This window comes from Aegilops tauschii, chromosome 7 (assembly GCF_002575655.3).
Source record: "Aegilops tauschii subsp. strangulata cultivar AL8/78 chromosome 7, Aet v6.0, whole genome shotgun sequence".
NCBI lineage: Eukaryota > Viridiplantae > Streptophyta > Magnoliopsida > Poales > Poaceae > Aegilops > Aegilops tauschii.
In genome coordinates, this window is record NC_053041.3 from 3,663,405 (window position 1) to 3,724,352 (window position 60,948).

The 60,948-nt window shown below is 47.7% G+C and overlaps 2 long non-coding RNA genes across 2 annotated transcripts; both read left to right on the forward strand.

Moving 5' to 3' along the window:
• The first annotated feature begins 20,013 nt into the window (after positions 1-20,013).
• Positions 20,014-20,886, forward strand: LOC141027749 (uncharacterized). Its single transcript, XR_012189607.1, has 2 exons — positions 20,014-20,421; positions 20,513-20,886. It is a non-coding gene; the product is annotated as an uncharacterized lncRNA (long non-coding RNA).
• A 15,477-nt stretch (positions 20,887-36,363) lies between these two features.
• Positions 36,364-37,281, forward strand: LOC109745814 (uncharacterized). The gene is made up of 3 exons (XR_002228641.4): positions 36,364-36,669; positions 36,748-36,816; positions 36,908-37,281. It is a non-coding gene; the product is annotated as an uncharacterized lncRNA (long non-coding RNA).
• The last annotated feature ends 23,667 nt before the right edge of the window (positions 37,282-60,948 follow it).

Here is a 60,948-nt window from a genome sequence, read left to right on the forward strand (position 1 = left end):
AGTACAAACTCTATAATAGATTGAACGGAAAGAATAGCTTCGTGTTATTTTACTACGGACTCTTGAATAGATCGATCAGAAAGGATAACTTTGAGGTGGTTTCGTATCCTACAATAATCTCTTCGTTTGTTCTCCGCTATTAGTGACTTTGGAGTGACTCTTTGTTGCATGTTGAGGGATAGTTATATGATCCAATTATGTTATTATTGTTGAGAGAACTTGCACTAGTGAAAGTATGAACCCTAGGCCTTGTTTCAAAGCATTGCAATACCGTTTACGTTCACTTTTATTACTTGTTACCTTGCTGGTTTTATATTTTCAGATTACAAATACCCATATCTACCATCCATATTGCAGTTGTATCACCATCTCTTCGCTGAACTAGTGCACCTATACAATTTACCATTGTATTGGGTGTGTTGAGGACACAAGAGACTTTTTGTTATTTGGTTGCAGGGTTGCTTGAGAGAGACCATCTTCATCCTACGCCTCCCACTGATTGATAAACCTTAGGTCATCCACTTGAGGGAAATTTGCTACTGTCCTACAAACCTCTGCACTTGGAGGCCCAACAATGTCTACAAGAAGAAGGTTGTGTAGTAGACATTACCTCCTGGCAGACTGACGCCGTCAGGGCGGGGCCCGCGCGGCCAAATGAGGTGGTGCAGAAGAAGAAGAAGAAGATGATGCAGCACCCGGTTTACTTTGTCCGCTCCCTCTTGCAGGGGGCTAGGTCAAGGTACTCCGGTGTGCAGAAATTGCTCTTCAGCCTCCTTATGGCCTCGAGGAAGCTGCGTCATTACTTCCAAGCCCACGAGATCACCGTTGTCACCCGCCTCCCATTGCAACGGATACTGCACAACCCAGACGAAACCGGAAGGATTGTGGAGTGGGCCTTGGAATTGTCAAGCATTGGATTGAAGTTTGAAAGTACTTCAACCATCCAGAGCAGAGTCCTGGCGGAGTATGCCTGACAAAGAGATCCAGGAGACCACTCTCCCCGGCAAGGAAACAGCTCGCGAGTGGATTATGTACTTTGACGGAGCTTTCTCGCTGCAAGGCGCCAGTGCTGGTGTGCTGCTCGTCGCACCCACCGGAGAGCACCTCAAGCATGTAATCCAGATGCACTTTCCCAGGGAGATGTCCACCAAAAACACTGCTGAATACGAGGGATTGCTTGCCGGTCTCAGGATCGCGGCAGACCTCGGAGTAAAAAAGCTCATCGTCCGGGGTGATTCACAGCTTGTCGTCAGACAAATCAACAAGGATTATCAGAGCCCGTTGATGGAGGCCTACGTAGATGAGGTGAGGAAGCTGGAAGAGCGCTTTGACGGTATACAAGCGGAGCACGTTCCCCGAGCGGAGAACGACATCGCTGACTACCTGTCAAAGCACGTTGCATTCAAGCTACCTGTGGAACCAGGTACCTTTTTGCTTCGGTTGACTCAACCATCCGTTGAACCATCGACGGAGCAGAACAAGCGGAGGAAATCAGGCCCCGGCAATACTTTCCCGCCGAGTCCCCAGGGGCCGCCGGCAAGCGTGTTGCCATGGGCTTTGAGCCTGCCAAGGAGCGACCGACTCCGGCAGGCTGTCAAGCCCTGGCTGTAGAGACGGCCGCTCCCATGGCAGAAGAAATGCCTTTGGTCCTTGCCGTGGAGCCCCAGGCTCCGGCATGGGCGCATCATACCGTCCGATTCCTCCAAATAGGGGAGCTTCCTGAGGAGCAGGAAGAAGCGGAGAAAGTAGCCCATCGGTCTACTATGTATCAGTTCGTCGATGACGTCCTGTACAGAAAGAGACCGAACGGTGTGAAATTGAAGTGTATTCCCCGGGAGGAAGGAATGGAGCTGTTGGCAGAGATACACGGAGGCATATGTGGCTCCCACATAGGGTCGAGGGCCCTTGCCGGCAAGGCGTACCGGCAGGATTTCTTCTGGCCCACTGCCCTCCAGGATGCAACGGCACTAGTAACCAAGTGTGAAGCGTGTCAGTTCCATTCAAAGAAGCTTCATCAACCAGCTCAAGCCCTTCAAACAATCCCTCTCTCCTGGCCATTTTTGGTGTCGGGCTCGACATACTGGGCCCCTTCCCCCGTGCTGTCCGGGGCTTTGAATACTTGTACGTTGCAATCGACAAGTTCACAAAGTGGCCGGAGGTGGACGTAGTGAGGAAGGTGACAACACAGTCAGCCGTCAAGTTCTTCAAGGGACTAGTCTGCCGTTTTGGTGTGCCAAACAGAGTCATCACCAACAACGGCACGCAGTTCACAAGCCACACCTTCATGCAATACATCCAAGACCTCGGCAGCAAGGTATGTTTTGCCTCCGTGGCACACCCACGGAGCAACGGCCAAGCGGAGAGGGCAAATGCTAAGGTGTTGTGAGGCCTGAGGACAAAGACTTTTGACAAGCTGCATAAGAGCGGAAGGCGCTGGATCGATGAGTTGCTGGCGGATCTTTGCTCGATCAGGACGGCGCCAAATCGAGCCACCGGCCAGACACCCTTTGCCCTGGTATACAGGGCAGAAGCAGTTCTCCCCACAGAACTCATATACGGGTCACCTCGAGTGCTCGCTTACGACGAGCTTGAGCAACAGCAATTGCGGCAAGATGACGCAATGCTCCTTGAGGAAGATCGTCTTCGGGCGGCTGTGAGAGCAGCACGCTACCAGCAAGCCTTGCGCCGCTACCATAGCCGCAAGGTTCATGCCCGAAGCTTTGAGGAAGGTGACCTTGTTCTCCGGCGCGTTCAGTCGGCCAAGAATACCAACAAGTTGACGCCGAAGTGGGAAGGCCCTTATCGGGTAATACGAGTCACCAGGCCCGGCGCAGTCCGCCTGGAGACCGAAGATGCTGTCCCAGTGAGCATGTCCGGGAACATCGAGCATCTTCGCAAGTTTTACCCATAAGGCACGGCTTGCCGGGCCCCCCGGCAAGCCACCTTTTGTACAAGCTTTGCCGGCAAGGCATGTAACCCTCTGTACAAAGCCAGGCGCAGACCCTAAGCATAAATAAATGAAGCGCTGGCGCCCTAAGTTATAGCATGCAGGTTATGTCTCTTCCTCGGTTAGGGTTGATCGTGCTTAGCGGCGACTAACCCCTAGCCTAGAGGTCGAGTGTGCGTCTTTATGTTCTCTTTGGTTCGCAGGGCACGTGGACATATCTCCTGAGCTGCTTGGGAGAAAGAGGATGGACCGGCTCTCCGGCCCCGGCAAGCCAGGATTGTCGGGGGCTGAAGACACAAGGATCCAACCACGGCGAGCCAAGGTTGCCGGGGGCTGCGGATTCAGATAAGTCTTTTATCCCCTGTTTTGCACTTCCGTATGGAACTGCGACATATGAAACCTCGTTTATATTCTTAAAACCACCGTGCTCCCCTTTTCCCGTACCCAAGAGCTATCCCCTGTGTCGGAACTTGGTCGTAGTCACGGTGGCAAGAGAAATGAACGAGGGGCCTAACCCTGCTTCGCCCCTGCCTCCGCCAAGAGCGTGAGAATGGTCGACCAAAGCGGGGGGACGGCAAGGCCTGTTGCCGGGTGACAATGTTTACCTTAGAAATAACAAGGATTCGTCCTTGGCATGGGCCTCGCTCACGCACAAAGAAACCGGCAAACACCCTTTTTCATTAAAAACGTCCCATACAGGTACCGTTCGTACGGAATAAAAAAACATGAGCAAGGGGATTACAAGTCTAAAAATTAACAAGTGCACGCAGGCTTACAAACTAAAAAGAGATAAGGTGCCTGTAATCCCTTTCTTGTCCCTCTCCTCAGGAGGTGAAACAAGACAGCAGGAGGGCGAAAGGAGCGCCTATGCGAGGTGCGAGAAGCAGAAGGGGCGAAGAGAGCATCCCAGTGCCGGCGGAGGGGCTGGAAGACGAGGCAATGGCCCGACAATATGCGACGAAGGCGTCGGCGCCCGCGTACTCTGAGTTGACGGCCGTCGCCCGCCTTCTTCGCCTTCTCCGGCCCTCCTACGCCAGCCGCCCAAGGAGGCGATGGGGAACGAGCCGATGGAGAGCTTGACGAGGAAGGCCCTCGGCAGGGCGCGAGGCCGAGGGAGGGGCGATGCGATCAGTCGAAGTTGGGGTCGGCATCCTACCGCCCAACTCCCTTGTCGTTGCTGTCGCTGTCCTCCTCATCACTCCTGCTCGAGGAGGAATCTTCATCGTCGGAGGAGCTCTCCACACAACACTTCAGGCGAGTTCCAAGATCTCCGAAGACCTTGACGGAGAGTAGGTCGCCCTCCATTAACTTGAAGTAGAGGACGAGCCCCACCGTCTGGCTATGGATGCGAGCAAATGTCTTCCATCCACGACGGAGATACATAACATGCGGAGTGGGGAAGTCGACGTCGACCCGCGTACCGCCAGTCCCGCAACCCCTCATGTGCAATCTGAGGGTCTGGGGCAGATCGAGCTCCATCTCCTCAGCGAAGGGGGTGGGGAGACGGAGACGACGACGCGGCGGCCGGCGCAGCCTGATGAAGAACTCGCGGGGCTGGTCCCCGACGTGACCCTCCATCGCGGGAGACACCACTGGCGGAGGCACGGCCGCCGCGCCACCTCGTCCCCCTCTCCCCCGACTGCCGCGGCGACCTAGGCCTCGCCCCTCCTCCTTCCTCTCATGGCTGGCTCCGCCGCCACGGGTTCGTGCGAAGGAGGGACGCGCTGACGAGCAGCAACCCTCGCCGCCACCGTCGAAGGCCCAGCGCCTCCTCTCGCCATCGCAGGTGGAAGAAAGAAGCGGAGTTGGAGGAGGATGGATGGTGAAGGAATGTGGGACAACGCCCCCCTCCCCCCTCCTTATAAAGGGGCGGGGTCAAGGCTCGGTCGCCCCACTCAGCCAATCCAGCCATCGGAGGCGCAGCGAATCAGGACCGACCCGCTGCCCCAATCAGCGACGGCCCGGTTTCCCGCCTCCACCGCCCACCACTTGCATGAAGGACGCGTGGCGAGCGAGCAGGGTTGAAAAGACGGGTGAGGCGACCGTTCCTCGCCCCGTGATCGGGGGGGGGGGGGGGGGCGTGGGAGCCTTGAAGACTGCGACCCAAGTCCATCCTGTAAATGAACAGCGCCTCCATGCTTCCCTCTTTTTATGGGGAAGGCGCGAGCCGCCTCTTTACAGCGATGTGACGCATACATGCGAGAATCGCCCCACGCATGCCCCCACGTCACGCACGATCCTCCTCGATGCGCGGGTCGTGGGGAAGCACAGCGGATGAAGAGTTACTGCGGTGAAAATCCGCCCCGCCTGCTCGCGCACCGTTCTGGGCCTGCCCAACAACGTGTCGCACTAAGCAGGGCAGAGGAGGGGAGCCGGAGAGAAGCCGAAGCACAAGATGGCCAAGGCAACGCCAAGACCAAAGATACCAAAGAGCGAGAGGGCGAGGTGGACTCCCCCGGCAAGGCCCTTGCCGGGGCAGCCTCCGCGGCCCCGGCAAGAGCCTTGCCGGGGCAACTTGCCCGATGCTAACAGAGCGAGCCACCCTTGAGCCCACGGGTTCCAACTCAACCAACCACATTGGAACTAGGGCTCGGGAGGCACCTCCGTGGTAGCATGCAAATCACTGTCAAGACCATAGAGATATGAGATCAGATGAGAACCAGAAGACGGCGACCCTCGGCGGGATCCTTGCCGAGGAGATCCACAAGATCCCTGGCAAGCGCCTTGCCGGGGACGACTGCAACGCCACGGCAAGACCGTTGCCGGGCCCCCGGCAAGGCCCTTGCCGAGGGCATCAGCGGGGTCACAGCCAGGCCCGCGTCGACCAAGACTACGCCGTCGTCCCCAAGCAGCTGCTAGCTCAACTAGCTGGGCAGGCACCTGCGTGGCGACGGGCGGCCTCTACGCCAACTCAGCAAGCACCTGCGTGGTGGCGTGCAGATCTTCGTGAAGACCCTACCACCGCGCCACCTCAGCTGCCTGCCTGCCTACATGGCGCCGCATGCACTGCTGGCCTGGGCACGTGTCGAAGCAAGGCGAGGCGGCAACGGACGGGACGGGCCTCGTTCTCGTCCCCAATAAAGCTAAGGGACACCTAAGCTACACATTAAATGCGTCTTGTCCTGTAACACGAGCGATAAGCTCGCAGCACTGTAGGCCTTTCCACCTCCTGTGTGCCACTGTGGCAGCCCCTGTCAACTATAAAAGGAGGCCCTTGGCATACTGGAGAGGGATTCAGCTCTTTTGAACTACGCAGCCACCGTAGCTAGCTCGAGAGCTCAAGAACTCTCTCAAATACACACCAAAGCAGGACTAGGGTATTACGCAACCTCGCGGCCCGAACCTGGGTAAACGATCCTTGTGTTGACTACTAATCCTGCTCTTCTTACAACCCCGCGCCCCGGCAACCGTAGTAGGGATTCTTGTGATCCCACAGGTGTCGTTTCCCACCGAAAATGGGTACCAATTTCTAGCGAATACAGAGGGTCTAGGCATGGTATTCTGGTGGGGATCCTGTAGTTGTGCCCAATACCATGTGGATATCGGGATGATTTCCAAATTCATTTCTATGGTCATCAAAACGATGGTGTTCTGCACTATCAATTTCATTTTGGAATTGTAGAAACGAATATTTAGATCTAAATGGGGGGAGTGGGTGCGGGTATTGCTCATGTTCACACATTACATTCTTTTCTTGGGGACATTGCACAATGAATCATGTTGATGAATTGTAAATATGAGGTTGGATAGCATGAAATATCGAGAACCTATGAGTTGCATATAATTAAATATACCAGCGGAGACAATATCCAATTGTGCATATGCCAGTACAAGATGGTTAGGGGGCTCCACGAATTCGCCAACACAACAAAATAGTTTTCCTTTAAAAAACTGGAGAGTCAACATGAGTAGAGTGCAGACGACACACATTAGTGAATTGATTTCCCTCGATAGAATAAGAAAAAAATAGATCTAATCGATGTGTAAAGACAAAAAAGAAGAATTAACATGAAAATGTTATGTGCTATATTCGTGATTGTGCATATCTTAATACTGAAGTAAAACAATTATGTCATAGCAATCGTAAAGGTTCAAACAAAACATCATGTCAATTATGAAATAAGAAGTATAGTTTTGTTCGATGAAATATAAGTTGACACAAACAACATGGGCATGATAAAGGAAGACACTCTATGAAGGGGACACGGATGAAGTACGAGTGTGTGTGGAAGGACCTAGATGCATCACATTGCCTTAATTGAAAAACATAAATATGATACCACCAATGACAATTCCCGTCGAGAATGAAAAGTTCAAGTACGAGCCATAAATATGTATATTTAATTACTAGATAAAATTTCTCCAAAATAAAAGATTGATCATGTTGAGGTGGTTTTTCTATATCTTCTGCAATTTCCTGTCGACATGAACCATTCATCCTATATGAGGATGAAGGACAAGGAGATACGTTAATAGAAGATAAAAGTCACAAGGCGTATTTGAGTATTATGTTTTTTAGTTTAACACAAGGTCCCAGTCTAAGTCAAGGCTCATGTGATTAAAAAAGTTGGAGTGTAATGAGGTGGCTGCGGAAGGTAATTTTAATGTTCTATATTCCAGGTCATGTAAAGTAGAATCCATTCTTATTGACAAATTCCAACAAAAAGTAGCTGGAAATGCAGACACAATTCAATAACGATGATGACAAAAGCATGCGGTTTTAAAGTTCTCAGAGGAATAGTGTTCTCAGAGGAGCAGAACAGGGGAGGCCAGTATATGGTCCTTGTTCTGACATACACTTGCCACTATAATGAAATACAATGTTTCAAGTCTTGCTGCTGGATGCCTCACGTTTTGTTCATGGGTCGTAGAAACCATATTATTGCCTCATGGAGATGTGCACATGACCAAGTAGGTAGCTCTGTCACGTGGTCCAACATAGTAACAAGCCAACAACCATAACGTGATGACAGCCTTTGCCTAATTTTGGCCCACTGTCCTACTAAGTGTGCTGGCTGGTGCATATACCGAACCAGCACGTCAATTTCGGCTCCTTGGTATGAAATTTCACTCTCCTACTTCAGAACGATACTAGAGTATCTCTCCAAATAACAAGACGTTTTTTCACCATTTAATATTCAAAATAAAAGTAGTTCACTATTACTGCATACAACATGTTGTCTAAATTTGGCAAACTCTAAGTCCGCTTCCACCAGTTCGACAAGCCAGTTGCAGCACTCAAATTTAATTCGCCATTTACTTGGTTCGGATATCGATGTTGTTTAACATGGAACTGAATTGGGTTCAATTCCAAATCACCCATGCATGACACTAAAATTGCCTGTAATGCAAACTATGTTGTTTGGATGCTCATTGATTGGTTTTAGAATCCTGGGTACGCAGGCAAATGCAATTCCTTTTTGGGTGCACAAATGCTTGGAAATGAAATTTTGGTCCCAAGAGTCGCGCCACCTTGAATGGCTTGCCAGTCGTGCTGCCATGACAAAGTAGTCCCATGTGGCAGCGGAGGAGCTAGCAGTGGAGATCGCAGCCCTAGAAGAGGAAGCCTTAGCGCAGACCTCGCATGCTACCCAGCCACACGCTGCCCTCAAGTGAGCTTCTTGGAATGAATTAGAAGGAGGCATAAGATCCCGCAGGGCCAACGGATAATACATCTTAAGATGGCACACAGTCAGCATCACATCAATGCTATGGAGGTCAAGCCATCAGTGGGGAAGAAGAGATGGGGATCCGATTGTGGTGGTTGGTAGGGAAACTACAGACGCAGTGGTCGGGAGCCGAGGGACCCGACAATGGTCAACAAACGAATGTGATGTTAGGGAACCGGTGGGGGTGATGACGGGCAACATGCGGACGTCGTTGCACGAACCCACTTGGTTGATCCCTTCTATGGACTCCCAAGGCTCGAACACAACGCCACATGCCGTTGCATTGGAACCTCCGCGCTTGTATGATCGCCAAAGGCTCGGCCTCATTGCCCCTTGCAGCTATTATTCTCTTGCCCGAACGGGACCAATGCATCCCTAGTACACCTAACCTCCGTCCACCTCCGCATCGAGTTTCTCTCTTTGTCAAAGATGAAGAGATGGCTCATGGCAGTCGTCTGACAGATTTGTTAAGTGAAAATTGCGGTGGCCACTGCAGGGAGCTCCAGTGGAGGAGTCCAGCATTGGGGGAGCTCTGGTCGCCGCCGTTAGCAGTATGGAAGCTTTGGTAGCACCGACCGGCATGGGGTGGAACCTTTGAAATGAGAGGATGGCATCAAAGGGAGCTCTGGTGGTGACAGTGTGCTTGTGCGATCAACTGATGAGGTGAGTGTGGTGAGAATTTATAATGAACGAATGGGTACCAATTTCTAGCGAATACAGAGGGTCTGGGCATGGTATTCTGGTGGGGATCCTCTGGTTGTGCTCAACACCATGTGGATATCGGGATGATTTCCAAATTCATTTCTATGGTCATCAAAACGATGCTGTTCTGCACTATCAATTTCAATTTGGAATTGTAAGGCCGAATATTTATATCTAAATGGGGGGAGTGGGTGGGGGTATTGCTCATGTTCACACATTACATTCTTTTCTTGGGGACATTGCACAATGAATCACGTTGATGAATTGCAAATATGAGGTTGGATAGCATGAAATATCGAGAACCTATGAGTTGCATATAATTAAATATACCAGCGGAGACAATATCCAATTGTGCATGAGCCAGTACAAGATGATTAGGGGGTTCCATGAATTCGCCAAGACAACAAAATTGTTTTCCTTTAAAAAACTGGAGAGTCAACATGAGTAGAGTGCAGACGACACACATTAGTGAATTGATTTCCCTCGATAGAATAAGAAAAAAATATAGATCTAATCGATGTGTGAAGACAACAAAGAAGAATTAACATGACAATGTTATGTGCTATATTCGTGATTGTGCATTTCTTTATACTGAAGTAAAACAATTATGTCATAGCAATCGTAAAGGTTCAAACAAAACATCATGTCAATTATGAAATAAGAAGTGTAGTTTTGTTCGATGAAATATAAGTTGACACAAACAACATGGGCATGATAAAGGAAGACAATCTATGAAGGGGGGACAAATGAAGTACGAGTTTGTGTGGAAGGATCTAGATGCATCACATTGCATTAATTGAAAAACATAAATATGATACCACCAATGACAATTCCCGTCGAGAATGAAAAGTTCAAGTTCGAGCCATAAATATGTATATTTTATTACTGGATAAAATTTCTCCAAAATAAAAGATTGATCATGTTGAGGTGGTTTTTCTATATCTTCTGCAATTTCCTGTCGACATGAACCATTCATCCTATATGAGGATGAAGGACAAGGACATACGTGAATAAAAGATAAAAGTCACAAGGTGTATTTGAGTATTATGCTTTTTAGTTTAACACAAGGTCCCAGTCTAAGTCAAGGCTCATGTGATTAAAAAAGTTGGTGTGTAATGAGTTGGCTGCGGAAGGTAATTTTAAAGTTCTATATTCCAGGTCATGTAAAGTAGAATCCATTCTTATTGACACATTCCAACAAAAAGTAGCTGGAAATGCAGACACAATTCAATAAGATGAATGCGATGATGACAAAATTGTGCGGTTTTGAATGATAAGCTATTTAATAACAATAGCTTCGATTTTGTTTATCACATCAGAAAATACTTACCTACAGAAAACTACACCTGATCATAAAATTCTACTAACCATCAATCATGCATCCTGAAGGCATGATTATATTTACAAAAACATCATTCCGTATATTTGAATGATATGTCAATGCTAATATAAAGATGAATCAAATCAGATAACTGTTTGCTCCATTGTCAATAATCATTCCGTATATCTGAAGTCCCGACATTACATCATTCAGCAGAAGCTAATCGGTCTACGTACAGACAAATTTAACAAATATGCGTAAGAGGACGGGACATAAGCAAAGTTGAGTACAAAATTAAGGATTTGTCACGGAGCACGACGAGATGGAGCGCGGCGGCTAGGCAGCGGGTCACAACAGCCGTTGCAATTGCAGATCAACACCGGCGGCCGCCATCTAGGAGGAGGTGATGGGGCGGTGGGCGAGTGAGCGGCGTGGCTGAAGCCGGGGCGTAGACGAGGTGAATGGAGAGCCGAGAGGCACACCGGCCAAGGTGCATCCATGAACAGAGGTCGATAGCCACTCATCCAAGGCGCACCGCACGGGGGCACGCAAATGCGATGGAGATCGATGAAGGGGCGAGGAGAGTCATCAGCATAGGAGGATTAGGGTCGGCATGCGCCGATGTGGGAGGCCCGAGGTGGCGGTGGAGAACATGGCCGAGGCCATGGAGGAGAGTGGTGCGGGTCTCCGTCATGTTACCAGGCACATTACACTGCATTATAGCATACGTACAAGGACCTTAAGCTATGTTTAAATAATAGATCATTTATAGTTTAAGTTCAGCTATTCCTTGGTTGGTAATAACAGGTTTTGCTTAATGATTTTGCTCGCATTATATTTCCAATAACGTGACTATATTTTCCACATGTAGTTCATTTTTTGTTAATCAGGAATTAGTACAAGGTAAAATAATTAGCATCTCATTAATTAATTAGTCTCAAGTCGAATAACTAACAAGCAAATCTTTACTGACTATTGGTCTAGTGGTGAGAACAAGGGCGGTTATTCCCACCAACCGTGTTTGATTAATCACATTACATATATACACACGGGCTTTAAAGTTGCAAAACCAGTGCATGTGCCATAAAATTCTTAGCGTACTGGACACACACGCATGTGTGTATCATGTGATGTGAATTCCACATGGTAACAAACACCAATATAATACACATCATTGTAGGGTTGCCTTGTGGCTATGAGATGCGTGTAGGTGCAGTATGCAATATCTCCTATAAATAGAGGGCATGCAAGTCTTAGATCATCAGCAAGTTTTGTGAGATAAACATACACGGAGAATATGGCAACAAATAGTCGTAAGAGTGTGATTATGGGAGTAGTCATACTAGTTCTAGTCATACACCAGGCCCAGGTAGAAGCCAAGAGCTGTTGTTGTTCCACCTCGGGAAGAAACTGCTATAACGCATGCCGTGTCACGGGTGCCTCTCGCAAGACATGTGCAAGCTTGTGTGGTTGCAAAATTCTTAACAAGTGTGTGCGTCCTTGTGATCGCTTCAATCTTTACCCGGAAGCAGGTAAACTGTAAACATATTCTTTCCATTCTTCCATTTTCCTCTCAAGCATAAAGAATTATATTTAAACACACGAGGTTTGTTTTCCCAGACGAAGCAAAAGTCATTGAGTATTGCAAGTTGGGATGCATGTCCTCCGTCTGCAACACCACAAACCCTTGTAAGATTAAATCCTTACATACATCTGACTATCTTATTGCTGCTCGTTGTCTATAAATGATTGTTTCTAAAGCAAGCTATCTTCCATGCAGTCATCGTCGGTGAACAAGAGAAAGATGTCATAGAGAATTGCACAACTCGATGCGATCGTGTCTGTACCAAGGATGTTGAATTTGCCGCAGCTATTGCATAAGAAAGTCTATGCGCCGGGATTTCATGCCAAGATAGTCGAAATGTTCTTGTTGTCTTGAATAATTGGACATCATGTCCCATCCAATACGGTGTAATCTTATTTTTGTTCCTTTGCATCTAGCGAAGAGGTGTGATATCTCCCGGGGTTCCTTTCCTTTCCATATATTTCCAATAAGGGTTTCGATGGTGTATCATTTCCTTGCGAAAATGTGCTCGTCATTTTGTAATAATTGGATACAGTATCCAATAAAATGTGTCAACTTGTTGTGTTTTATAGCTTTTCAATAAATGAATATTCAGGTATGATACTATGCTTCAGGTTTTTCTGCATGAAATTTAAAGTAAATTGATGGCTCTTCGCCTCCTCTATGCATCTCGTCGGACCACTCTCCTCTCCTCTAACTCTTCCTGAACCTGCTCTACCCTGGTTCGTTGCAGCGGATGTGCAACAGGCAAGCCTGGGAACCACCGTGGCAATCTAAACATGCAGCTGGTTGCTCCTTCTCTGCCAAGAAGCGCATGAGAGCCTCCACAGTTGTTCCTGATGTTGGCTGCACCACTCCAACAAAAGGCCGCACCAGCAAGCTGCTCCAGGCACGTCGCTCTATGGCCACGATCCATGGGCTCCAAACGTGCATGACTACCTTGCTGCCGCCACTCCTGTCATCTGGCGCGACCACTTTTTCTGTCTAGAATGTCTCATGATGTCGCTCGACTTTTCATAATTCTCGGGTGGACTTTGCTATGACAGAACAACCGGATTGTCTTTGATGCTCTAGATGAGAGGCATTGGTGTGACTTTTTTTCCATTTACATATTTGTGTTACGGAGTAAAGAGAACTACTTCAGTTTACAAATCGGGGCATTTTATCAATATTTTTTCCTTACCCGCAACAAAGGTGGGGCATATGATCTATCTAGTGGCCCTTTAATCTTGGATCTTCGACCTCTGTTGTCAAGAAAAAAGAGAAAGGTGTGGACAACATTTATTTGCTCAGACCATGGACTAAACCTCGAGCTCAACATGCGGGGAAACGGGAGAGGTATTGTGTGGCGCACACCGAGCTTTCATGTGTCCGAGCAAAGCTTGTGAGGCCTTCCCACCATGAGTTACAACCAATAGGTAATTATTTGTTAGCATTATTGATCACATTTCATTCACCTAGCATAATGTGCATCAACTTTTATGAGCAATCCAACGAATTTCAGTGAAAAAAATGAACTAGCGTATCTGCCATTATTTTGCTTCCATACCCTTCATCAGATTCTCTTCTCAGTCCATGGTGGCATCCATGGTGGCACTTTACCAATGGCTAAGAGCTTCTCCAGCCATTCGGCCCCCCGGAAGCCGAAAAAGCGCCGTATGGGGCCGAACCGGCGTTTACTTTCGGCATGGGGGCGAATGCGTTCCCAGTCGCCGCCCCCAGGTCGCCCCCAAAATCAGCGCAAACTCGGCGATCTGATATGGATTTGGCACAAACTCAGCGATTTTTCATTCAAATTTGAACAAAAAACAGAAAAACAAACAAACTACGCCTAGCCCTACTACGCCACGGCCGCAGCCCGCCTTCTACATGCCGAGGAGCCTGTAGAACTGGGTGTAGTCGCCACCGCCGCTGTCGTCCCTACTGCACCCCTGACCAGGGTCGCCAACGCACGGGGGGTTTGACGGCCCTGGCGCGTCCTCCTCATTGCTGTCGAGGACGACGATGCCACCCTCCTCGCGTCCGCGGCGCTGGGCCTTGATCCCCGCGTAGGCCCGGCGGTGGCGCGCCACCTGCTCGAGGACGTGGTCCGCCTCGGCGGCGGCCATCTCCGCGTGCTCCTTCCTGACGGGGAGCAACCCTGGCTCGGTCTTCGGCCGGACTAGGCGGAGGGAACGCGGGGAGGGGCGGCCACCCTCGTTGATGACGAGGGCGCCGCTGAGGGTGCGGCTCCCAAGCGGCGTCTCCTACGGCTCCGACTTGACAGGGCGGAGCGTCGGCGACCCGAAGGAGAGCGAACCGGAGCCCGGCGATGAGGAGGTCACCGCCTCCATCAGCCGCGGCGTCCTGGAGCTACCACGGCGGCGAGAGAAGGACGGGCGCGCCGGGTACTCGAGGCGCGTCGTGTTGCCAGTCTCGATGTGGTCGAGGACGGCCTCGAGGGTGCGGCTAGGCACGCCCCACCATTCGCGTCGCCAGTCGGCATTGAGTCGGCCGCGGGGGGATGATGCCGTTGGCGGAGGCGTTCTGGTCTTCGCGGCGGCGGTCGAAGTACATCGCCCACGTGTGGCTGTCGGCAGCGTACCTCGGCTCGTTCCACTACTCCTCCGACAGCGACGAACGGATGCGGGTGATCTCGGCCTGCCGTTCAGCCCCGGTGGGCACCGGGGGTACCGGGACGCCGCCGGCGCTCAACTTCCATGAGCCCGGCACCCGCATGTCTAGGGGCGCCGGATAGTCGGCCTCGTAGTGGAGGCACGCAACGTCCTCATGGAGATGGCGGCGGCCGAAGCCATTCGCCACCACGGCGTCCCCGGGGTATCGCTCAGCCATTGCTCGTCGGGGGGGGGGGGGGGGGAGAGGGGGTGAGTTGCTTCTGTGGTGAGACGAGGCGAGAGAGAAGGGGAGTTGTGGCGACTGTGGCGTTCACCGGCAGGGAGGTCGGCTTTTATAGGCGAAGCGGGGTGGTGAGAACCTGCATGCCGGGTGACGCGTGGCGGGAGCGGGCGGGACGCGCGTCGCGGCGCCTTCACTATGCCGCCGATGACGCATCAATGGAGGCTGACCGGCGCGGCAGCACGGCAGCCTTGGTATTGATTCCCGCAGGAACAGAGGCGATGAGGACGACGAAGCGGCGTGTTGTTGACTTGGCGGGCCCATACCTGTTCGCGCCAAAATCGGTTTCCCCGGTGCCCCAGGCGTACCCAAGCGCGCCGGGTTCGGCCTGGGTCCGCCGGCGCCAGTTTCGGCCCAAACCGGCGAAAAACAGGCTCTTGTGGTCGCGACTGGGCCCTTTTTGCGCGCCGGCACTAAAAAATGGACTGGGGGTCCTGTTGGGGGCGCGGCCGGAGATGCTCTAACCCCTAACATATAAAACTAACTGCCAAGAATTGGCCATCACTGAGGAATTTGTCAGCTCGTGAGAATAATAAAGGCCGATCTGCTCTCAGCTCAAAAACTGGAGCGATGTTCTCCATAATATGCATGCATGGCTGCACGAAGATTTACGCATAAATCAGTAGGTCATATATCAATTATTAACTGTAGGCTGCACTAAAGTTAGGGAAATGCAATATAAACATGCTTCAGAGGAAAATGTACGTACAATGAATAGTGTTCTCAGAGGAGCATGACAAGGGAGGCCAGTATATGGTCCTTGTTCTGATATACACTTGCCACTATAATGAAATACAATGTTTCAAGACTTGCTGCTGGATGCCTCACGTTTTGTTCATGGGTCGTAGAAACCATATTATTGCCTCATGGAGATGTGCACATAGCAACAAGCCAACAACCATAACGTGATGACAGCCTTTGCCTAATTTTGGCCCACTGTCCTACTAAGTGTGGTGGCTGGTGCATATACCGAACCAGCACTTCAATTTCGGCTCCTTGGTATGAAATTTCACTCTCCTACTTCAGAACGATACTAGAGTATCTCTCCAAATAACAAGACGTTTTTTCACCATTTAATATTCAAAATAAAAGTAGTTCACTATTACTGCATACAATATGTTGTCTAAATTTGGCAAACTCTAAGTCCGCTTCCACCAGTTCGACAAGCCAGTTGCAGCACTCAAATGTAAGTCGCCATTTACTTGCTTCAGATATCGATGTTGTTAACATGGAACTGAATTGGGTTCAATTCCAAATCACACATTCATGACAATAAATTGTCTGTAATGTAAACTATGTTGTTTGGATGCTCATTGATGGGTTTTAGAATCCTGGGCACATGCAAATTCAATTCCTTTTTGGGTGCACAAATGCTTGGAAAGGAAATTTTGGTCCCAAGAGTCGCGCCACCTTGAATGGCTTGCCAGACATGCTACCATGACAAAGTAGTCCCATGTGGCAGCGGAGGTCCTAGCAGTGGAGATGGCAGCCCAAGAAGAGGAAGCCTTAGCGCAGACCTCGCAAGCTACCCGGCCGCACGCTGCCCTCAAGTGAGCTTCTTGGAATGAATTAGAAGGAGGCACAAGATCCCGCAGGGCCAAAGGATAATACATCTTGAGATGGCACAGAATCAGCATCACATCAATGCTATGGAGGTCAAGCCATCTGTGGGGAAGAAGAGATGGGCATCCAATTGTGGTGGTTGCTGGGGAAACTACAGACACAGTGGTCGGGAGCCGAGGGACCCGACAATGGTCAACAAACGAATGTGATGTCAGGGAACCGGTAGGGGTGATGACGGGCAACATGCGGATGTCGTTGCACAAACCCACTTGGTTGATCCCTTCTATGGACTCCCAAGGCTCGAACACAACGCCACATGCTGTTCCATTGGAACCTCTGCCCTTGTATGATCGGCAAGGGCTCAGCCTCATTGCCCCTTGCAGCTATTATTCTCTTGCCCGAACCGGACCCATGCATCCCTAGTACACCTAACCTCCTTCCACCTCCGCATCGACTTTCTCTATTTGTCAAAGATGAAGAGATGGCTCATGGCAGTCGTCTGACAGACTTGTTAAGTGAAAATTGTGGTGGCCACTGAAGGGAGCTCCAGTGGAGGAGTCCAGCATTGGGGGAGCTCTGGTGGCGCCCATTGGCAGTATGGAAGCTTTGGTAGCACTGACTGGCATGGGGTGGACCCTTTGAAATGAGAGGATGGCATCAAAGGGAGCTCTGGTGGTGACAGTGTGCTTGTGCGATCAACTGATGAGGTGAGTGTGGTGAGAATTTATAATCAACGAATGTGTAGCCATTTCTAGCGAATATAGAGGGTCTGGGCATGGTATTCTGGTGGGGATCCTCTAGTTGTGCTCAACACCATGTGGATATCGGGATGATTTCCAAATTCGTTTCTATGGTCACAAAAGGATTGTGTTCTGCACTATCAATTTCAATTTGGAATTGTCGGGCCGAATATTTAGATCTAGATGGGGTGAGTGGGTGGGGGTATTGCTCATGTTCAGACATTACATTTTTTTTCTTGAGGACATTGCACAATGAATCATGTTGATGAATTGTAAATATGAGGTTAGATAGCATGAAATATCGAGAACCTATGAGTTGCATATAATTAAATATACCAGCGGAGACAATATCCAATTGTGCACATGCCAGTACAAGATGGTTAGGGGGCTCTATGAATTCGCCAACACAACAAAATAGTTTTCCTTTAAAAAAATGGAGAATCAACATGAGTAGAGTGCAGACGACACACATTAGTGAATTGAGATCCCTCGATAGAATAAGAAAAAATATAGAGCTAATCGATGTGTAAAGACAACGAAGAAGAATTAACATGACAATGTTTTGTGCTATATTTGTGATTGTGCATTTCTTTATACTGAAGTAAAACAATTATGTCATAGCAATCGTAAAGGTTCAAACAAAACATCATGTGAATTATGAAACAAGAAGTATAGTTTTGTCCGATGAAATATAAGTTGACACAAACAACATGGGCATGGTAAAGGAAGACAATCTATGAAGGGGAGAGGGATGAAGTACGAGTGTGTGTGGAAGGATCTAGATGCATCACATTGCATTAATTGAAAAACATAAATATGATACCACTAGTGACAATTCCCGTCGAGAATGAAAAGTTCAAGTACGAGTCATAAATATGTATACTTAATTACTGGATAAAATTTCTCCAACATAAAAGATTGATCATGTTGAGGTGCTTTTTCTATATCTTCTGTAATTTCCTGTCGACATGAAGCATGCATCCTATATGAGGATGAAGGACAAGGAGATACGTCAATAGAAGATAAAAGTCACAAGGCGTACTTGAGTATTATGTTTTTTAGTTTAACACAAGGTCCCAGTCTAAGTCAAGGCTCATGTGCTTAAAAAAAGTTGGAGTGTAATAAGGTCGCTGCCGAAGGTAAAATTATAGTTATATATTCCAGGTCACGTAAAGTAGAATCCATTCTTATTGACAGATTCCAACAAAAAGTAGCTGGAAATGCAGACACAATTCAATAAGATGAATGCGATGATGACAAAATTGTGCGGTTTTGAATGATAAGCTATTTAATAACAATAGCTTCGAGTTTTTATATCACATCAGAAAATACTTACCTACAGAAAACTACACCTGATCATAAAAATCTACTAACCATCAATCATGCATCCTCAAGGCATGATTATATTTACAAAAACATCATTCCGTATATTTGAATGATATGTCAATGCTAATATAAAGATGAACTAAATCAGATAACAGTTTGCCCCATTGGCAATAATCATTCCGTATATCTAAATTCCCGACATTACATCATTCAGGAGAAGCTAATCAGTCTAGGTACAGACAAATTTAACAAATATGCGTAATAGGACGGGACATAAGCAAAGTTGAGTACAAAAGTAAGGATTTGTCACGGAGCACGACGGCTATGCAGCGGGTCACAACAGCCGTTGCAATTGCAGATCAACACCCGCGGCCACCATCTACGAGGAGGTGATGGGGCGGTGGGCAAGTGAGCAGCGTGGCTGAAGCCGGGACGTAGGCGAGGTGGATGGAGAGCCCAGAGGCACACCGGCCAAGGTGCATCCACACAGAGGTCGATAGCCACTCATGCAAGGCGCACCGCACGGGGGCACGCAAATGCGATGGAGATCCATGAAGGGGCGATGAGAGTCATCGGCACATGTGGATTAGGGTCGGCATGCGCCGATGTGGGAGGCCCGAGGTGGCGGTGGAGAACATGGCCGAGGCCATGGAGGACAGTGGTGCGGGTCTCCGTCATGTTACCAGGCACATTACACTGCATTATAGCATACGTACAAGGACCTTAAGCTATGTTTAAATAATAGATCATTTATAGTTTAAGTTCAGCTATTCCTTGGTTGGTAATAACAGTTTTTGCTTAATGATTTTTCTCGCATTATATTTCCAATAATGTGACTATATTTTCCACATGTAGTTCATTTTTTGTTAATCAGGAATTAGTACAAGGTAAAATAATTAGCATCTCATTAATTAATTAGTCTCAAGTCGAATAACTAACAAGCAAATCTTTACTGACTATTGGTCTAGTGGTGAGAACAAGGGTGGTTATTCCCACCAACCGTGTTTGATTAATCACATTACATATATACACATGGGCTTTAAAGTTGCAAAACCAGTGCATGTGCCATAAAATTCTAAGCGTAGTGGACACACACGCATGTGTGTATCATGTGATGTGAATTCCACATGGTGACAAACACCAATATAATACACATCATTGTAGGGTTGCCTTGTGGCTATGAGATGCTTGTAGGTGCAGTATGCAATATCTCCTATAAATAGAGGGCATGCAAGCCTTAGATCATCAGCAAGTTTTGTGAGATAAACATACACGGAGAATATGGCAACCAATAGTCGTAAGAGTGTGATTATGGGAGTAGTCATACTAGTTCTAGTCATACAGCAGGCCCAGGTAGAAGCCAAGAGCTGTTGTTGTTTCACCTCGGGAAGAAACTGCTATAACGCATGCCGTGTCACGGGTGCCTCTCGCAAAACATGTGCAAGCTTGTGTGGTTGCAAAATTCTTGACAAGTGTGTGCGTCCTTGTGATCGCTTCAATCTTTACCAGGAAGCAGGTAAACTGTAAACATATTCTTTCCATTCTTTCATTTTTCTCTCAAGCACAAAGAATTATATTTAAACACACGAGGTCTGTTTTCCTAGACGAAGCAAATGTTATTGAGTATTGCAAGTTGGGATGCATGTCCTCCGTCTGCAACAGCACAAACACTTGTAAGATTAAATCCTTCCATTCATCTGACTATCTTATTGCTGCTCGTTGTCTATAAATGGTTGTTTCTAATACAAGCTATCTTCCATGCAGTCATCGTCGGTGAACAAGAGGAAGATGTCATAGAGAATTGCACAACTGGATGCGATCGTGTCTGTACCAAGGATGTTGAATTTGCCGCAGCTATTGCATAAGAAAGTCTATGCGCCGGGATTTCATGCCGAGATAGTCAAAATGTTCTTGTTGTCTTGAATAATTGGACATCATGTCCCATCCAGTACCGTGTAATCTTATTTTTGTTCCTTTGCATCTATCGAAAAGGTGTGATAGCTCCCGGGGTTCCTTTCCTTTCCATATATTTCCAGTAAGGGTTTCGACGGTGTTCCATTTCCTTGCGAAATTGTGCTCGTCATTTTGTAATAATTGGATACAGTATCCAATAAAATGTGTCAACTTATTGTGTTTTATGGCTTTTCAATAAATGAATATTCGGGTATGCTACTATGCTTCAGGTTTTCTGCATGAAATTTAAAGTAAATTGATGGCTCTTCGCCTCCTCTATGCATCTCGTCGGACCACTCTCCTCTGCTCTAACTCTTCCTGCACCTGCTCTACCCTGGTTCGTTGCAGCGGATGTGCAACAGGGAAGCCTGGGAACCACCATGGCAATCTAAACATGCAGCTGGTTGCTCCCTCTCTGCCAAGAAGCGCATGAGAGCCTCCACAGTTGTTCCAGATGTTGGCTGCACCACTCCAACGAAAGGCCGCACCAGCAAGCTGCTCCAGGCACGTCGCTCTGTGGCCATGATCCATGGGCTCCAAACGTGCATGACTACCTTGCTGCCGCCACGCCTGTCATCTGGCGCGACCACTTTTTCTGTCTAGAATGTCTCATGATGTCGCTCGACTTTTCATAATTCCTGGGTGGACTTTGCTATGACAGAACAACCAGATTGTCTTTGATGCTCTAGATGAGAGGCATTGGTGTGACTTTTTTCCATTTAGATATTTGTGTTACGGAGTAAAGAGAACTACTTCAGTTTACAAATCGGGGCATTTTATCAATATTTTTTCCTTACCCGCAACAAAGGTGGGGCATATGATCTATCTAGTAGCCCTTTAATCTTGGATCTTCGACCTCTGTTGTCAAGAAAAAAGAGAAAGGTGTGGACAACATTGATTTGCTCGGACCATGAACCAAACCTCGAGCTCAACGTGCGGGGAAGGGGGAGAGGTATTGTGTGGCGAAGCATGAACACTCAGGGCCCAAAGTGCTGAGTCGGATCGGCCCGTTCGCCCCGTGGGCACACCGAGCTTTCATGTGTCCGAGCAAAGCTCGTGAGGCCTGCCCACCATGAGTTACATCCAATAGGTAATTATTTGTTAGTTCTATTGATCAAATTTCATTCACCTAGCATAATGTGCATCAACTTCTAGGAGCAATCCAACGAATTTCAGGGGAAAAAATAAACTAGCGCATCTGCCATTATTTTGCTTCCATACCCATCATCATCAGATTGGCTTCTCAGTCCATGGTGGCACTTTACCAATGGCTAAGAGCATCTCCAACCGTTCGGCCCCCAGCAAGCCAAAAAAGCGCCGTCTGGGGGCCAAACCGGTGTTTACTTTCGGAGTGGGGGCGATTGCGTTCCCTGTCGTCGCCCCCAGTTCGCCCCCAAAATCGGCGCAAACTCGGTGATCTGATTAGAATTTTTCATTCAAAATTGTACAAAACTGAAAAACAAACAAACTACGCCTAGCCCTACTACGCCGTGGCCGCAGCCCGCCTTCTACATGTCGAGGAGCCTGTAGAACTGGGTGTAGTCGCCGCCGCCGCCACCGCCGTCGTCGTCATCGCCCTGCGTCCCGCTGGAGCCTCCATCGTCCCTACTGCACCCCTGACCAGGTCGCCAACGCGCGGGGGGTTGGACGGCCCGGGCGCGTCCTCCTCGTTGCTGTCGAGGACGACGACGCCGCCCTCCTCGCGTCCGCGGCACCGGGCCTTGATCCCCGCGTAGGCCCGGCGCTGGCGCGCGACCTGCTCGCGGACGTAGTCCGCCTTCGCCCACCTGAGGGCGGTCTCGTCGTCGGTTGCCATCTCCACATGCTCCTTCCTGACGGGGAGCAACCCCGGCTCGGTCTTTGGATGGACTAGGTGGAGGTAACGCGGGGAGGGGCGACCACCCTCGTTGATGACGAGGGCGCCGCTGCGGGTGCGGCGCCCAAGCGGCGTCTCCTGCGGCTCTGACTTGACGGGGCGGGGTGTTGGTGACCCGGAGGAAGCGAACCGGAGCCCGACGATGAGGAGGTCACCGCCTCCATTCGCCGCGGCGTCTAGGACCTGCCACGACGGCGAGAGAAGGACGGGCGCGCCGGGTACTTGAGGCGCGGCATGTTGCCGATCTCGATGTGGTCGAGGATGGCCTCGAGGGTGCGGCCAGGAATGCCCCACCATTCGCGTCGCCCGTCGGCGTTGAGTCAGCCGCGGGGGATGATGCCGTTGGCGGAGGCGATCTGGTCTTCGCGGCGGCGGTTGAAGTACATCGTCCATAGCGTGTGGCTGTCGGCAGCGTACCTCGCCTCGTTCCGCTGCTCCTCCGACAGCGACGAACGGATGCGGTGGATCTCGGCCCGCCGTTCAGCCCCGGTGGGCACCGGGGATACCGGGACGCTGGCTCAACTTCCATGGGCCCGTCACCCGCATGTCTAGTGGCCCCGGATAGTCGGCCTCGTAAAGGAGGCGCGTCTTGTCCTCATGGAGATGGCGGCGGCCGAAGCCGTTTGCCACCGCGGCGTCGCTGGGGTACCGCTCAGCTATTGCTCCTCGGCGGGGGAAGAGGGGCGCGAGTTGCTTCTATGGTGAGACGAGGCGAGAGAGAAGGGGAGTTGTGGCGACTGTGGCGTTCACCGGCGGGGACGTCGGCTTTTATAGGCGAAGCGGGGCGGTGAGAAACTGCATGCCAGGTGACGCGTGGCGGGATGCGCGTCGCGGCGCCTCCACCGCGCCGTCGATGAGGCATCAGTGGAGGCTGACCAGCACGGCAGCGCAGCAGCCTTGGCATTGAATCACGCAGGAACAGAGGCGATGAGGACGACAAAGCGACGTGTCGCTGACTTGGCGGGCCCATTCCCGTTTGCGCCAAAATCGGTTTCCCCGGCGCCCCCAGGCGCACCCCTGCGCGCCGGGTTCGGCCTGGGTCTGCTGGCTCCAGTTTTGGCCCAAACTGGCGAAAAACGGGCTCATGTGGGCTCGACTGGGCCGGTTTTTGTGCGCCGGCGCTAAAAAATGGCCTGGGGACTGTTGGGGGGCGCGGGTGGAGATGCTCTAGCCCCTACTATATAAAACTAACTGCCAAGAATTGGCCATCACTGAGGAATTTGTCAGCTCGTTAGAATAATCAATGCTGATCTGCTCTCAGCTCAAAAATTGGAGCCATGTTCTCCATAATATGCATGCATGGCTGCACGAAGATTTACGCATAAATCAGTAGGTCATATATCAATTATTAACTGTAGGCTGCACTAAAGTTAGGGAAACGCAATATAAACATGCTTCAGAGGAAAATGTACGTACAATGAATAGTGTTCTCAGAGGAGCAGGACAGGGGAGGCCAGTATATGGTCCTTGTTCTGACATACACTTGCCACTATAATGAAATACAATGTTTCAAGTCTTGCTGCTGGATGCCTCACGTTTTGTTCATGGGTCGTAGAAACCATATTATTGCCTCATGGAGATGTGCACATGACCAAGTAGGTAGCTCTGTCACGTGGTCCAACATAGTAACAAGCCAACAACCATAACGTGATGACAGCCTTTGCCTAATTTTGGCCCACTGTCCTACTAAGTGTGCTGGCTGGTGCATATACCGAACCAGCACGTCAATTTCGGCTCCTTGGTATGAAATTTCACTCTCCTACTTCAGAACGATACTAGAGTATCTCTCCAAATAACAAGACGTTTTTTCACCATTTAATATTCAAAATAAAAGTAGTTCACTATTACTGCATACAACATGTTGTCTAAATTTGGCAAACTCTAAGTCCGCTTCCACCAGTTCGACAAGCCAGTTGCAGCACTCAAATTTAATTCGCCATTTACTTGGTTCGGATATCGATGTTGTTTAACATGGAACTGAATTGGGTTCAATTCCAAATCACCCATGCATGACACTAAAATTGTCTGTAATGCAAACTATGTTGTTTGGATGCTCATTGATTGGTTTTAGAATCCTGGGTACGCAGGCAAATTCAATTCCTTATTGGGTGCACAAATGCTTGGAAATGAAATTTTGGTCCCAAGAGTCGCGCCACCTTGAATGGCTTGCCAGTCGTGCTGCCATGACAAAGTAGTCCCATGTGGCAGCGGAGGAGCTAGCAGTGGAGATCGCAGCCCTAGAAGAGGAAGCCTTAGCGCAGACCTCGCATGCTACCCGGCCACACGCTGCCCTCAAGTGAGCTTCTTGGAATGAATTAGAAGGAGGCATAAGATCCCACAGGGCCAACGGATAATACATCTTAAGATGGCACACAGTCAGCATCACATCAATGCTATGGAGGTCAAGCCATCAGTGGGGAAGAAGAGATGGGGATCCGATTGTGGTGGTTGGTAGGGAAACTACAGACGCAGTGGTCGGGAGCCGAGGGACCCGACAATGGTCAACAAACGAATGTGATGTTAGGGAACCGGTGGGGGTGATGACGGGCAACATGCGGACGTCGTTGCACGAACCCACTTGGTTGATCCCTTCTATGGACTCCCAAGGCTCGAACACAACGCCACATGCCGTTGCATTGGAACCTCCGCGCTTGTATGATCGCCAAAGGCTCGGCCTCATTGCCCCTTGCAGCTATTATTCTCTTGCCCGAACGGGACCAATGCATCCCTAGTACACCTAACCTCCGTCCACCTCCGCATCGAGTTTCTCTCTTTGTCAAAGATGAAGAGATGGCTCATGGCAGTCGTCTGACAGATTTGTTAAGGGAAAATTGCGGTGGCCACTGCAGGGAGCTCCAGTGGAGGAGTCCAGCATTGGGGGAGCTCTGGTCGCCGCCGTTAGCAGTATGGAAGCTTTGGTAGCACCGACCGGCATGGGGTGGACCCTTTGAAATGAGAGGATGGCATCAAAGGGAGCTCTGGTGGTGACAGTGTGCTTGTGCGATCAACTGATGAGGTGAGTGTGGTGAGAATTTATAATGAACGAATGGGTACCAATTTCTAGCGAATACAGAGGGTCTGGGCATGGTATTCTGGTGGGGATCCTCTAGTTGTGCTCAACACCATGTGGATATCGGGATGATTTCCAAATTCATTTCTATGGTCATCAAAACGATGCTGTTCTGCACTATCAATTTCAATTTGGAATTGTAAGGCCGAATATTTAGATCTAAATGGGGGGAGTGGGTGGGGGTATTGCTCATGTTCACAGATTACATTCTTTTATTGGGGACATTGCACAATGAATCACGTTGATGAATTGCAAATATGAGGTTGGATAGCATGAAATATCGAGAACCTATGAGTTGCATATAATTAAATATACCAGCGGAGACAATATCCAATTGTGCATGAGCCAGTACAAGATGATTAGGGGGCTCCATGAATTCGCCAAGACAACAAAATTGTTTTCCTTTAAAAAACTGGAGAGTCAACATGAGTAGAGTGCAGACGACACACATTAGTGAATTGATTTCCCTCGATAGAATAAGAAAAAAATATAGATCTAATCGATGTGTGAAGACAACAAAGAAGAATTAACATGACAATGTTATGTGCTATATTCGTGATTGTGCATTTCTTTATACTGAAGTAAAACAATTATGTCATAGCAATCGTAAAGGTTCAAACAAGACATCATGTCAATTATGAAATAAGAAGTATAGTTTTGTTCGATGAAATATAAGTTGACACAAACAACATGGGCATGATAAAGTAAGACAATCTATGAAGGGGACACGGATGAAGTACGAGTGTGTGTGGAAGGATATAGATGCATCACATTGCATTAATTGAAAAACATAAATATGATACCACCAATGACAATTCCCGTCGAGAATGAAAAGTTCAAGTACGAGCCATAAATATGTATATTTAATTACTAGATAAAATTTCTCCAAAATAAAAGATTGATCATGTTGAGGTGTTTTTTCTATATCTTCTGCAATTTCCTGTTGACATGAACCATTCATCCTATATGAGGATGAAGGACAAGGAGATACGTGAATAAAAGATAAAAGTCACAAGGCGTATTTGAGAATTATGTTTTTTAGTTTAACACAAGGTCCCAGTCTAAGTCAAGGCTCATGTGATTAAAAAATTTGGAGTGTAATGAGGTGGCTGCGGAAGGTAATTTTAAAGTTCTATATTCCAGGTCATGTAAAGTAGAATCCATTCTTATTGACAAATTCGAACAAAAAGTAGCTGGAAATGCAGACACAATTCAATAAGATGAATGTGATGATGACAAAATCGTGCGGTTTTGCATGATAAGCTATTTAATAGCAATAGCTTCGATTTTGTTTATACATCAGAAAATACTTACCTACAGAAAACTACACCTGATCATAAAAATCTACTAACCATCAATCATGCATCCTCAAGGCATGATTATATTTACAAAAACATCATTCCGTATATTTGAATGATATGTCAATGCTAATATAAAGATGAACTAAATCAGATAACAGTTTGCCCCATTGGCAATAATCATTCCGTATATCTAAATTCCCGACATTACATCATTCAGGAGAAGCTAATCAGTCTAGGTACAGACAAATTTAACAAATATGCGTAATAGGACGGGACATAAGCAAAGTTGAGTACAAAAGTAAGGATTTGTCACGGAGCACGACGGCTATGCAGCGGGTCACAACAACCGTTGCAATTGCAGATCAACACCGGCGGCCACCATCTACGAGGAGGTGATGGGGCGGTGGGCAAGTGAGCGGCGTGGCTGAAGCCGGGACGTAGACGAGGTGGATGGAGAGCCCAGAGGCACACCGGCCAAGGTGCATCCACACAGAGGTCGATAGCCACTCATGCAAGGCGCACCGCACGGGGGCACGCAAATGCGATGGAGATCCATGAAGGGGCGATGAGAGTCATCGGCACATGAGGATTAGGGTCGGCATGCGCCGATGTGGGAGGCCCGAGGTGGCGGTGGAGAACATGGCCGAGGCCATGGAGGACAGTGGTGCGGGTCTCCGTCATGTTACCAGGCACATTACACTGCATTATAGCATACGTACAAGGACCTTAAGCTATGTTTAAATAATAGATCATTTATAGTTTAAGTTCAGCTATTCCTTGGTTGGTAATAACAGTTTTTGCTTAATGATTTTTCTCGCATTATATTTCCAATAATGTGACTATATTTTCCACATGTAGTTCATTTTTTGTTAATCAGGAATTAGTACAAGGTAAAATAATTAGCATCTCATTAATTAATTAGTCTCAAGTCGAATAACTAACAAGCAAATCTTTACTGACTATTGGTCTAGTGGTGAGAACAAGGGTGGTTATTCCCACCAACCGTGTTTGATTAATCACATTACATATATACACATGGGCTTTAAAGTTGCAAAACCAGTGCATGTGCCATAAAATTCTAAGCGTAGTGGACACACACGCATGTGTGTATCATGTGATGTGAATTCCACATGGTGACAAACACCAATATAATACACATCATTGTAGGGTTGCCTTGTGGCTATGAGATGCATGTAGGTGCAGTATGCAATATCTCCTATAAATAGAGGGCATGCAAGTCTTAGATCATCAGCAAGTTTTGTGAGATAAACATACACGGAGAATATGGCAACCAATAGTCGTAAGAGTGTGATTATGGGAGTAGTCATACTAGTTCTAGTCATACAGCAGGCCCAGGTAGAAGCCAAGAGCTGTTGTTGTTCCACCTCGGGAAGAAACTGCTATAACGCATGCCGTGTCACGGGCGCCTCTCGCAAAACATGTGCAAGCTTGTGTGGTTGCAAAATTCTTGACAAGTGTGTGCGTCCTTGTGATCGCTTCAATCTTTACCAGGAAGCAGGTAAACTGTAAACATATTCTTTCCATTCTTTCATTTTCCTCTAAGCACAAAGAATTATATTTAAACACACGAGGTCTGTTTTCCTAGACGAAGCAAATGTCATTGAGTATTGCAAGTTGGGATGCATGTCCTCCGTCTGCAACAGCACAAACACTTGTAAGATTAAATCCTTCCATTCATCTGACTATCTTATTGCTGCTCGTTGTCTATAAATGGTTGTTTCTAATACAAGCTATCTTCCATGCAGTCATCGTCGGTGAACAAGAGGAAGATGTCATAGAGAATTGCACAACTGGATGCGATCGTGTCTGTACCAAGGATGTTGAATTTGCCGCAGCTATTGCATAAGAAAGTCTATGCGCCGGGATTTCATGCCGAGATAGTCAAAATGTTCTTGTTGTCTTGAATAATTGGACATCATGTCCCATCCAGTACCGTGTAATCTTATTTTTGTTCCTTTGCATCTATCGAAAAGGTGTGATAGCTCCCGGGGTTCCTTTCCTTTCCATATATTTCCAGTAAGGGTTTCGACGGTGTTCCATTTCCTTGCGAAATTGTGCTCGTCATTTTGTAATAATTGGATACAGTATCCAATAAAATGTGTCAACTTATTGTGTTTTATGGCTTTTCAATAAATGAATATTCGGGTATGCTACTATGCTTCAGGTTTTCTGCATGAAATTTAAAGTAAATTGATGGCTCTTCGCCTCCTCTATGCATCTCGTCGGACCACTCTCCTCTGCTCTAACTCTTCCTGCACCTGCTCTACCCTGGTTCGTTGCAGCGGATGTGCAACAGGGAAGCCTGGGAACCACCATGGCAATCTAAACATGCAGCTGGTTGCTCCCTCTCTGCCAAGAAGCGCATGAGAGCCTCCACAGTTGTTCCAGATGTTGGCTGCACCACTCCAACGAAAGGCCGCACCAGCAAGCTGCTCCAGGCACGTCGCTCTGTGGCCATGATCCATGGGCTCCAAACGTGCATGACTACCTTGCTGCCGCCACGCCTGTCATCTGGCGCGACCACTTTTTCTGTCTAGAATGTCTCATGATGTCGCTCGACTTTTCATAATTCCTGGGTGGACTTTGCTATGACAGAACAACCAGATTGTCTTTGATGCTCTAGATGAGAGGCATTGGTGTGACTTTTTTCCATTTAGATATTTGTGTTACGGAGTAAAGAGAACTACTTCAGTTTACAAATCGGGGCATTTTATCAATATTTTTTCCTTACCCGCAACAAAGGTGGGGCATATGATCTATCTAGTAGCCCTTTAATCTTGGATCTTCGACCTCTGTTGTCAAGAAAAAAGAGAAAGGTGTGGACAACATTGATTTGCTCGGACCATGAACCAAACCTCGAGCTCAACGTGCGGGGAAGGGGGAGAGGTATTGTGTGGCGAAGCATGAACACTCAGGGCCCAAAGTGCTGAGTCGGATCGGCCCGTTCGCCCCGTGGGCACACCGAGCTTTCATGTGTCCGAGCAAAGCTCGTGAGGCCTGCCCACCATGAGTTACATCCAATAGGTAATTATTTGTTAGTTCTATTGATCAAATTTCATTCACCTAGCATAATGTGCATCAACTTCTAGGAGCAATCCAACGAATTTCAGGGGAAAAAATAAACTAGCGCATCTGCCATTATTTTGCTTCCATACCCATCATCATCAGATTGGCTTCTCAGTCCATGGTGGCACTTTACCAATGGCTAAGAGCATCTCCAACCGTTCGGCCCCCAGCAAGCCAAAAAAGCGCCGTCTGGGGGCCAAACCGGTGTTTACTTTCGGAGTGGGGGCGATTGCGTTCCCTGTCGTCGCCCCCAGTTCGCCCCCAAAATCGGCGCAAACTCGGTGATCTGATTAGAATTTTTCATTCAAAATTGTACAAAACTGAAAAACAAACAAACTACGCCTAGCCCTACTACGCCGTGGCCGCAGCCCGCCTTCTACATGTCGAGGAGCCTGTAGAACTGGGTGTAGTCGCCGCCGCCGCCACCGCCGTCGTCGTCATCGCCCTGCGTCCCGCTGGAGCCTCCATCGTCCCTACTGCACCCCTGACCAGGTCGCCAACGCGCGGGGGGTTGGACGGCCCGGGCGCGTCCTCCTCGTTGCTGTCGAGGACGACGACGCCGCCCTCCTCGCGTCCGCGGCACCGGGCCTTGATCCCCGCGTAGGCCCGGCGCTGGCGCGCGACCTGCTCGCGGACGTAGTCCGCCTTCGCCCACCTGAGGGCGGTCTCGTCGTCGGTTGCCATCTCCACATGCTCCTTCCTGACGGGGAGCAACCCCGGCTCGGTCTTTGGATGGACTAGGTGGAGGTAACGCGGGGAGGGGCGACCACCCTCGTTGATGACGAGGGCGCCGCTGCGGGTGCGGCGCCCAAGCGGCGTCTCCTGCGGCTCTGACTTGACGGGGCGGGGTGTTGGTGACCCGGAGGAAGCGAACCGGAGCCCGACGATGAGGAGGTCACTGCCTCCATTCGCCGCGGCGTCTAGGACCTGCCACGACGGCGAGAGAAGGACGGGCGCGCCGGGTACTTGAGGCGCGGCATGTTGCCGATCTCGATGTGGTCGAGGATGGCCTCGAGGGTGCGGCCAGGAATGCCCCACCATTCGCGTCGCCCGTCGGCGTTGAGTCAGCCGCGGGGGATGATGCCGTTGGCGGAGGCGATCTGGTCTTCGCGGCGGCGGTTGAAGTACATCGTCCATAGCGTGTGGCTGTCGGCAGCGTACCTCGCCTCGTTCCGCTGCTCCTCCGACAGCGACGAACGGATGCGGTGGATCTCGGCCCGCCGTTCAGCCCCGGTGGGCACCGGGGATACCGGGACGCTGGCTCAACTTCCATGGGCCCGTCACCCGCATGTCTAGTGGCCCCGGATAGTCGGCCTCGTAAAGGAGGCGCGTCTTGTCCTCATGGAGATGGCGGCGGCCGAAGCCGTTTGCCACCGCGGCGTCGCTGGGGTACCGCTCAGCTATTGCTCCTCGGCGGGGGAAGAGGGGCGCGAGTTGCTTCTATGGTGAGACGAGGCGAGAGAGAAGGGGAGTTGTGGCGACTGTGGCGTTCACCGGCGGGGACGTCGGCTTTTATAGGCGAAGCGGGGCGGTGAGAAACTGCATGCCAGGTGACGCGTGGCGGGATGCGCGTCGCGGCGCCTCCACCGCGCCGTCGATGAGGCATCAGTGGAGGCTGACCAGCACGGCAGCGCAGCAGCCTTGGCATTGAATCACGCAGGAACAGAGGCGATGAGGACGACAAAGCGACGTGTCGCTGACTTGGCGGGCCCATTCCCGTTTGCGCCAAAATCGGTTTCCCCGGCGCCCCCAGGCGCACCCCTGCGCGCCGGGTTCGGCCTGGGTCTGCTGGCTCCAGTTTTGGCCCAAACTGGCGAAAAACGGGCTCATGTGGGCTCGACTGGGCCGGTTTTTGTGCGCCGGCGCTAAAAAATGGCCTGGGGACTGTTGGGGGGCGCGGGTGGAGATGCTCTAGCCCCTACTATATAAAACTAACTGCCAAGAATTGGCCATCACTGAGGAATTTGTCAGCTCGTTAGAATAATCAATGCTGATCTGCTCTCAGCTCAAAAATTGGAGCCATGTTCTCCATAATATGCATGCATGGCTGCACGAAGATTTACGCATAAATCAGTAGGTCATATATCAATTATTAACTGTAGGCTGCACTAAAGTTAGGGAAACGCAATATAAACATGCTTCAGAGGAAAATGTACGTACAATGAATAGTGTTCTCAGAGGAGCAGGACAGGGGAGGCCAGTATATGGTCCTTGTTCTGACATACACTTGCCACTATAATGAAATACAATGTTTCAAGTCTTGCTGCTGGATGCCTCACGTTTTGTTCATGGGTCGTAGAAACCATATTATTGCCTCATGGAGATGTGCACATGACCAAGTAGGTAGCTCTGTCACGTGGTCCAACATAGTAACAAGCCAACAACCATAACGTGATGACAGCCTTTGCCTAATTTTGGCCCACTGTCCTACTAAGTGTGCTGGCTGGTGCATATACCGAACCAGCACGTCAATTTCGGCTCCTTGGTATGAAATTTCACTCTCCTACTTCAGAACGATACTAGAGTATCTCTCCAAATAACAAGACGTTTTTTCACCATTTAATATTCAAAATAAAAGTAGTTCACTATTACTGCATACAACATGTTGTCTAAATTTGGCAAACTCTAAGTCCGCTTCCACCAGTTCGACAAGCCAGTTGCAGCACTCAAATTTAATTCGCCATTTACTTGGTTCGGATATCGATGTTGTTTAACATGGAACTGAATTGGGTTCAATTCCAAATCACCCATGCATGACACTAAAATTGTCTGTAATGCAAACTATGTTGTTTGGATGCTCATTGATTGGTTTTAGAATCCTGGGTACGCAGGCAAATTCAATTCCTTATTGGGTGCACAAATGCTTGGAAATGAAATTTTGGTCCCAAGAGTCGCGCCACCTTGAATGGCTTGCCAGTCGTGCTGCCATGACAAAGTAGTCCCATGTGGCAGCGGAGGAGCTAGCAGTGGAGATCGCAGCCCTAGAAGAGGAAGCCTTAGCGCAGACCTCGCATGCTACCCGGCCACACGCTGCCCTCAAGTGAGCTTCTTGGAATGAATTAGAAGGAGGCATAAGATCCCACAGGGCCAACGGATAATACATCTTAAGATGGCACACAGTCAGCATCACATCAATGCTATGGAGGTCAAGCCATCAGTGGGGAAGAAGAGATGGGGATCCGATTGTGGTGGTTGGTAGGGAAACTACAGACGCAGTGGTCGGGAGCCGAGGGACCCGACAATGGTCAACAAACGAATGTGATGTTAGGGAACCGGTGGGGGTGATGACGGGCAACATGCGGACGTCGTTGCACGAACCCACTTGGTTGATCCCTTCTATGGACTCCCAAGGCTCGAACACAACGCCACATGCCGTTGCATTGGAACCTCCGCGCTTGTATGATCGCCAAAGGCTCGGCCTCATTGCCCCTTGCAGCTATTATTCTCTTGCCCGAACGGGACCAATGCATCCCTAGTACACCTAACCTCCGTCCACCTCCGCATCGAGTTTCTCTCTTTGTCAAAGATGAAGAGATGGCTCATGGCAGTCGTCTGACAGATTTGTTAAGGGAAAATTGCGGTGGCCACTGCAGGGAGCTCCAGTGGAGGAGTCCAGCATTGGGGGAGCTCTGGTCGCCGCCGTTAGCAGTATGGAAGCTTTGGTAGCACCGACCGGCATGGGGTGGACCCTTTGAAATGAGAGGATGGCATCAAAGGGAGCTCTGGTGGTGACAGTGTGCTTGTGCGATCAACTGATGAGGTGAGTGTGGTGAGAATTTATAATGAACGAATGGGTACCAATTTCTAGCGAATACAGAGGGTCTGGGCATGGTATTCTGGTGGGGATCCTCTAGTTGTGCTCAACACCATGTGGATATCGGGATGATTTCCAAATTCATTTCTATGGTCATCAAAACGATGCTGTTCTGCACTATCAATTTCAATTTGGAATTGTAAGGCCGAATATTTAGATCTAAATGGGGGGAGTGGGTGGGGGTATTGCTCATGTTCACAGATTACATTCTTTTATTGGGGACATTGCACAATGAATCACGTTGATGAATTGCAAATATGAGGTTGGATAGCATGAAATATCGAGAACCTATGAGTTGCATATAATTAAATATACCAGCGGAGACAATATCCAATTGTGCATGAGCCAGTACAAGATGATTAGGGGGCTCCATGAATTCGCCAAGACAACAAAATTGTTTTCCTTTAAAAAACTGGAGAGTCAACATGAGTAGAGTGCAGACGACACACATTAGTGAATTGATTTCCCTCGATAGAATAAGAAAAAAATATAGATCTAATCGATGTGTGAAGACAACAAAGAAGAATTAACATGACAATGTTATGTGCTATATTCGTGATTGTGCATTTCTTTGTACTGAAGTAAAACAATTATGTCATAGCAATCGTAAAGGTTCAAACAAGACATCATGTCAATTATGAAATAAGAAGTATAGTTTTGTTCGATGAAATATAAGTTGACACAAACAACATGGGCATGATAAAGTAAGACAATCTATGAAGGGGACACGGATGAAGTACGAGTGTGTGTGGAAGGATATAGATGCATCACATTGCATTAATTGAAAAACATAAATATGATACCACCAATGACAATTCCCGTCGAGAATGAAAAGTTCAAGTACGAGCCATAAATATGTATATTTAATTACTAGATAAAATTTCTCCAAAATAAAAGATTGATCATGTTGAGGTGTTTTTTCTATATCTTCTGCAATTTCCTGTTGACATGAACCATTCATCCTATATGAGGATGAAGGACAAGGAGATACGTGAATAAAAGATAAAAGTCACAAGGCGTATTTGAGAATTATGTTTTTTAGTTTAACACAAGGTCCCAGTCTAAGTCAAGGCTCATGTGATTAAAAAATTTGGAGTGTAATGAGGTGGCTGCGGAAGGTAATTTTAAAGTTCTATATTCCAGGTCATGTAAAGTAGAATCCATTCTTATTGACAAATTCGAACAAAAAGTAGCTGGAAATGCAGACACAATTCAATAAGATGAATGTGATGATGACAAAATCGTGCGGTTTTGCATGATAAGCTATTTAATAGCAATAGCTTCGATTTTGTTTATACATCAGAAAATACTTACCTACAGAAAACTACACCTGATCATAAAAATCTACTAACCATCAATCATGCATCCTCAAGGCATGATTATATTTACAAAAACATCATTCCGTATATTTGAATGATATGTCAATGCTAATATAAAGATGAACTAAATCAGATAACAGTTTGCCCCATTGGCAATAATCATTCCGTATATCTAAATTCCCGACATTACATCATTCAGGAGAAGCTAATCAGTCTAGGTACAGACAAATTTAACAAATATGCGTAATAGGACGGGACATAAGCAAAGTTGAGTACAAAAGTAAGGATTTGTCACGGAGCACGACGGCTATGCAGCGGGTCACAACAGCCGTTGCAATTGCAGATCAACACCGGCGGCCACCATCTACGAGGAGGTGATGGGGCGGTGGGCAAGTGAGCGGCGTGGCTGAAGCCGGGACGTAGACGAGGTGGATGGAGAGCCCAGAAGCACACCGGCCAAGGTGCATCCACACAGAGGTCGATAGCCACTCATGCAAGGCGCACCGCACGGGGGCACGCAAATGCGATGGAGATCCATGAAGGGGCGATGAGAGTCATCGGCACATGAGGATTAGGGTCGGCATGCGCCGATGTGGGAGGCCCGAGGTGGCGGTGGAGAACATGGCGGAGGCCATGGAGGACAGTGGTGCGGGTCTCCGTCATGTTACCAGGCACATTACACTGCATTATAGCATACGTACAAGGACCTTAAGCTATGTTTAAATAATAGATCATTTATAGTTTAAGTTCAGCTATTCCTTGGTTGGTAATAACAGTTTTTGCTTAATGATTTTTCTCGCATTATATTTCCAATAATGTGACTATATTTTCCACATGTACTTCATTTTTTGTTAATCAGGAATTAGTACAAGGTAAAATAATTAGCATCTCATTAATTAATTAGTCTCAAGTCGAATAACTAACAAGCAAATCTTTACTGACTATTGGTCTAGTGGTGAGAACAAGGGTGGTTATTCCCACCAACCGTGTTTGATTAATCACATTACATATATACACATGGGCTTTAAAGTTGCAAAACCAGTGCATGTGCCATAAAATTCTAAGCGTAGTGGACACACACGCATGTGTGTATCATGTGATGTGAATTCCACATGGTGACAAACACCAATATAATACACATCATTGTAGGGTTGCCTTGTGGCTATGAGATGCATGTAGGTGCAGTATGCAATATCTCCTATAAATAGAGGGCATGCAAGTCTTAGATCATCAGCAAGTTTTGTGAGATAAACATACACGGAGAATATGGCAACCAATAGTCGTAAGAGTGTGATTATGGGAGTAGTCATACTAGTTCTAGTCATACAGCAGGCCCAGGTAGAAGCCAAGAGCTGTTGTTGTTCCACCTCGGGAAGAAACTGCTATAACGCATGCCGTGTCACGGGTGCCTCTCGCAAAACATGTGCAAGCTTGTGTGGTTGCAAAATTCTTGACAAGTGTGTGCGTCCTTGTGATCGCTTCAATCTTTACCAGGAAGCAGGTAAACTGTAAACATATTCTTTCCATTCTTTCATTTTCCTCTCAAGCACAAAGAATTATATTTAAACTGTTTTCCTAGACGAAGCAAATGTCATTGAGTATTGCAAGTTGGGATGCATGTCCTCCGTCTGCAACAGCACAAACACTTGTAAGATTAAATCCTTCCATTCATCTGACTATCTTATTGCTGCTCGTTGTCTATAAATGGTTGTTTCTAATACAAGCTATCTTCCATGCAGTCATCGTCGGTGAACAAGAGGAAGATGTCATAGAGAATTGCACAACTGGATGCGATCGTGTCTGTACCAAGGATGTTGAATTTGCCGCAGCTATTGCATAAGAAAGTCTATGCGCCGGGATTTCATGCCGAGATAGTCAAAATGTTCTTGTTGTCTTGAATAATTGGACATCATGTCCCATCCAGTACCGTGTAATCTTATTTTTGTTCCTTTGCATCTATCGAAAAGGTGTGATAGCTCCCGGGGTTCCTTTCCTTTCCATATATTTCCAGTAAGGGTTTCGACGGTGTTCCATTTCCTTGCGAAATTGTGCTCGTCATTTTGTAATAATTGGATACAGTATCCAATAAAATGTGTCAACTTATTGTGTTTTATGGCTTTTCAATAAATGAATATTCGGGTATGCTACTATGCTTCAGGTTTTCTGCATGAAATTTAAAGTAAATTGATGGCTCTTCGCCTCCTCTATGCATCTCGTCGGACCACTCTCCTCTGCTCTAACTCTTCCTGCACCTGCTCTACCCTGGTTCGTTGCAGCGGATGTGCAACAGGGAAGCCTGGGAACCACCATGGCAATCTAAACATGCAGCTGGTTGCTCCCTCTCTGCCAAGAAGCGCATGAGAGCCTCCACAGTTGTTCCAGATGTTGGCTGCACCACTCCAACGAAAGGCCGCACCAGCAAGCTGCTCCAGGCACGTCGCTCTGTGGCCATGATCCATGGGCTCCAAACGTGCATGACTACCTTGCTGCCGCCACGCCTGTCATCTGGCGCGACCACTTTTTCTGTCTAGAATGTCTCATGATGTCGCTCGACTTTTCATAATTCCTGGGTGGACTTTGCTATGACAGAACAACCAGATTGTCTTTGATGCTCTAGATGAGAGGCATTGGTGTGACTTTTTTCCATTTAGATATTTGTGTTACGGAGTAAAGAGAACTACTTCAGTTTACAAATCGGGGCATTTTATCAATATTTTTTCCTTACCCGCAACAAAGGTGGGGCATATGATCTATCTAGTAGCCCTTTAATCTTGGATCTTCGACCTCTGTTGTCAAGAAAAAAGAGAAAGGTGTGGACAACATTGATTTGCTCGGACCATGAACCAAACCTCGAGCTCAACGTGCGGGGAAGGGGGAGAGGTATTGTGTGGCGAAGCATGAACACTCAGGGCCCAAAGTGCTGAGTCGGATCGGCCCGTTCGCCCCGTGGGCACACCGAGCTTTCATGTGTCCGAGCAAAGCTCGTGAGGCCTGCCCACCATGAGTTACATCCAATAGGTAATTATTTGTTAGTTCTATTGATCAAATTTCATTCACCTAGCATAATGTGCATCAACTTCTAGGAGCAATCCAACGAATTTCAGGGGAAAAAATAAACTAGCGCATCTGCCATTATTTTGCTTCCATACCCATCATCATCAGATTGGCTTCTCAGTCCATGGTGGCACTTTACCAATGGCTAAGAGCATCTCCAACCGTTCGGCCCCCAGCAAGCCAAAAAAGCGCCGTCTGGGGGCCAAACCGGTGTTTACTTTCGGAGTGGGGGCGATTGCGTTCCCTGTCGTCGCCCCCAGTTCGCCCCCAAAATCGGCGCAAACTCGGTGATCTGATTAGAATTTTTCATTCAAAATTGTACAAAACTGAAAAACAAACAAACTACGCCTAGCCCTACTACGCCGTGGCCGCAGCCCGCCTTCTACATGTCGAGGAGCCTGTAGAACTGGGTGTAGTCGCCGCCGCCGCCACCGCCGTCGTCGTCATCGCCCTGCGTCCCGCTGGAGCCTCCATCGTCCCTACTGCACCCCTGACCAGGTCGCCAACGCGCGGGGGGTTGGACGGCCCGGGCGCGTCCTCCTCGTTGCTGTCGAGGACGACGACGCCGCCCTCCTCGCGTCCGCGGCACCGGGCCTTGATCCCCGCGTAGGCCCGGCGCTGGCGCGCGACCTGCTCGCGGACGTAGTCCGCCTTCGCCCACCTGAGGGCGGTCTCGTCGTCGGTTGCCATCTCCACATGCTCCTTCCTGACGGGGAGCAACCCCGGCTCGGTCTTTGGATGGACTAGGTGGAGGTAACGCGGGGAGGGGCGACCACCCTCGTTGATGACGAGGGCGCCGCTGCGGGTGCGGCGCCCAAGCGGCGTCTCCTGCGGCTCTGACTTGACGGGGCGGGGTGTTGGTGACCCGGAGGAAGCGAACCGGAGCCCGACGATGAGGAGGTCACCGCCTCCATTCGCCGCGGCGTCTAGGACCTGCCACGACGGCGAGAGAAGGACGGGCGCGCCGGGTACTTGAGGCGCGGCATGTTGCCGATCTCGATGTGGTCGAGGATGGCCTCGAGGGTGCGGCCAGGAATGCCCCACCATTCGCGTCGCCCGTCGGCGTTGAGTCAGCCGCGGGGGATGATGCCGTTGGCGGAGGCGATCTGGTCTTCGCGGCGGCGGTTGAAGTACATCGTCCATAGCGTGTGGCTGTCGGCAGCGTACCTCGCCTCGTTCCGCATGTCTAGGGGCCCCGGATAGTCGGCCTCGTAAAGGAGGCGCGTCTTGTCCTCATGGAGAGGGCGGCGGCCGAAGCCGTTCGCCACCGCGGCGTCGCTGGGGTACCGCTCAGCTATTGCTCGTCGGCGGGGGAAGAGGAGCGCGAGTTGCTTCTATGGTGAGACGGGGCGAGAGAGAAGGGGAGTTGTGGCGACTGTGGCGTTCACCGGCGGGGACGTCGGCTTTTATAGGCGAAGCGGGGCGGTGAGAAACTGCATGCCAGGTGACGCGTGGCGGGATGCGCATCGCGGCGCCTCCACCGCGCCGTCGATGAGGCATCAGTGGAGGCTGACCAGCACGGCAGCGCAGCAGCCTTGGCATTGATTCACGCAGGAACAGAGGCGATGAGGACGACAAAGCGACGTGTCGCTGACTTGGCGGGCCCATTCCCGTTTGCGCCAAAATCGGTTTCCCCGGCGCCCCCAGGCGCACCCCTGCGCGCCGGGTTCGGCCTGGGTCTGCTGGCTCCAGTTTTGGCCCAAACTGGCGAAAAACGGGCTCATGTTGGCTCGACTGGGCCGGTTTTTGTGATGTTAGGGAACCGGTGGGGGTGATGAAGGGCAACATGCGGACGTCGTTGCACGAACCCACTTGGTTGATCCCTTCTATGGACTCCCAAGGCTCGAACACAACGCCACATGCCGTTGCATTGGAACCTCCGCGCTTGTATGATCGCCAAAGGCTCGGCCTCATTGCCCCTTGCAGCTATTATTCTCTTGCCCGAACGGGACCAATGCATCCCTAGTACACCTAACCTCCGTCCACCTCCGCATCGAGTTTCTCTCTTTGTCAAAGATGAAGAGATGGCTCATGGCAGTCGTCTGACAGATTTGTTAAGTGAAAATTGCGGTGGCCACTGCAGGGAGCTCCAGTGGAGGAGTCCAGCATTGGGGGAGCTCTGGTCGCCGCCGTTAGCAGTATGGAAGCTTTGGTAGCACCGACCGGCATGGGGTGGACCCTTTGAAATGAGAGGATGGCATCAAAGGGAGCTCTGGTGGTGACAGTGTGCTTGTGCGATCAACTGATGAGGTGAGTGTGGTGAGAATTTATAATGAACGAATGGGTACCAATTTCTAGCGAATACAGAGGGTCTGGGCATGGTATTCTGGTGGGGATCCTCTGGTTGTGCTCAACACCATCTGGATATCGGGATGATTTCCAAATTCATTTCTATGGTCATCAAAACGATGGTGTTCTGCACTATCAATTTCAATTTGGAATTGTAGGACCGAATATTTATATCTAAATGGGGGGAGTGGGTGGGGGTATTGCTTATGTTCACACATTACATGTTTTTCTTGGGGACATTGCACAATGGATCATGTTGATGAATTGTAAATATGAGGTTGGATAGCATGAATTATCGAGAACCTATGAGTTGCATATAATTAAATATACCAGCGGAGACAATATCCCATTGTGCATATGCCAGTACAAGATGGTTAGGGGGCTCTATGATTTCGCCAACACAACAAAATAGTTTTCCTTTAGAAAAAGGGACAGTCAACATGAGTAGAGTGCAGACGAGACACATTAGTGAATTGATTTCCCACGATAGAATAAGAAAAAATATACATCTAATCGATGTGTAAAGACAACAAAGAAGAATTAACATGACAATGTTTTGTGCTATATTCATGATTGTGCATTTGTTTATACTGAAGTAAAACAATTATCTCGTAGCAATCGTAAAGGTTCAAACAAAACATCATGTCAATTATGAAATAAGAAGTGTAGTTTTGTTCGATGAAATATAAGTTGACACAAACAACATGGGCATGATAAAGGAAGACAATCTATGAAGGGGGGACAAATGAAGTATGAGTTTGTGTGGAAGGATCTAGATGCATCACATTGCATTAATTGAAAAACATAAATATGATACCACCAATGACAATTCCCGTCGAGAATGAAAAGTTCAAGTTCGAGCCATAAATATGTATATTTAATTACTGGATAAAATTTCTCCAAAATAAAAGATTGATCATGTTGAGGTGGTTTTTCTATATCTTCTGCAATTTCCTGTCGACATGAACTATTCATCCTATATGAGGATGAAGGACAAGGACATACGTGAATAAAAGATAAAAGTCACAAGGTGTATTTGAGTATTATGCTTTTTAGTTTAACACAAGGTCCCAGTCTAAGTCAAGGCTCATCTGATTAAAAAAGTTGGTGTGTAATGAGTTGGCTGCGGAAGGTAATTTTAAAGTTCTATATTCCAGGTCATGTAAAGTAGAATCCATTCTTATTGACACATTCCAACAAAAAGTAGCTGGAAATGCAGACACAATTCAATAAGATGAATGCGATGATGACAAAATTGTGCGGTTTTGAATGATAAGCTATTTAATAACAATAGCTTCGATTTTGTTTATCACATCAGAAAATACTTACCTACAGAAAACTACACCTGATCATAAAATTCTACTAACCATCAGTCATGCATCCTGAAGGCATGATTATATTTACAAAAACATCATTCCGTATATTTGAATGATATGTCAATGCTAATATAAAGATGAACTAAATCAGATAACTGTTTGCTCCATTGTCAATAATCATTCCGTATATCTGAAGTCCCGACATTACATCATTCAGCAGAAGCTAATCGGTCTACGTATAGACAAATTTAACAAATATGCGTAAGAGGACGGGACATAAGCAAAGTTGAGTACAAAATTAAGGATTTGTCACGGAGCACGACGAGATGGAGTGCGGCGGCTAGGCAGCGGGTCACAACAGCCGTTGCAATTGCAGATCAACACCGGCGGCCGCCATCTAGGAGGAGGTGATGGGGCGGTGGGCGAGTGAGCGGCGTGGCTGAAGCCGGGGCGTAGACGAGGTGAATGGAGAGCCGAGAGGCACACCGGCCAAGGTGCATCCATGAACAGAGGTCGATAGCCACTCATCCAAGGCGCACCGCACGGGGGCACGCAAATGCGATGGAGATCGATGAAGGGGCGAGGAGAGTCATCGGCATAGGAGGATTAGGGTCGGCATGCGCCGATGTGGGAGGCCCGAGGTGGCGGTGGAGAACATGGCCACCTCGATGTCATAGAGATGTCATAGAGAATTGCACAACTCGATCCGATCGTGTCTGTACCAAGGATGTTGAATTTGCCGCAGCTATTGCATAAGAAAGTCTATGCGCCGGGATTTCATGCCAAGATAGTCGAAATGTTCTTGTTGTCTTGAATAATTGGACATCATGTCCCATCCAATACGGTGTAATCTTATTTTTGTTCCTTTGCATCTAGCGAAGAGGTGTGATATCTCCCGGGGTTCCTTTCCTTTCCATATATTTCCAATAAGGGTTTCGATGGTGTATCATTTCCTTGCGAAAATGTGCTCGTCATTTTGTAATAATTGGATACAGTATCCAATAAAATGTGTCAACTTGTTGTGTTTTATAGCTTTTCAATAAATGAATATTCAGGTATGATACTATGCTTCAGGTTTTTCTGCATGAAATTTAAAGTAAATTGATGGCTCTTCGCCTCCTCTATGCATCTCGTCGGACCACTCTCCTCTCCTCTAACTCTTCCTGAACCTGCTCTACCCTGGTTCGTTGCAGCGGATGTGCAACAGGCAAGCCTGGGAACCACCGTGGCAATCTAAACATGCAGCTGGTTGCTCCTTCTCTGCCAAGAAGCGCATGAGAGCCTCCACAGTTGTTCCTGATGTTGGCTGCACCACTCCAACAAAAGGCCGCACCAGCAAGCTGCTCCAGGCACGTCGCTCTATGGCCACGATCCATGGGCTCCAAACGTGCATGACTACCTTGCTGCCGCCACTCCTGTCATCTGGCGCGACCACTTTTTCTGTCTAGAATGTCTCATGATGTCGCTCGACTTTTCATAATTCTCGGGTGGACTTTGCTATGACAGAACAACCGGATTATCTTTGATGCTCTAGATGAGAGGCATTGGTGTGACTTTTTTTCCATTTACATATTTGTGTTACGGAGTAAAGAGAACTACTTCAGTTTACAAATCGGGGCATTTTATCAATATTTTTTCCTTACCCGCAACAAAGGTGGGGCATATGATCTATCTAGTGGCCCTTTAATCTTGGATCTTCGACCTCTGTTGTCAAGAAAAAAGAGAAAGGTGTGGACAACATTTATTTGCTCGGACCATCGACTAAACCTCGAGCTCAACATGCGGGGAAACGGGAGAGGTATTGTGTGGCGAAGCGTGAACACTCAGGGGCGGCCCGTTCGCCCCGTGGGCACACCGAGCTTTCATGTGTCCGAGCAAAGCTTGTGAGGCCTTCCCACCATGAGTTACAACCAATAGGTAATTATTTGTTAGCATTATTGATCACATTTCATTCACCTAGCATAATGTGCATCAACTTTTATGAGCAATCCAACGAATTTCAGTGAAAAAAATGAACTAGCGTATCTGCCATTATTTTGCTTCCATACCCTTCATCAGATTCTCTTCTCAGTCCATGGTGGCACTTTACCAATGGCTAAGAGCTTCTCCAGCCATTCGGCCCCCCGGAAGCCGAAAAAGCGCCGTATGGGGCCGAACCGGCGTTTACTTTCGGCATGGGGGCGATTGCGTTCCCAGTCGCCGCCCCCAGGTCGCCCCCAAAATCAGCGCAAACTCGGCGATCTGATATGGATTTGGCACAAACTCAGCGATTTTTCATTCAAATTTGAACAAAAAACAGAAAAACAAACAAACTACGCCTAGCCCTACTACGCCACGGCCGCAGCCCGCCTTCTACATGCCGAGGAGCCTGTAAAACTGGGTGTAGTCGCCACCGCCGCCGTCGTCCCTACTGCACCCCTGACTAGGGTCGCCAACGCACGGGGGGTTTGACGGCCCTGGCGCGTCCTCCTCATTGCTGTCGAGGACGACGATGCCACCCTCCTCGCGTCCGCGGCGCCGGGCCTTGATCCCCGCGTAGGCCCGGCGGTGGCGCGCCACCTGCTCGAGGACGTGGTCCGCCTTCGCCCACTTGAGGGTGGTCTCGTCGGCGGCGGCCATCTCCGCGTGCTCCTTCCTGACGGGGAGCAACCCTGGCTCGATCTTCGGCCGGACTAGGCGGAGGGAACGCGGGGAGGGGCGGCCACCCTCGTTGATGACGAGGGCGCCGCTGAGGGTGCGGCTCCCAAGCGGCGTCTCCTACGGCTCCGACTTGACAGGGCGGAGCGTCGGCGACCCGAAGGAGAGCGAACCGGAGCCCGGCGATGAGGAGGTCACCGCCTCCATTAGCCGCGGCGTCCAGGAGCTACCACGGCGGCGAGAGAAGGACGGGCGCGCCGGGTACTCGAGGCGCGTCGTGTTGCCAGTCTCGATGTGGTCGAGGACGGCCTCGAGGGTGCGGCTAGGCACGCCCCACCATTCGCGTCGCCAGTCGGCATTGAGTCGGCCGCGGGGGGATGATGCCGTTGGCGGAGGCGTTCTGGTCTTCGCGGCGGCGGTCGAAGTACATCGCCCACGTGTGGCTGTCGGCAGCGTACCTCGGCTCGTTCCACTACTCCTCCGACAGCGACGAACGGATGCGGGCGATCTCGGCCTGCCGTTCAGCCCCGGTGGGCACCGGGGGTACCGGGACGCCGCCGGCGCTCAACTTCCATGAGCCCGGCACCCGCATGTCTAGGGGCCCCGGATAGTCGGCCTCGTAGTGGAGGCACGCAACGTCCTCATGGAGATGGCGGCGGCCGAAGCCATTCGCCACCACGGCGTCCCCGGGGTATCGCTCAGCCATTGCTCATCGGGGGGGGGGGGGGAGAGGGGGGTGAGTTGCTTCTGTGGTGAGACGAGGCGAGAGAGAAGGGGAGTTGTGGCGACTGTGGCGTTCACCGGCAGGGAGGTCGGCTTTTATAGGCGAAGCGGGGTGGTGAGAACCTGCATGCCGGGTGACGCGTGTCGGGAGCGGGCGGGACGCGCGTCGCGGCGCCTTCACTATGCCGCCGATGACGCATCAATGGAGGCTGACCGGCGCGGCAGCACGGCAGCCTTGGCATTGATTCCCGCAGGAACAGAGGCGATGAGGACGACGAAGCGGCGTGTTGTTGACTTGGCGGGCCCATACCTGTTCGCGCCAAAATCGGTTTCCCCGGTGCCCCAGGCGTACCCAAGCGCGCCGGGTTCGGCCTGGGTCCGCCGGCGCCAGTTTCGGCCCAAACCGGCGAAAAACAGGCTCTTGTGGTCGCGACTGGGCCCTTTTTGCGCGCCGGCACTAAAAAATGGACTGGGGGTCCTGTTGGGGGCGCGGCCGGAGATGCTCTAACCCCTAACATATAAAACTAACTGCCAAGAATTGGCCATCACTGAGGAATTTGTCAGCTCGTGAGAATAATAAATGCCGATCTGCTCTCAGCTCAAAAACTGGAGCGATGTTCTCCATAATATGCATGCATGGCTGCACGAAGATTTACGCATAAATCAGTAGGTCATATATCAATTATTAACTGTAGGCTGCACTAAAGTTAGGGAAATGCAATATAAACATGCTTCAGAGGAAAATGTACGTACAATGAATAGTGTTCTCAGAGGAGCATGACAAGGGAGGCCAGTATATGGTCCTTGTTCTGATATACACTTGCCACTATAATGAAATACAATGTTTCAAGACTTGCTGCTGGATGCCTCACGTTTTGTTCATGGGTCGTAGAAACCATATTATTGCCTCATGGAGATGTGCACATAGCAACAAGCCAACAACCATAACGTGATGACAGCCTTTGCCTAATTTTGGCCCACTGTCCTACTAAGTGTGGTGGCTGGTGCATATACCGAACCAGCACTTCAATTTCGGCTCCTTGGTATGAAATTTCACTCCCCTACTTCAGAACGATACTAGAGTATCTCTCCAAATAACAAGACGTTTTTTCACCATTTAATATTCAAAATAAAAGTAGTTCACTCTTACTGCATACAATATGTTGTCTAAATTTGGCAAACTCTAAGTCCGCTTCCACCAGTTCGACAAGCCAGTTGCAGCACTCAAATGTAAGTCGCCATTTACTTGGTTCAGATATCGATGTTGTTAACATGGAACTGAATTGGGTTCAATTCCAAATCACACATTCATGACAATAAATTGTCTGTAATGTAAACTATGTTGTTTGGATGCTCATTGATGGGTTTTAGAATCCTGGGCACATGCAAATTCAATTCCTTTTTGGGTGCACAAATGCTTGGAAAGGAAATTTTGGTCCCAAGAGTCGCGCCACCTTGAATGGCTTGCCAGTCGTGCTACCATGACAAAGTAGTCCCATGTGGCAGCGGAGGTCCTAGCAGTGGAGATGGCAGCCCAAGAAGAGGAAGCCTTAGCGCAGACCTCGCAAGCTACCCGGCCGCACGCTGCCCTCAAGTGAGCTTCTTGGAATGAATTAGAAGGAGGCACAAGATCCCGCAGGGCCAAAGGATAATACATCTTGAGATGGCACAGAATCAGCATCACATCAATGCTATGGAGGTCAAGCCATCAGTGGGGAAGAAGAGATGGGCATCCGATTGTGGTGGTTGCTAGGGAAACTACAGACACAGTGGTCGGGAGCCGAGGGACCCGACAATGGTCAACAAACGAATGTGATGTCAGGGAACCGGTAGGGGTGATGACGGGCAACATGCGGATGTCGTTGCACAAACCCACTTGGTTGATCCCTTCTATGGACTCCCAAGGCTCGAACACAACGCCACATGCTGTTCCATTGGAACCTCTGCCCTTGTATGATCGGCAAGGGCTCGGCCTCATTGCCCCTTGCAGCTATTATTCTCTTGCCCGAACCGGACCCATGCATCCCTAGTACACCTAACCTCCTTCCACCTCCGCATCGACTTTCTCTCTTTGTCAAAGATGAAGAGATGGCTCATGGCAGTCGTCTGACAGACTTGTTAAGTGAAAATTGTGGTGGCCACTGAAGGGAGCTCCAGTGGAGGAGTCCAGCATTGGGGGAGCTCTGGTGGCGCCCATTGGCAGTATGGAAGCTTTGGTAGCACTGACCGGCATGGGGTGGACCCTTTGAAATGAGAGGATGGCATCAAAGGGAGCTCTGGTGGTGACAGTGTGCTTGTGCGATCAACTGATGAGGTGAGTGTGGTGAGAATTTATAATCAACGAATGTGTAGCCATTTCTAGCGAATATAGAGGGTCTGGGCATGGTATTCTGGTGGGGATCCTCTAGTTGTGCTCAACACCATGTGGATATCGGGATGATTTCCAAATTCGTTTCTATGGTCACAAAAGGATTGTGTTCTGCACTATCAATTTCAATTTGGAATTGTCGGGCCGAATATTTAGATCTAGATGGGGTGAGTGGGTGGGGGTATTGCTCATGTTCAGACATTACATTTTTTTTCTTGAGGACATTGCACAATGAATCATGTTGATGAATTGTAAATATGAGGTTAGATAGCATGAAATATCGAGAACCTATGAGTTGCATATAATTAAATATACCAGCGGAGACAATATCCAATTGTGCACATGCCAGTACAAGATGGTTAGGGGGCTCTATGAATTCGCCAACACAACAAAATAGTTTTCCTTTAAAAAAATGGAGAATCAACATGAGTAGAGTGCAGACGACACATATTAGTGAATTGAGATCCCTCGATAGAATAAGAAAAAATATAGAGCTAATCGATGTGTAAAGACAACGAAGAAGAATTAACATGACAATGTTTTGTGCTATATTTGTGATTGTGCATTTCTTTATACTGAAGTAAAACAATTATGTCATAGCAATCGTAAAGGTTCAAACAAAACATCATGTCAATTATGAAACAAGAAGTATAGTTTTGTCCGATGAAATATAAGTTGACACAAACAACATGGGCATGATAAAGGAAGACAATCTATGAAGGGGAGAGGGATGAAGTACGAGTGTGTGTGGAAGGATCTAGATGCATCACATTGCATTAATTGAAAAACATAAATATGATACCACTAGTGACAATTCCCGTCGAGAATGAAAAGTTCAAGTACGAGTCATAAATATGTATACTTAATTACTGGATAAAATTTCTCCAACATAAAAGATTGATCATGTTGAGGTGCTTTTTCTATATCTTCTGTAATTTCCTGTCGACATGAAGCATGCATCCTATGTGAGGATGAAGGACAAGGAGATACGTCAATAGAAGATAAAAGTCACAAGGCGTACTTGAGTATTATGTTTTTTAGTTTAACACAAGGTCCCAGTCTAAGTCAAGGCTCATGTGCTTAAAAAAAGTTGGAGTGTAATAAGGTCGCTGCCGAAGGTAAAATTAAAGTTATATATTCCAGGTCACGTAAAGTAGAATCCATTCTTATTGACAGATTCCAACAAAAAGTAGCTGGAAATGCAGACACAATTCAATAAGATGAATGCGATGATGACAAAATTGTGCGGTTTTGAATGATAAGCTATTTAATAACAATAGCTTCGAGTTTTTATATCACATCAGAAAATACTTACCTACAGAAAACTACACCTGATCATAAAAATCTACTAACCATCAATCATGCATCCTCAAGGCATGATTATATTTACAAAAACATCATTCCGTATATTTGAATGATATGTCAATGCTAATATAAAGATGAACTAAATCAGATAACTGTTTGCTCCATTGTCAATAATCATTCCGTATATCTGAAGTCCCGACATTACATCATTCAGCAGAAGCTAATCGGTCTACGTACAGACAAATTTAACGAATATGCGTAAGAGGACGGGACATAAGCAAAGTTGAGTACAAAATTAAGGATTTGTCACGGAGCACGACGAGATGGAGCGCGGCGGCTAGGCAGCGGGTCACAACAGCCGTTGCAATTGCAGATCAACACCGGCGGCCGCCATCTAGGAGGAGGTGATGGGGCGGTGGGCGAGTGAGCGGCGTGGCTGAAGCCGGGGCGTAGACGAGGTGGATGGAGAGCCGAGAGGCACACCGGCCAAGGTGCATCCATGAACAGAGGTCGATAGCCACTCATCCAAGGCGCGCCGCACGGGGGCACGCAAATGCGATGGAGATCGATGAAGGGGCGAGGAGAGTCATCGGCACAGGAGGATTAGGGTCGGCATGCGCGGATGTGGGAGGCCCGAGGTGGCGGTGGAGAACATGGCCGAGGCCATGGAGGAGAGTGGTGCGGGTCTCTGCCATGTTACCAGGCACATTACACTGCATTATAGCATACGTACAAGGACCTTAAGCTATGTTTAAATAATAGATCATTTATAGTTTAAGTTCAGCTATTCCTTGGTTGGTAATAACAGTTTTTTCTTAATGATTTTGCTCGCATTATATTTCCAATAATGTGACTATATTATTCACATGTAGTTCATTTTTTGTTAATCAGGAATTAGTACAAGGTAAAATAATTAGCATCTCATTAATTAATTAGTCTCAAGTCGAATAACTGACAAGCAAATCTTTACTGAGTATTGGTCTAGGGGTGGGAACAAGGGTGGTTATTCCCACCAACCGTGTTCGATTAATCACATTACATATATACACATGGGCTTTAAAGTTGCAAAACCAGTGCATGTGCCATAAAATTCTTAGCATAGTGGACACACACGCATGTGTGTATCATGTGATGTGAATTCCACAGGGTGACAAACACCAATATAATACACATCATTTTAGGGTTGCCTTGTGGCTATGAGATGCGTGTAGGTGCAGTATGCAATATCTCCTATAAATAGAGGGCATGCAAGTCTTAGATCATCAGCAAGTTTTGTGAGATAAACATACACGGAGAATATGGCAACCAACAGTCGTAAGAGTGTGATTGTAATGAACGAATGGGTGCCAATTTCTAGCGAATATAGAGGGTCTGGGCATGGTATTCTGGTGGAGATCCTCTGGTTGTGCTCAACACCATGTGGATATAGGGATGATTTCCAAATTCATTTCTATGGTCATCAAAATGATGGAGTTCTGCACTATCAATTTGAATTTGGAATTTTAGGACCAAATATTTAGATCTAAGTGGGGGGAGTGGGTGGGGGTATTGCTCATGTTCACACATTACATTTTTTTTCTTGGGGACATTGCACAATGAATCATAGTACAAAAAGGGGCTTTCGTTCGGGCCTGGTCAGCCCATTAGTCCTGGTTCTGCCACGAACCGGGACCAATGGTGGCATTTGTCCCGGTTCGTGAGCGCAGGGGGCCGGCTAGGGCCTCGTGGGCATTGGTCCCGGTTCGTCTGGGCCCTTTTGTCCCGGCTCTTGGCACGAACCGGGACCAATGGGCCTCGCTCCTGGCCCACAACCATTGGTCCCGGTTCGTGGCAGGAACCGGGACAGAAGGATGGCCTTTAGTCCCGGTTCCAGGCACGAACCGGGACAAAAGAGTTGCCTATATATACCCCATCACCGGCGAGCAGAGCACTCCACAGTGCTCTGTTTTTTGCTGACCGGCGAGGAAGGGCATTTGGGTGCTCTAGCTCACCTCTTATGCATGTGAGGTGTTCGATGAAATGCCCGAGCCACACTAGTTAAGCTTTCTCCTCTCGAAGCTCGACCTCCGAGCTCCATTTTTTCTGAGATTTGTCTAGGTTTAGCGGTCCGTCACGCCCCGTCCTCGTCTTCACCACCATCGATCACCCGCGCCGATCTCGTCGCCGGCACCACCGTGGTGAGCCTCTTGTTCTTATCTTCTTTCTGAAAGAAAAAAATCTACTTTAGATAGATACTTGTCTAATTTTCTTACTTTGGACACACATAATTATATATAATGCACACGGATGAACCGGCAATGGATGTACGGTGACAGACACACCTCTGAGTACATTAAGGGCGTGCATAATTTTCTCGAAGTGGCTGAGGCAAACAAGCAGAATGGTTTTATGTGTTGCCCATGCCCTAATTGTGGGAATACGAGGTCTTACTCTGACAAGAAAATCCTTCACACCCACCTGCTTTATAAGGGTTTCATGCCACACTATAATGTTTGGACGAAGCCCGGAGAAATAGGGTTTATGATGGAAGACAGCGAAGAAGAAGAGGACGATGACAACTATGTGCCCCCTGAATACGGTGATGCTGCAACGGGGGAAGCTGAAGATCAAGAGGAAGCTGAAGATCAAGAGGAACCAGACGTTGTGCTCGATGATGATCTCCGCCGGGTCATTGTTGATGCAAGGGAAAAGTGCGAAAGTGAAAAGGAGAAGCTGAAGTTCGATCGCATGTTAGTGGATCACAAAAAAGGGTTGTACCCCAATTGCGAAGATGGCAACACAAAGCTCGGTACCGTACTGGAATTGCTGCAGTGGAAGGCAGAGAATGTTGTGCCTGACAAAGGATTTGAGAAGCTACTGAAAATATTGAAGAAGAAGCTTCCAAAGGCTAACGAATTGCCCGACAGTACGTACGCAGCAAAGAAGGTCGTATGCCCTCTAGGATTGGAGGTGGAGAAGATACATGCATGCCCTAAGGACTGCATCCTCTACCGCGGTGCGTACAAGGATTTGAACGCATGCCCGGTATGCGGTGCATTGCGGTATAAAATCAGACGAGATGACCCTGGTGATGTTGAGAGCAAGCCCTGCAGGAAGAGGTTCCTGCGAAGGTGATGTGGTATGCTCCTATAATACCACGGTTGAAACGACTGTTCAGAAACAAAGAGCATGCCAAGTTGATGCGATGGCACAGTGAGGACCGTAAGAAAGACGGGAAGTTGAGAGCACCCGCTGACGGGTCGCAGTGGAGAAAAATAGAGAGAAAGTACTGGGCTCAGTTTGCAAGTGACCCAAGGAACATATGGTTTGCTTTAAGCGCGGATGGCATTAATCCTTTCGGGGAGCAGAGCAGCAATCACAGCACCTGGCCCGTGACTCTGGGTATGTATAACCTTCCTCCTTGGATGTGCATGAAGCGGAAGTTCATTATGATGCCAATTCTCATCCAAGGCCCTAAGCAACCCGGCAACGACATTGATGTGTACCTAAGGCCATTAGTTGAAGAACTCTTACAGCTGTGGAATGGAACAGGTGTACGTGCGTGGGATGAGCACATGGGGGAAGACTTTGACCTAAAGGCGTTGCTGTTCGTGACCATCAATGATTGGCCCGCTCTCAGCAACCTTTCAGGACAGACAAACAAGGGATACCACGCATGCACGCGCTGTTTAGCTGACACCGAAAGTATATACCTGGACAGATGCAGGAAGAATGTGTACCTGGGCCATCGTCGATTTCTCCCGACCAACCATCAATGTCGAAAGAAAGGCAAGGATTTCAAAGGCGAGGCAGATCACCGGAAGAAGCCCGCCATGCGTACCGGTGATCACGTACTTGCTATGGTCTCTGATTTACACGTAATATTTGGAAAGGGTCCCGGCGGACTAGCTGTTCCGAATGACGCTAAGGGACGCGCACCATGTGGATGAAGAAATCTATATTTTGGGACCTACCCTACTGGAAAGAGCTAGAGGTACGCTCTTCAATCGACGTGATGCACGTGACGAAGAACCTTTGCGTGAACCTGTTAGGCTTCTTGGGCGTGTATGGGAAGACAAAAGATACACCTGAGGCAAGGGAGGACCTGCAACGTTTGCACGAAAAAGACGGCGTGCCTCCAAAGCAGTATGAAGGTCCTGCCAGCTACGCTCTTACCAAAGAAGAGAAGGAAATCATTTTTGAATGCCTACTCAGTATGAAGGTCCCGACTGGCTTCTCGTCGAATATAAAGGGAATAATAAATATTCCAGAGAAAAAGTTCCAGAACCTAAAGTCTCATGACTGCCACGTGATTATGACGCAACTGCTTCCGGTTGCATTGAGGGGGCTTCTACTAGAAAACCTCCGATTAGCCATTGTGAAGCTATGTGCATTCCTCAATGCAATCTCTCAGAAGGTGATCGATCCAGAAATCATACCAAGGCTAAGGAGTGATGTGGCGCAATGTCTTGTCAGTTTCGAGCTGGTGTTCCCACCATCCTTCTTCAATATCATGACGTACGTCCTAGTTCATCTAGTCGACGAGATTGTCATTCTGGGCCCCGTATTTCTACACAATATGTTCCCCTTTGAGAGGTTCACGTGAGTCCTAAAGAAATATGTCCGTAACCATGCTAGGCCAGAAGGAAGCATCTCCATGGGCCATCAAATAGAGGATGTCATTGGGTTTTGTGTTGACTTCATTCCTGGCCTTAAGAAGATAGATCTCCCTAAATCGCGGTATGATGGGAGACTGACTGGAAAAGGCACGCTAGGAGCGGACTCAATAATATGCAGGGACGGGCATTCTTGGTCTCAAGCACACTACGCAGTTCTACGGAACTCTACCTTGGTGACCCCGTATGTCGATGAACACAAGAACAGTCTGCGCTCCAAACACCCGGAGTAGTGTGACGACTGGATTACATGTGAACACATCAGGACTTTCAGCAGTTGGTTGGAAACACGTCTCGGAGGTGACACCACTGTTTGTGATGAGCTGTATGGTACGTCCATTTTGCATCATGCTTTTATATCGATATTTATTGCATTATGGGCTGTTATTACACGTCTTGCCACAATACTTATGCCTATTCTCTCTTATTTTACAAGGTTTACATAAGGAGGGAGAATGCCGGCAGCTGAAATTCTGGGGTGGAAAAGGAGCAAATATTAGAGACCTATTCTGCACAATTCCAAAAGTCCTGAAACTCCACGAAAGTTATTTTTGGAAATAATAAAAAATACTGAGCGGAAGAAATACGTCAGGGGGGCCACCACCTGCCCACGAGGGTGGGGGCGCGCCCTACCCCCAGGGCGCGCCCCCTGCCTCGTGGGCCCCCTGTTGGCTCTCCGGTGGCCATCTTCCGCTATATGAAGTCTTTCGTCCGAAGAAAAATCATAAGCAACCTTTCGGGACGAGACTCCGCCGCCACGAGGCGGAACCAATCTAGGGCTTCGGCAGAGCTGTGCTGCCGGGGACACTTCCCTCCGGGAGGGGGAAATCATCGCCATCATCATCACCAACGCTCCTCTCATCGGGAGAGGGCAATCTCCATCGACATCTTCATCAGCACCATCTCCTCTCAAAACCCTAGTTCATCTCTTGTATCCAATTCTTGTCTCTAAGTCCGGGATTGGTACTTGTAGGTTGCTAGTAGTGTTGATTACTCCTTGTAGTTGATACTAGTTGGTTTATTTGGTGGAAGATCATATGTTCAGATCCTATATGCATATTAATACCCCTCTGATTATGAACATGAATATGCTTTGTGAGTAGTTACGTTTGTTCCTGAGGACATGGGAGAAGTCTTGCTATTAGTAGTCATGTGAATTTGGTATTCGTTTGATATTTTGATGAGATGTATGTTGTCTATCCTCTAGTGGTGTTATGTGAACATTGACTACATAACACTTCACCATTATTTGGGCCTAGAGGAAGGCATTGGGAAGTAATAAGTAGATGATGGGTTTCTAGAGTGACAGAAGCTTAAACCCTAGTTTATGCGTTGCTTCGTAAGGGGCTGATTTGGATCCATATGTTTCATGCTATGGTTAGGTTTACCTTAATACTTTTGTTGTAGTTGAGGATGCTTGCAATAGAGGTTAATCATAAGTGGGATGCTTGTTCAAGTAAGGACAGCACCCAAGCACCGGTCCACCCACATATCAAATTATCAAAGTACCGAACGCGAATCATATGAACGTGATGAAAACTAGCTTGACGATAATTCCCATGTGTCCTCAAGAGCGCTTTTCTCTATATAAGAGTTTGTCCAGGCTTGTCCTTTGCTACAAAAAGGATTGGGCCACCTTGCTGCACTTTATTTACTTTTGTTACTTGTTGCTCGTTACAAATTATCTTATCACAAAACTATCTGTTACCACTTATTTCAGTACTCGCAGAGAATACCTTGCTGAAAACCGCTTATCATTTCCTTCTGCTCCTCGTTGGGTTTGACACTCTTACTTATCGAAAGGACTACGATAGATCCCCTATACTTGTGGGTCATCAAGACTCTTTTCTGGCGCCGTTGCCGGGGAGTGAAGCGCCTTTGGTAGGTAGAATTTGGTAAGGAAAATTTTATATAGTGTGCTGAAATTTACTGTCACTTGTTACTATGGAAAGTAATCCTCTGAGGGGCTTGTTCGGTGTATCTTCACCCCGACCAGTAGAGCAAAGAGTTGCTCCTCAACCTACTGAACCTATTGCAAATGAAAATGAAAATGAAAATGTCCACTTTGAGATTCCTTCGGGTATGTTAGAAAAACTGCTAGCTAATCCTTTTGCAGGAGATGGAACAATGCATCTTGATGAGCACCTAATATATGTGGATGAAGTTTGTGGATTATTTAAGCTTGCAGGTATACCCGGTGATGTTGTTAAGAGGAAGGTCTTCCCTTTATCTTTGAAGGGAGATGCATCGACATGGTATAGGCTATGTGATGATACGGGGTCATGGAACTACAAATGATCGAAATTGGAATTTCATCAGAAGTTTTATCCTATGCATCTTGTTCATCGTGATCACAATTATATATATAATTTTTGGCCTTGCGAAGGAGAAAGCATCGCTCAAGCTTGGGGAGGCTTAAATCAATGTTATATTCATGCCCCAATCATGAGCTCCCAAGAGAAATAATTATTCAAAGTTTTTATGCTCGGCTTTCTGATAACAATCGCACCATCCTCGATACTTCTTGTGCTGGCTCTTTTATGATGAAGACTATTGAATTCAAATGGAATTTGTTGGATAGAATTAAACGCAACTCTGAAGATTGGGATCTCGACGAAGGTAAGGAGTCAGGTATGACACCTAAGTTTGATTGTGTTAAATCTTTTATGGATACCGATGTTTTCCGTAAGTTTAGCACTAAATATGGCCTTGACTCTGAGATAGTAGCTTCTTTCTGTGAATCTTTTGCTACTTATGTTGATCTCCCCAAGGAGAAGAGGTTTAAATATCATCCTCCCATAGAAGTAAAAGTAGTCGCACCTACTAAAGTTGAAGAAAAGATTGTCACCTATAATGATCCTATTGTTCCTACTTCTTATGTTGAGAAACCACCTTTTCCTGTTAGGATAAAGGATCATGCTAAAGCTTCAACTGTTGTTCGTAAAAGCAATATTATGACTTATACACCTCCTGGGCAAATTAAAGTTGAACCTAATATTGCTATTGTTAAAGATCTCTTGTCTGATAATATCGATGGGCATGTTATTTATTTCTGTGAGGAGCGCTTTTCTATATATAAGAGTTTGTCCAGGATTGTCCTTTGCTACAAAAAGGATTAGGCCACCTTGTGTCCTCGGGAGCACTTTTCTATATATAAGAGTTTGTCCAGGATTGTCCTTTGCTACAAAAAGGATTGGGCCACCTTGCTGCACTTTATTTACTTTTGTTACTTGTTGCTCGTTACAAATTATCTTATCACAAAACTATCTGTTACCACTTATTTCAGTACTTGCAGAGAATACCTTGCTGAAAACCGCTTATCATTTCCTTCTGCTCCTCATTGGGTTCGACACTCTTACTTATCGAAAGGACTACGATAGATCCCCTATACTTGTGGGTCATTACTGTACTCGTTGTCCAGGGGACCATCTTCGACTGTATTGACTTACAAAGGATACGAGATAAATGGGAATACATTTTACACGATCGCCCAAGATCAAAAGAGCACCAACCAAAACAGCGGTGTCCGCTTTGATGCAGCAACCGAGAGGGGAAAGGACACATATTATGGTTACATAATGGACATATGGTAACTTGACTACGGACATGATTTTAAGGTCCCTTTGTTTAAGTGCAAATGGGTCAATCTGTCAGGAGGAGGGGTACAGGTAGACCCACAGTACGGAATGACAACAGTGGATCTGAACAATCTTGGGTACACTGACGAACCGTTCGTCCTAGCCAATGATGTGGCACAGGTTATCTATGTGAAGGACATGTCTACCAAACCGAGAAAAAGAAAATATAAGGAAGCGAATACATCATACGATGAGCCAAAGCGCCAGATAGTTCTTTCAGGAAAAAGGGACATCGTGGGAGTGGAGGGCAAGACAGACATGTCTGAAGATTATGAAAAGTTTCATGAAATTCCTCCCTTCAAAGTCAAGGCTGACCCAAGCATCCTGATAAACGATGAAGATTATCCATGGTTACGGCGCAACAAGCAAAGCACACAAGCGGAAAAAAAGTGAAGACTTTCTCTCCACAACTATTATGATGATACCATGCCAACTTTCAACCTTTTTGTAGTTCATTTGAAATGCCTGTTGTAACAGACGAGTTTCCGTATGAAATCCTGATACTTCGAAACAGATTGTCCGTTTTTTACACGAAGTGCATCCAATTTTTGCCGTAACCCTCTCTACTTTCTTGCACATGCTATGTGGGTGAAATGATGATACCATGCCAACTTTCAACCTTTTCAGAGTTCATTTGTAGTGCTTTTCAATTTCATGGTCTTATAGCTCAAAATAATCAGTAAATGCATGGAAAATAACAAATGAAGTCAGAAAGGGTTGAAAATTGATGATGTGGCTTTGAATGGTGCATTTTGAACACAGAAAAACTATGGGGTTCAAATAAGTTCTAAAAAATGAAGTCCCATTGTAACAGACGAGTTTCCGTATGAAACCCTGATACTTCGAAACAGATTGTCCGTTTTGTACATGAAGTGCATCCAGTTTTTGCCGTAACCCTTTCTAATTTCTTGCACATGCTATGTGGGTGAAATGATGATACCATGCCAACTTTCAACCTTTTCAGAGTTCATTTCTAGTGCTTTTCAATTCCAGGGTCTTATAGCTCAAAATAATCAGTAAATGCATGGAAAATAACAAATATCATAAAATAAAATAAATAAGTAATTAGAAACAGAATAAAATAAACTTTAATAAAATATATAAGTAGAAACAAAATAAAATAAACTTTAATAACATAAATAAAATTTATGAAACTAAAATTATCAACGTATTTTCTGTTCAAAACATTATAAGCAACCTCTAGTATTATTGAAACTAAAATTATATAAAATTGATGCAACTAAAATTATCAAAGTTTTTTCTGTTCATAAAGAACTTTTTTTGTTAGAAACTTTAATAGCAAAAAGAATTATCATAAAAAAATAAGTAATTAGAATCAAAATAAAATAAAATAAATAAGTATTTTGTTGTAAGTAGAAACAAAATAAAATAAATAAAGCAAAAAAGAAAAGAAATAAGCTGGGGGAAAAACGCCGCCTACTGGGCCACCACGGCCTGAATACGACTAGAAACCCACCCATGGGCCAGGATTCAGGCCCGTAGAAGGCCCAATAGGCCCACAGGCAGATACAGTGTGTTTAGGACTGAAAGCCTGCATTTGAGAGGAGCTCGAGAGGGCAGCGGGAGTGGGGCTTATAAACCACTCTCAAGCTCCCTCAACTAGCGAGGTGGGACTAAACTTTCGTGCCGCGACGCGGGTAGCACAAGGCCTTTAGTCCCGGTTGGTGCCACCAACCGGGACTAAAGGTATGCATTGGTACCGGTTCACGGTACCAACCGGAACCAATGCCCACCCTTTAGTCCCGGTTGGTGCCACCAACCAAGACCAAAGGCCTCTGCTTCCCGCCCTTTGGGCTGTTGAAAAGAGACCTTTGGTACCGGTTGGTGGCACCAACCGGGACTAAAGGTGGGCATTGGTCCCGGTTGGTGGCACGAACCGGGACTAATGCTCTGTCTATATAATCAACACTTCTGAAAATTTCCGTTCAGTTCTTCGATCCCGCCCCTCTGCCACGCCGTCGTCGCTGCGCGCCATCCCGCGCCCCTCCAACGCCGTCCCCCGCCGCCCCGACGCCATCGCCGCCCCGCGCCACCCCTGCCCCGACGTGGCCGCCCTCTGCCGCGCCTCGTCATCGCCGCCTAGTGAGCCCCCTCCCTTCCCCCGCGCCGCCGCCCCTGCCTGCTCTGCATGCCGCGCGCCGCCGCCACCGCCTCGGCCTGCTCTGCTTTGCCGCGCGCCGCCGCCGCCCCGTCCTGCTCTCTGGTTTTTTTCATACACTTTTTGTTCATTGATGAATGTATATGTATATGTATATATATGCAGATGTATGTATGATCCATGGATGTGTATGCATTGATGTATGATTTTTTTGTTCATAGATTTTTTTTGTCAATTTATGTATATATATATATGTTCATATATATATGTGCATATTTAGAAAAAAAATTGTGTTGCAAAAGTTACATTTAAGGTTAGTTGATTTAGTGCATTTTTGGTTATTAGTTCTACTGTTAGTGCATTTTAGGATAGTAGATTCTAGGTTAGTGGATCGGAGAGGAAAAAGTAAAATAATGAAAAGGAAGAAAAGGGGAAGAAGGAAGAAGGAAGAAGAAGAAGAAAAAGAAGGAGAGGAAAAAGTAAAATAAGAAGAGGAAGAAGGAGAAGAAGAAGGAGAAGAAGAAGGAGAAGAAGAGGAGAGGAAGAAGTGGAGAAATAAATAAGAAGAAGAAAAAAGAAGAAAAAAATGAGGAGAAGAAGAAAGGAATAGAGGACAAGACTCTATTCCTTTCTTCTTCTCCTTTTTTTTCTTCTTTTTTTTCTTCGATCTTCTCCTCTATTCCTTTCTTCTTCTCCTCTTTTTTTTCTTCTTCTTCCTCTTCTTATTTTTTATCGGGTATGTTGTTGTCGATATACCCCCTCCCTGATAACTTCGACATGAGGGGAGGGTCGATAAATAATAGAACTAGTTAAACTACTTTATTTTTAGTAAGTACTACTTTATTTTATTTATAGTAAGTGCTTAGTTGTTGAACTAGTTGATTTAATAAAACTACTTTATTTTACTATAGAAGTAGTTTATTTTTAGTAAGTACTACTTTATTTTATTTATAGTAAGTGCTTAGTAGTTGAACTAGTTGATTTAATAAAACTACTTTATTTTACTATATATAGAAGTAGTTTATTTTTAGTAAGTACTACTTTATTTTATTTATAGTAAGTGCTTAGTAGTTGAACTAGTTGATTTAATAAAACTACTTTATTTTACTATATATAGAAGTAGTTTATTTTTAGTAAGTACTACTTTATTTTATTTATAGTAAGTGCTTAATTAGTAGTTGAACTAGTTGATTCAATAAAACTACTTTATTTTACTATAGAAGTAGTTTATTTTTAGCAAGAAAATTAATAGAACTAGTTTATTTTTTTAGTTCAAGCAATTATTCCCGCATCGACGTCGACGATGCCTATCCCGCATCCTCGTCGTCGACTCGGCGGAGGAGGCCGGCTTGATCAGAGGGGCCATGTCCGGGACTGGGCTCCGCCGGGCTGGTATTGGGAGGTGCTACCTTCCGGGGGACGTAGGTTGGTGAGGAGCCAGCCCGTCGTTGACCCGATCCTTGTTTGGTGACGGTCGCGTGGGCCAGTCATGGTGCCTAGGCTTCCGGACACCGCGGAGGTGGTACGTCACCGTGTCAGCGAGGAGGACGAGCACGTCCGTCGCTACATGGTTGCGTTGGGGGGCCGGTTCGACAATACCTGGCAGGTTCTTCAGGGATCTCACTGGAGCTATGATCCTGTGATGGTTCCTTCCCTTTGGGTGTCCACCGCCCGCG